The sequence below is a fragment of the Aquarana catesbeiana genome, linkage group LG07, assembly GCF_042186555.1.
Source record: "Aquarana catesbeiana isolate 2022-GZ linkage group LG07, ASM4218655v1, whole genome shotgun sequence".
Lineage (NCBI taxonomy): Eukaryota > Metazoa > Chordata > Amphibia > Anura > Ranidae > Aquarana > Aquarana catesbeiana.
In genome coordinates, this window is record NC_133330.1 from 177214665 (window position 1) to 177286753 (window position 72089).

The window sequence follows — 72089 nt, forward strand, 5'->3', positions numbered from 1 at the left end:
GTACAGAAGGCTTCTGCAAGCGCTCCTTAAAAGAGGGTCTTTCTCTGAGTCTGGAGTCAATGAGGATGACAAACGTGATCAACTTCTCCAGCTCAGTGGGTATATCTTGGGCTGCTATCTCATCCTTGATGGTATCCGAGAAACCATGAGAGACTCATTGTTCCAAGCAACCTCTGCTGCCAGAGTACGGAATTCAATGGCAACAGTTCTCATACTTTGTTTGATGACATGAGGCACTTGGCAGCAAAAGCAGATACCCTTTTAAAAGAAGCCACAAACTCAGGGTAACTCAAGACAACAGGTTTTTGCATCTCCCATAGAGGGTTTGCCCAGGCCAAGGCTCTCTCAGAGAGCAAAGATATCACAAAACCAACTTTGTTTCTGTCCGTGGGAAAGTATAGCTCAACCTGGTTGAGAAACCCTTTGCATTGGACTGGATTGCTGCCAAATCACCGGGGAAGCGGAGCGGAACCAGACATACCTCTTATAGAAGTAATACTCAAGGCGGGTGCTTGCACAGAGACTGGAGCAGCAGCAGGGATGGCCTGCAACACAGGTTGTACTGGAGCAGCCACAGTGAGAGATTCCAGGTGAGCTGTGTGACACAGGAGCATTTGTAATGCCATGGCAAACTGATCCATGCTGTGATCCTGCTCATCCAATCTGGAAAAAATATTACCAACAAGTGGATTGACTGCATCTTTTGAATTCATGGACTTTGCCTACTGTCAGAAACCATGAATCAGACCGAGAAAAAAGTACAGTTAAATCACACTTGTTTAATAATAAAAGTAAATAGAACAAACGTAGTCAAAACATAGGAAAAGTTTGGTGACTGGAACATATAGTCAGACAAGCCAGAAAGTCTGGGAGCCAGAGATCAGCATAGTGGAACAGCAAGCAGGATCTGGAGCCAGAAGGAATGTCAGTCAAGCAAGTCTTTAACAGGAACACAGGAGATAGTCTCTGCGATGTTGACCAAGGCGAAGGCAGAGATCATCTGGGCTGGACGGCTTAAGTAGGCAGGACTGACGAGCAGGATATCATCAACAGGTGAGTCACTGTGGAGAGATAGGAGCTGGCAATTAGCCGACTGCTGAGCAGTCAGTTTAGAGGAAGGGAGGGCTGAACCCAGCCCTGAAAATTAAGTGGTGCTTCTGTGGAGTACATAAAGCCATTCACATTAGTGATTACCTTAATTAGCTTATATTCAAATGTACCTACTCTACTCATTTTCTGTTAACAATTATGTTTGTGGGAGATTAAATCAGAGCACTCAGAGACACTATGCAAACTTACAAAAGTATTCCAGCTGTTGTAAACAGTAGTCCTATGTTTGTGCAAAGCAAATACACATATTTTTTCCATCTGCCTATGCATTTTATTCTAAGCAGCTATTTCATGTGTCACTAGGCACAGGCACTTAATGCACTTCCTAGCTGGTGCCCTGGGTTTAAAGCTTGTAATGTCAATACAATTCTTCACTGATGGTTCAGCATGTAAAGCCTATCCAATCTCAAAAACAAAAGTTGTGTACTGTATATTGCAGTTTACCAATCCTTAAATGTGATGGTTGCATTAGATCACTAGCATTTTTTTCTCTTCTTTTTACCTGGTGATCTAGCAGGTGACACATTACCTATCTTAGGGTGGCTCTACTCTATTGAGGAACAACAGAGCCACCCTTGGATAGCATAGCAGCATTCTCAACTTGTGGAGAGGGTAGTGTTGTATACACCAGAAAATTTAAGCAGTAACAGCAACGTTTTTTTTTTTCACTTTTGAGATAAAATTTTTGCATAAACGAATGGAAACTGACCACTGTAAGCATCCATCTCATTGTTAAATGTTTTGTCTTAACCCCCTAACTGCCACTTTTTCCTAGACAGTTTGGTTTGTTAAAGGAAGCTAAAAAGTACTTACTGGCTGGATCACTGGGTAAAAACAAAGGATAAAACCTAAAAAAGGAAAACAAATGCAGCCACCACATTTACAAATTAGTAAGCTGCAATATTCAGTATTACATTTTTGTCAAGTCTCTAACCATAGGTGTTACATCTTGACTTAAATATTATGCAGTGATGTATTTACTGTAATGTCTTTACCATGTAACGACAACACAGTAGTATTTGTAAAAAGGTGATGTATGAGATATGAGCTAGGAAGTATGGGTTTTTAATGTATCTGTATTGTAAAATATATTGAGAAACTAATGTTCTGGGGCCTGATTTGTTTTTAATGTATTTTATTCTAAATAAAATTGCACATTTTTATTAGAGCTATGTATGCTCACATGACTGATAACATTCCAGTAGCTGTATATATGTATATCTGGGATGATGTTACCTATATAACCAATTTGATATTTTATGTTCATGTACTCTATTAATATTAAAAAAAAACATTATTTTAAATGTATTTCACATTGTAATAGCCGACTACAAATCACCCACGTGTTGTATCCTAGTTGGTATGAATATAAATGATCTGGTAAACACTTACCTTTATTAAATGAAATAGAGGCAAAATGGCTAGACTATATAAGGGGAAGCAACTCAATTGATTTTCCATCCCTAATTTAACTAGTATGAGAGAGGAGAGGAGGGGGGGAAAAGGGGAAATAGGGGAGGGAGGGGGAAGGGCTGAGCACTAACCCTCCTCGGAAAGTGGGATTTTAAGGAAAAAGTGGCTGAGTTGCGTAGATGAGCATAAAACCAATCAGCTAAAATATAACAATGTTTATTGAGAAACAATATAAAATAGTATAGGCAATACAAATATAGACATATAATTATCCAGTAGTGACATCCAAAGTTCGTGCGTGACTAGAGCCAACATGTTTCGCAAAAGGAATTTCGCTTCATCAGGGCTAGACACGATGCAGTTAATGCATTTACACTGTGTAAAAAATGAACAGTCTTAGGTCATAAGGTAATTAAATATAACATCAGATCCTAACAAGTATCAATTATTGCAAAAAATAGCTCACCTACTATAATTCCGAGACTAGAAATAAAAATCACCATTCATTAGACAACAACAGCTGAGCCGGCCGGTACGGAATGTCCCTGGGTGCCAGATCCCAGATAAACAGTGCCAGTAGGAGACCTGGACCACACATTCAGGGTATTGTGCGCAGGAGACCCCTGCTGAAATTGAAAACAGTACACCCATAAGTCACACCAGTACGGGTCAGTGGTAGATAAAGCTACACTAGCAATAGTTGGTCGGTGACATAGCAGTAGTATCAAATATATAGTGCCCGATGGGGTGTGTTATGTATTAGTTATAGTGCTGATAATGCAGGGGCCCAGCACAATGTTCCCTTTAAAATTAAGTATATATATATATATATATATTTATCCACAAGGCAAAAGCCAAAAGCACAAAACAAAAGGCAGAAACATGGGTCCCCCCAGTTACAAAACGTAACCCCGTATGGAAATAAGGGAATTGGTATAACCGGAGTATAAAGACTTACCCTTAAAAGTAGAAATCTAGCGAGAAAGGGGGGGGGGAGGAAAGAAGCCCGCCAGGATAGTTCCTCGTAGAAGACTCGGGCATCCGCCCGTTTGCGATGGATGGCCGCAAGATGTGTCTGACAGACAACATCAGTGCCTCCATCTTTAAATGCTATGGCCCCACCGGAAGCAATCAGGTCAGCGGTGACCTCCGGCATTGCTTCCGGTCCGGAAGTCCCTGTCATAGTGCGCGCGCACCCAGAGAGCGGACGCAGCCGCGTTCCACATACAGTGGTGCGCGCGCATTGCCCATATTACGCCAATGGCGTGATGGGCGACTGGGGGCGGAAGGAAAGGGAGCTCCACCCCCTGGGCAGGGACATCCGAGTCCTCCTACTACAAAGCAACCATAACCGGCCAACGGCGGAGGTGTTAAGGAATGGTGCAAGGCAACAAAAAAAAAGAAAACAAAAAATACAAAAAATACAAAAAATACATACATATCCGTCCAAAAAGGGACCGGGTATCTTACATTAGTATACAGAATTGTGCTTTAACAACAGCAGAGTACAATATGCACAAAAATTTATACATGGAAAAGCAATTATTTAGAAAAGTAAGAGACAAGAGAAAAATAGAGAAATATTGTCAGTTTAGTTGTTCAGCTTATCCTTATTGGGAGATAGTACCACTTAGTGGACCTAACTGGTAAGATGTTACTCGATATAGAGCACATAAGTTAGAAAACAAGTATGGAATTAACCTCTCACAGTTGTTATTAAACTACAGAGTAGATGGTTACAGACTATATAAATATATACAGTGTTGTGTACCTAGAAAACAGGTAAGGGTAGACGTAAGCCTTCTTACGTTCATTTTTTACACAGTGTAAATGCATTAACTGCATCGTGTCTAGCCCTGATGAAGCGAAATTCCTTTTGCGAAACATGTTGGCTCTAGTCACGCACGAACTTTGGATGTCACTACTGGATAATTATATGTCTATATTTGTATTGCCTATACTATTTTATATTGTTCCTCAATAAACATTGTTATATTTTAGCTGATTGGTTTTATGCTCATCTACGCAACTCAGCCACTTTTTCCTTAAAATCCCACTTTCCGAGGAGGGTTAGTGCTCAGCCCTTCCCCCTCCCTCCCCTATTTCCCCTTTCCCCCCCTCCTCTCCTCTCTCATACTAGTTAAATTAGGGATGGAAAATCAATTGAGTTGCTTCCCCTTATATAGTCTAGCCATTTTGCCTCTATTTCATATATTCTAATTGGGTGTAGAACCTGTTTTTGCTGGCTAGGGACTATCATAGGACTGGTCTTATCTATATATCTATATTTATCTATTTGTGAATTTCTTATTGACCGTTCAAATTTTGAATTGCATGGTATTTTTCCTCCTCCTTCTTTCTTCCTGGTCGGGATTTTCTATTCCCTTCCCTGTTCTTTTCTGTTCATATCAACTTGATCTATCTGACCCCTAGGGTGTACACCACAGCCCCATTTTTCAAATAGGGCGCCTACTACTTCTCTCATGATGTCCCAATTTTTGGGAACTAACTGGGATCAATTCCTGGACAATATACAGAGCACATGCACTTCCCACACACAGATAGAAGTTAGTCTAGATGTCTATTTCCTTAAATTGAAAAGACTTATGGAGAAAAAATCTAACCTCGGGTGGCATATCCGCTTCTTTGATCGTTACTTAGGGGATAGAGTCTGCCCCCAGGGACTTAGAATCCAGATATTCCCCTCTTTTGAGGTGACTGACTCCCAATTCAAAGAGGAATGGGAACAGAATTTAAATAGCTGTTCTGCAGACCTAATCAAAATGCTAAAAAACAAATATAGCATTGAACTAAGTGACCTTGATAAAGAAATTGAGGTACTGAAAACAAATGGACATCAAATCGCATCGAACGCTGATTTTCAAAGAAGAGAAAAAGAGCTGATGCAATATCTGGAAAACTACAATAAAGATATAGTTATGAAAAAAGAAAACAAATTCTATAAAGACAAACTTGCCTTCTCAGGAGGGTATGCGTATCGGTGGCCTAGGGGCCATTATAATAGGCAAGGAAGATTTCCCCGATCAAACAATAACAATAAAAATACGAAAACGTCATATAAATCTGACTCGGACGTCTCAGTATCATCATCGTCAGTCTCATCTTACAAACCACCACCCAAAACAACACGGGGCTCACACGGCAGAGGACGACTACCAAAACGAGGAAATAGTCATGAACATCAAAATAATGGAGGGTCACACAAAAGACGGATGATGTCCCCTCAAAAATATCCCCCGAGCAATCCAAACCAAGATCAAGTGGAGGGGGCCTCGGGTGTATCGGGTCTAGGAATCAGTACACCACTACCCTTGTTTGAAGATATGGGAGCAGATTCCCAACGGGAACTGGGAGCCGTACCCAAAACAACTCAGGGTTGTAATTCCAACCCGGGCTCAGTCCCTTTAGGGAGCATTCCCAACCCCCCGGCCACCCCAATGACCCAACGCAGCGGAAAGATGGACTCGTTTGTGATAAAACAGCCAACACTGGGACGGGACTAGACGTCATTAACCTATCCTCATACCAACTTACATCAACCGAGATAGATGTTCTTAGGCTGGGACTCAGCTTCTGCCCTTCACAACAACTGGATAAATTCACCCTTGTGAAGGATCTACATATGTTTGCCAGAAACCTTACATACAAATATATATTCGACACTGATAAAGGCAAAATGCTGAGTAAAGAGGAAGACCCTTACAAGGGATTCAAGGTACAAGACTTTAGAGCACTCAAAACACTAATTCAACTGCTGGATGAAAATGAGGGATATGGGAACTCGGAAAGCTCCTCGTCGGAAGATGAAGAAGCAGGTCCAAGCATACCTCTAAGACCCCAGAAATTCAAAAACAAATCTCAGAAGTTCCCAAACCTCCAGACATGCCCAGCTGTATGGGCCTTCCTGAAGCAGACTACGAAACAAATAGAAACTATACACTTTGCAAAACCCAAATCAAAGAATCTGTCGTCAGCACAACAATTGGCTTTGGCAGACCTGATGAGGAGGGATGAACTAGTGATAAAACCATCGGATAAAGGAGGGAATGTGGTGGTGATGAATAAAGAAAATTATATTGAAATGTGTTTAAACATACTCGATAACCGTGAATGGTACCAGCAGATTCAACCCCAGAAACTGAATGAAGCCAGATCATGCTATGTGTCTATCATCGATCGGGCACATTCCCAAGGCCTGATCGATAAAGACACCCGTGAGTTCCTCGAGGTTAAATGGCCGATAACACCGACCTTTTACTCATTGCCCAAAGTCCACAAGAACCTATCTAAGCCTCCTGGACGCCCAATCGTCTCGGGAATAGGAAGCCACACAGAGACCGCGAGCCAGTTCGTGGATGGCTACATGCGCCCACACGTTACAAGCTTACCATCTTACCTCAAAGATACGTTGGAACTATTAAAGATCCTCGAGGGACTCACGGTACCCCCGGGAACGACCCTGGCAGCCATTGATATAGAAGCCCTCTATTCAAGTATACCACACAAGCTGGGTGTTGCAACGGTCGCGGAATTCCTAAAGGAAAGAGACACTGATAGCTGGGATATGTGCCAATTTGTGACAGTACTGTTGGAACACATACTCACCAACAACATATTTCTCTTCAATGGCGTGACCTACCTCCAGGTACAGGGGGTAGCGATGGGGACATCATGTGCCCCATCGTATGCCAACCTGTACCTGGGGGGTTGGGAACGCAATCTTTTTTCGGATGAGGGGACCGCGATGTACCTCTGCCATATTCTTCTGTGGCGGAGGTACATCGACGATGTCCTCCTCATTTGGACGGGGACAATGGAGCTACTCAAAAGCTTTATGGAACTCCTTTCTCAGAATAAGTTCAATCTGAAGTTCACTATGCAATTTGATACAACGACTATTTCATTCCTGGACCTACGACTGGTACTCAGAGAGGATGGTTCAATTTTCAGTACATTATATAGAAAGGAGACGGCTGGTAACACTATTTTGCATTTTACCAGCTCCCATCCCCGTACATTAATACATAGTATACCCTACAGTCAGTACCTCCGAATACGACGAAACTGTGCTAGAGACGAGGACTTTAAGAGAGAGGCGCAAGCCCTATATGACCGTTTGCTCAAACGAGGGTACAGTAAAAAAGTTTTAAAAAGGGCCTACCAGAGGGCCAAACTGAATCCACGTGACACTCTCATTTTCAAACAGAAGGTGAGAGACTCACATCCCACTACTAAACTAATCACCACATTTACAGCACAGCAACAGGAGATTCGAAGCCTGATTAGTAACAATTGGCATTTTTTATCTGAGGATCCAGTCATCTCAAAATATGTGGCCAATGTGCCACAAATTACTTATAGGAGATCACGATCAATTAGAGATGCGATAGTCCATAGTCACCTACAATCTTCAACATCACTGACAGGTGCAGAGGGCGGGAGCGGCACTTTTAGATGTGGGCACTGCCAATTCTGCCCATGGATAAGGGAGGGTCGTGGTTGTCCCCTCCCGAGAGGAGGCTTCCATAAACTAAAAGGATACGCCGACTGCACCACAACGGGCATTGTGTACCTAGCCATGTGCCGTTGCGGTGCCTTTTATATAGGTAAAACTAAACGCCCATTTGCTAGAAGGATACAGGACCACCTGTACTATCTGGATGCAGGGCTACTGTATACTCCCATCTGCAAACATGTGGGCTTACGACATAGCTACGATCCCAATTTTGTGTCCTTTTTCGCCCTGGAGGTTATACCTGAGCCAGAGAGGGGCGGTAATGTGGATAAAATGATTCTGCAGCGTGAGGCCAGGTGGATATATAACCAACGGGCGACTAGCCCACCTGGCCTCAACACTGCACTTGCATTCAACCCCTTCCTATGACATTACTCCTGTCAACACTGAGCATACATTTTGTTTCAAAAATATCCATTTGGCTAAGTTACAATTGGAACCATAGACGAGATACCCATTACATCTTTGTCTTTTGTTACTGTAAGAAGGCTTACGTCTACCCTTACCTGTTTTCTAGGTACACAACACAGTATATATTTATATAGTCTGTAACCATCTACTCTGTAGTTTAATAACAACTGTGAGAGGTTAATTCCATACTTGTTTTCTAACTTATGTGCTCTATATCGAGTAACATCTTACCAGTTGGGTCCACTAAGTGGTACTATCTCCCAATAAGGATAAGCTGAACAACTAAACTGACAATATTTCTCTATTTTTCTCTTGTCTCTTACTTTTCTAAATAATTGCTTTTCCATGTATAAATCTTTGTGCATATTGTACTCTGCTGTTGTTAAAGCACAATTCTGTATACTAATGTAAGATACCCGGTCCCTTTTTGGACCGATATGTATGTATTTTTTGTATTTTTTGTATTTTTTGTTTTCTTTTTTTTTTTGTTGCCTTGCACCATTCCTTAACACCTCCGCCGTTGGCCGGTTATGGTTGCTTTGTAGTAGGAGGACTCGGATGTCCCTGCCCAGGGGGTGGAGCTCCCTTTCCTTCCGCCCCCAGTCGCCCATCACGCCATTGGCGTAATATGGGCAATGCGCGCGCACCACTGTATGTGGAACGCGGCTGCGTCCGCTCTCTGGGTGCGCGCGCACTATGACAGGGACTTCCGGACCGGAAGCAATGCCGGAGGTCACCGCTGACCTGATTGCTTCCGGTGGGGCCATAGCATTTAAAGATGGAGGCACTGATGTTGTCTGTCAGACACATCTTGCGGCCATCCATCGCAAACGGGCGGATGCCCGAGTCTTCTACGAGGAACTATCCTGGCGGGCTTCTTTCCTCCCCCCCCCCTTTCTCGCTAGATTTCTACTTTTAAGGGTAAGTCTTTATACTCCGGTTATACCAATTCCCTTATTTCCATACGGGGTTACGTTTTGTAACTGGGGGGACCCATGTTTCTGCCTTTTGTTTTGTGCTTTTGGCTTTTGCCTTGTGGATAAATATATATATATATACTTAATTTTAAAGGGAACATTGTGCTGGGCCCCTGCATTATCAGCACTATAACTAATACATAACACACCCCATCGGGCACTATATATTTGATACTACTGCTATGTCACTGACCAACTATTGCTAGTGTAGCTTTATCTACCACTGACCCGTACTGGTGTGACTTATGGGTGTACTGTTTTCAATTTCAGCAGGGGTCTCCTGCGCACAATACCCTGAATGTGTGGTCCAGGTCTCCTACTGGCACTGTTTATCTGGGATCTGGCACCCAGGGACATTCCGTACCGGCCGGCTCAGCGGTTGTTGTCTAATGAATGGTGATTTTTATTTCTAGTCTCGGAATTATAGTAGGTGAGCTATTTTTTGCAATAATTGATACTTGTTAGGATCTGATGTTATATTTAATTACCTTATGACCTAAGACTGTTCATTTTTTACACAGTGTAAATGCATTAACTGCATCGTGTCTAGCCCTGATGAAGCGAAATTCCTTTTGCGAAACATGTTGGCTCTAGTCACGCACGAACTTTGGATGTCACTACTGGATAATTATATGTCTATATTTGTATTGCCTATACTATTTTATATTGTTTCTCAATAAACATTGTTATATTTTAGCTGATTGGTTTTATGCTCATCTACGCAACTCAGCCACTTTTTCCTTAAAATCCCACTTTCCGAGGAGGGTTAGTGCTCAGCCCTTCCCCCTCCCTCCCCTATTTCCCCTTTTCCCCCCCTCCTCTCCTCTCTCATACTTACCTTTATTAACACAGCATATCCACTTTAACCCTTTCATACCTCTATGACCTCTATAATAACTTTCCCTGGTCTAAAGCTACATGCTGAGGATATGGCCCCATGACCCTCTGTTTTAGAGCCAGAATAGCAGCCGACACTTTGTCAGTAATATGGTGATTACATGCAGGCTAGAGGCTCCATTGACAAAATTTAAAAAGATGTGCATCTGCAATGCCATCCATTTAATATTGTCACCCTCAGATACATTTTCACTATTAAAAATAATAATACAGTAATTAAAAAATAGAAAAATTGTAAAATAAAACTGTATACAAAACAAAATACCTATGTATCCTTAAAAATTGAAAACAGGATTTTTGGTTACACATAATTAGCGAGTTAGTCAGACTGTAAAAGATACATGTCTATTGAGTTCAAATAATGGTAAAATGAATGAATAAAAAAACTGAAAACTTACATCTACAGAGCTCGAGCTTAAAGTTGATCCAGAGGAAGGCAGAAAACCCTTATAATGCATTGTCCAATTTGCTCCAGTGAGGAAAAAAATCCTTCCTGATACCCTAAGGCAATTAGATATTTACTGGATCAAAAATCTACAATGTTATTACAGTATATGCATTGAGGAACACATACGGCTTTTTTAACAACTAGGTTGTCCAGAACTAGCTCCTGTGGAAGTTTATTCCACATTTTCACACCTCTTAGGGCCATGTCAGAAAGGCAATTTATTTTCAGCAGTTCAATTTTTTAAGTGATTTTTTACTAAGGAAATCATAGTTATTTTCTATGAAACCACTAATTCACTTATTCTACAGCAATTTGTAGCTCAGTGACTCAGCGATTTAGTCTGTGCAGCATTTTTTATGTCAGCGACAAGATCATCAGCAACAATTGCTTTGCTTTCACGTCAATGGCTTAGCTACAAATCATTGAAGGAGAGTGAGCAATGTATTAGTTTGACCTGTAGCAGTGACAAATCTCATCTTAGCAATAAATTGGCAGAGGCTGTAGTGATTAAATTGCTAGCTACAGATTTTTGTTAATCACTGGCATTACCGATTTGTAGCAGTGATTATTCACTGCCACAATATCACAAGTTTGACATAGTCTTTACTATGAAGAAGCCATTTATATGTGGAAGTTGAACCCTTTTTCCTCCACATACAAAGAGTTGCCCATTATCATTTGCAATGACCTTGTAATTAACAACTTTTCACCAAATTTACTATATGGACCATTTATGTATTTGTACAAAGTGCCAATATCCCTTCTTAGCATGAATATGAGAATATGATGCACTTTTTTCTGAGTGCTGTAGTGTTATATCACTTTTAATTAAAGTGATTGTAAAGTCATTTTTTTTAAAATAACAAACATGTTATACTTATCTCCTCTGTGCAGTTGGTTTCACACAGAGTAGCCCGGATTCTCCTCTTCTCGGGTCCCTCTTTTCTGCTCCTGACCCTTCCCTCCTATCGAGTGCCCCCACAGTCTGCAGCTTCATATGGGGGCACTGGAGCCGATTCACAGCTCTGTGTGTCCATTTAGACACAGAGCCCTGACCCAGCCCCAGCCCTTCTCTCCCCTGATTGGCTGACTGAATTTAATTGACAGCCATGGGAGACAATGACGCCGCTACTGTGTCTCAGCCAATCAGGAAGAGTGTCCCGGATGGCTTAGATATTTGTGGACATCGCTGGACAGAGATGGGGATCAGGAAAGTATTAGGTGTTGCTGGGGTGACTGCTACACACAAAAGGTTTTTTATCGTAATGCATAGAATGCATTAAGATAAAAAAACCTTCTGCCTTAACATTATTTAATGTATTAGTCACAAAAAGTAAAGCAATGTTTCCAGCCTCTATATCAGCTCCTTCAACAAACATCAGTAACAACAACATTAAAACCAGTGCTGCTTCATTGCTCCACATATGGTGGACATGTCCACATTTCTAAATTTTTTGGAAAGAAGTTCACCGCATCACTGCATACATCACATCCTATGATCTGAAACTGTCCACGACCCAGTTTCTACACCACACGCATCTACCTCACCTCTCCTACCATAAATCACTAGCTACCATAAATCACTAGCAATGCATATGATCAACGTGGCAAAGCAATGCATCCCTGTCCACTGGAAGACCCAAACCATCCCATCACTCAAGAAATGGTTTGGAAGAATCAAAGAAATTGCTGAAATGGAAGAACTCATTCAAAGTGCACGAGACACTCCAAAGAAATTTGGAATTAAGTGGGCCTGCTGGACACACTTTCAAACAACGGAATTTTCCGGAATTAAATGCTCTACCAACTTAAATACTAGTACATTAGGGTGCTTGAAATAATGATTCAGAAAAGACACACTCCCCCTTTACAATTTCTTACAGGAATACTGGAATCCCACTACAAGGAAGACCGCTCCTCCACCACAAGTCTGAAAAGTCAAAATGATCACCCAAAATAAAATTAACCTCTCGGGGAGGGAAGCAAGAGTTGGTCACTAATACCATTAGCATAGACCTTTACCCCCACCCCCTCTCCTACACCCCCCTCCTACCTGGCCCCCCTCTCCACCCCTTCCTCACTACCTAGATGTCCCCCCACCTACTCACTCCCCTCGCCAACATCCCCTCCCAGTTGCTCTCCCTACTCCTTAAATTGACATTCTTGATATCATCAAACAATTGTCGACGAACACACCCTGCATACCCTACATAGGAACTCATCACGACGTAGCACACAGACCCACAAAAGACTACACAATCCTATTTTACCGAGAGGGTCACTAAACAAATTTGAGCACTTTCTCATAGGCTCTCCTAGCTGAGTGCCAGTCCCCGATAACTCCCCCTGAACTATTATGCTTTGTTACATCCAGCGGTATAACGACTCTGCATATTATCTGATACCCTGCATATTGAACACTTGACTATAAAATGTGAGATCTGTCTTAATATGTCAAGGAATATGCTGGGTTCTCTGTATTGGATATTGGTTCTTTCTAAAATGCTTTAAGCCAATGTTGACGTAACGTTTATGATGAATCAATCTGTACAATGTAAACCGTACCATGTTACTTTGTTTGATTTTATCAATAAAAAAAATATTTGAAAAAATAAATAAAAAAAAAAGTTTGGCTGAAAAAACAGTGCTGCTTGTCTTTTTCAAATATTTTATTTAACCACAAAAAGGCAAGTCCAGGTTCTCATCAGAGTCAAATTTACACAATGACATAACAAATACATTGAAGGAGTCAAGCATTAATTCACATAATAATCAAATCATACATAACATCTTCTATATTTGTATACATTTTCTATAACCAGTGCTGCTTAAATAGACCACACAGTCAATCAAATACATGATGGTTCCAAAAACATTGGATTGATAAATGCTTAGGTTTGAGTGCAGTTCAAGAAAAAAAAAGGACTTGATGCCAATAAGCCAGTGTTTGCACATTTAGCTAAGAAATTGGATCAAGTTAATGTGTTGTTGGGCAAGTTGATAGAATAACTTCCAAGGTCAATGGTGAATGGGGAAGGTGTTACCAGACCCTTTGAGACTGGTATAGATTTTACAGGAGTATGCCATAAGACTATAAAATCCCCACCTCCGCATGTCCTCCACATGTTGGGGACCCCCTGGCAAAGAACCTTATCCCCATAATAAACAGGGTTGTGCATGTGATTTTGGGGTCTGTGGGTGGGGAACCTTTAAAATGTACCCCTGCTCATTGACACAAAAAGAAAATGTAACCTAGAAATAAAGGCACCCAATTGTTTGATAAGTCTTTAATTAAAAGAATAAAAAACACAAAAAGTGTCTCTCATTGTAAATATTTTGACAATTCCATTGCCCACCATCAGCCAACTCAACAAAATAAAAAACCTGACAAGCCCAGCACACAAGACTAATCCTAATGATATTACTCACTGATTAACATCTAGCATAACTTCCATCAGCTATAAAAGGGAAGGGGTGGGAATAGTGGTGACATCATCGACCATATACATTGACCAATATATGTTGGAAAGACTAAATGTACTCTACAAAAGACTGTTCTCTTAGCAGCTCTTTGTTAGTGTGTTGGAATCTAGGTAGAGTGAGGCAAAGCTAAGTGTGCTTTTAGGGAGATAGTTAATGTTGTATGCAACTAAAGAGCTATACAGTACTGCTATTGCATGCTATACCATATTGTCAAAAGTATTTAGGACGCCTGCCTTTACATACACACATGAACTTTAATGGAAGTCTGTTGGGTTCAATATTGAGTTGGCCCACCCTTTGCAGCTATAACAGCTTCAACTCATCTGGGAAGGTTGTCCACAAGGTTTAGGAGTGTGTGTATGGGAATGTTTGACCATTCTTCCAGAAGCGCATTTGTGAGTTTAGGCACTGATGTTGGATGAGAAGGTCTAACTCGCAGTCTCTGCTCTTATTCATCCCCAAGGTGTTCTATCAGGTCAAGGTCAGGACTTTGTGCAGGCTAGTCAAGTTCCTCCACCCCAAACTCACTCATTAATGTCTTTATGGACCTTGCTTTGTACACTGATGCACAGTCATGTTAGAACATGAGTAGGCCATTCCCAAACTGTTCAAACAAAGTTGGGAGCATGACATTGTCTTGTATGCTGATGTCTTAAGAGTTCCCTTCACTGGAACTAAGGGGCCAAGCCCAAACCCTGAAAAATAACCCAACGCCATAATCCCCCATCTACTAAATGATTTGAACAGTACACAAAGCTTTAATGTCCATAAATACATGAATGAGCGAGTTTGGGGTGGAGGAACTTGACTTGGCTGCACCGAGTCCTGACCTCAACCTGATAGAACACCTTTGGTATGAATTAGAGTGGATACTGAGAGCCAGGCCTTCTCGTCCAACATCAGTGCCCAACCTCACAAATATGCTTCTGGAAGAATGGTCAAACATTCCCATAGACACACATGGACAGCTTTCCCAAAAGAGTTGAAGCTCTTATAGCTGCAATGGATGGGCCAACTCAATATTGAACCCTACAGAGTAAGACTGGGGTGTCATTAAAGTTAATGTGCATGTAAAGGCAGGCGTCCCAGTACTTTGGACAATATAGTGTATACAGTATATTGCCACTGATACATTATAGGGAATTTCAGCTTGTGGGGCTAGGCAGAGTTGGGTGTAATCCCACTTGCATTCACTGTGATTTAAATAATCCCAACAGTCCATTCTCACTACGTGAATGAGTAAGGGGTAAATAACAATACTTAGAAACTGGTAAGCATGACTAAAATTACTCTAAATTTGCTCTTATTTTGCTGTTCTGCATGTTTGTCTGGGACCATGACTGGATTATTTGCATTATGGTAGAGTAAAGTCATATGCATACAAATTTCCACCACTCACAGCAATTAACATACCTTGGTAATTAAAGTGCAATTCATTTTTAATGACACCCCAACACACTTTCATATGCACCACAACAGTTGTGAGTTTAGTGAAAAAAGCAAAAGGTGCAGGTGCATCAACGGGTAATTTGTGGTGCATTGGCAGCCCATTCAAAATTGATGGGCTTGTTTACCATAGTGCACAATAACCTGCAACATAACATTAATGTGCATGCCAGTTACTATAGCTGGATTATATATTTTTATTTTTTAAATGGCATTAAAAACATAAACCCTAACATAAAACTATTGCTATCCTTTTTGACAGCATTACAAATATTTTTAAAAAAGAATGTCTAGATTTAAATATTGAAGACAAAAAGGGTTAACAGCGCTCAGGAACTGAATTGGAATTGATGGGTAAATGGTGATTTATTCCAAAGATTAAAACAGTACAAATTTGAATGACAATGTTACCACGAGGCTGTAAGGCTGGCTCAGGCACTGATGGATCACTCGGACTGACCTGGACAACCAACCAATGGACACCGTCCATGGAAAGCCACAGGGACATGCCGGCTGCAGTGTGTGGTGTGTATAGCCAGACCCACCGGCAAGGGAAGATGGTGTCACTGACACTGGCAATGTGAATAAAGCCAAGCAGCTGACTGTGTCCAGAGGAAAAAGTTCCGTGATGAGTGTCAAAAGGCAAAATTGCGTCACCAAACGCAAGCCGAAACTGAGGTGTCGGAGAAAGAACCAGCCATGGCCAATGTGGAGCAAGGCGTTTCTGTTGCCATGACTACCAGTTTTGCATGCTTGCTTGCTTTGTCAAGTCACTGGAAAATGGCTAACAGAGGCAATGTAACACCATTGTAGGGGCAGGGCTAGTCAAAGCGAGAATGGAGGTCTGCACTAATTGATCAATCAGTGCCCTTAATCCATTGAGAACAATTATGGACTATTAACTCTTGTATTACACGTCCCATAGACATTCTAAAAATTAAAAAATAAAAAACTGCAAGAATAAAAACAGCAAAAATAATGAAGCACTGCCTATATATATCTGTATATTATATGCATTTACACACATGCAGACCTAAAATCCTGTGTTATATTAATTTAAACTCTATAAATATTACATATGAATTTGCTATGATGCTTATACATGCATATATTATGCATATCATGCATATATTATATAGATATACAAAGCAAGCACGCAAAACCGTCACGGCAACAGAGAAGTCTTGCTCCATGTTGGCCAGGGCTGGTTCCTTCTCCGACACCTCAATTCCGGCTTTTCTTTGGTGATGCCCCTTTTCTTTCGACGCTCACCACAGAGCTTTTTCCCCTGGACACAGTCAGCTGCTTGGCTATATTCACATCGCCAGTGTCAATTACACCATCTTCCCTTGCTCTACACACCACACACTGCAGCTGTCATGTCCTTGTGGCTTTCCATGGTCGGTGTCCCTTGGTTGCTTGTCCTGGTCGGTCCTAGTGATCCATCAGTGCCTGAGCCAGCCTTACAGCCTTGTGGTATCATTGTCACTCAAATTTGTACTGTTTTAATCTTTGGAATAAATGGCCAGCAACCTTTTTGAGTATACATGTGGTTCATTACAGCCATTACCCATCAATTCCAGCTCAGTTCCTGAGCACTGTCAACCCTTTTTGTCTTCAGCATTGCAGCATCTGTTCCTTTGCCATTAGACAGTAGCATGGTTCAGCTCAACATATACTGCATTATGTGTTTTTTCCTGTGATTAACGCCTGGGACTCAACCTTTCTTTATATTTAAATACTGAACAACTTTTACATGCTATGTGAAAGCCAAATCCTCTTTTTTAAAATAAAATACAATATACTTTTGTGGTAATAAATACACATGTCACGTCCACATGTATGTGACCCTGTCTGAATTCCTTTCAACCCATCTGAAAAATAAATCACAGATGTACTTTGAATTCATTACAGTGCGTATTGCTTCAAACACATTTTAATGAAGACCATCAAAGGCCCACCTTATTTACTTCCATTAAAGATAATTTTGTGAAACCTAATTTCAAATCTAGTTACTATTGAAGATTATTTTATTCTTTACAATTTCATTCAATGCTTATCATTCAATCAACTGTATTAATATTCAGACTATAAACATTAGGCATTATAATGTTCTTATTATTATCAGAACAAAGTTTGATAACCTATTTATGTTATTCATTTTCTATTTCCATTAGAATGTATCTAGTTTTTCACCAGCTTTTGGATCTCTAACGCAGTTTATAGAAATACTGTACAACAACACCCATTAATACTGCAACATTGTTGTTATTTATTTTATACATATTAGTTTGTCCTTATATAATATTTTGTAAATACAGTGGGGAAAATAATTATTTGATCCCCTTGTATGTTTGCCCATATACAAAGAAAGGAAGGGTCTAAAATTTGTATCATAGGTGTATTTTAAATGATAAGGAAAACAAACAGAAGGCACCTCCAAGTGCAGAAACACAAAGATGTTTAATGTCAAAGGATTAAAAACACTTACTAGCTAAAAAGACAAAAAAGGCTCATCGTATATGGGTATGGATATGTCCAAAGAGTCCAGCAGTGGTGATCCCAGGGGTTGCCCGGTCTGCAACTGGATGAAATACGTCCCAACCGTCCAGCAGAAGTAGGCCACAGGGAGAGGAACCAGGAAGGACAACCATACTGTGAGGACCAGCGTCGAATGCTGGATCCGGGTGAGACATCAGCGAAAGAGTGAAAATAGTGTTGACCACGCTACCCCATTATCAAAACATTGAATACACTACTCTTGTTAATCCGTGAAATAAATCATATAAATGACAAAAAAATGGGATATAAATTGTGCACAATGGTATATAATCATTATCACATACTATCAATCCTTATCTTTATCATAACCATAAAAACAAACCCTAAATATACTTCAACATAACACCAATATAAACGTCCAATATCTGTGTATTTAGTTCTAAATTATAATGTCCAATATTATTGATATTGTGCGATGTGCAAGTTTACACAGGGAATCCCCATGTGGACTATCTGCTGTGAGTCCTGATGATGCAATTACTATTGTGAAATGCATAGAGGCTGCTGGGAAAATACACTACGTCACTCCATCACTCTGTTACTCCGGCCGGGCAAAAACAAGGTCTGAACCGCAAACCATGTGAAAATGAGCTTGCACCGCACGCCGACACAGGAAGCACACGGCGACAGTTTTCATCCATTCCAACTGCTGGATAAGCTTAGTGCTGGCCCCATCCTAGGGGTGGATTTCATCTCACTTCCTGTTGTCTCCTTCCGTTTGCAAGTAGGAGTTCTTTGTAAGTTGGATATTTGAAAGTAGGGGCCTGCCCTATATACTCTGCAGAAATTGGGGGCCTTAGGTGTTGGTGTTGCCACAACACTGTAAGCCCTCACAGTTACTCTTGGTGGGTGCAGGAACAGGCCCTGCTGTGAAATATTAGATCAAGAATTGTAATTACATGCCATTGTTGAACAGTGGTAGAAAAATTGGGCTTTTGGTGGTGGTGGTGGTGCTGGTGCCACAACACTGTAAGTCCTCACAGTTACTCTTGGTGGGCATTGGAACGGGCCCTGCTGTGAAATATTATATCAAGAAGTGTAATTACATGCACCTGTTGAACAGGTGCAGAAAAATTGGGCCTTTGGTGGTGGTGGTGGTGTTGCCACAACACTGTAAGCCCTCACAGTTCACTTGGTGGTTGCAGGAACAGGCCCTGCTGTGAAATATTAGATCAAGAATTGTAATTACATGCCATTGTTGAACAGTGGTAGAAAAATTGGGCCTTTGGTGGTGGTGGTGGTGCTGGTGCCACAACACTGTAAGTCCTCACAGTTACTCTTGGTGGGCATTGGAACGGGCCCTGCTGTGAAATATTATATCAAGAATTGTAATTACATGCACCTGTTGAACAGGTGCAGAAAAATTGGGCCTTTGGTGGTGGTGGTGGTGTTGCCACAACACTGTAAGCCCTCACAGTTACTCTTGGTGAGCACAGGAATGGACCCTGCTGTGAAATATTAGATCAAGAAGTGTAATTACATGTCCCTGTTGAACAGAGGCAGAAAAATTGGGCCTTAGGAACTGGTGCCACAACACTGCAACCCTCACAGATGCTATAGTTGGAGCGCAGGAATGAGCCCTGCTGCAAAGTATTGCATTAAAATTGTAATTATATGCCCCTGTTAAACAGGGGCTGAAAATTTGGGCCTTGGGCACTGGTGCTGGTGCCACAACACTGCAACCCCTCACAGATACTCTAGTTGGAGCGCAGGAATGAGCCCGGCTGCAAAGCATTGCATCAAAAATTGTAATTACATGCCCTTGTTGAACAGGGGCAGAAAAATTGGGCCTTGGCCACTGTTGGCAGTGCCCAGAACCAAAAATGTTCTCACAAGCTATCAGCATAAAAATTGAGGAGGACGAGGATTGTGACTTAGCATAACAGGATAGTCACTCATCATCAGCATAGGCAGTCTTGAAGAGGGATCTCACATTAAAAAAAAAATCAATCAGTTACATCAGCATCAGGTGCTTGGTAGCTGGTGATCCAAGACTGATTCATTTTTATGAAGGTCAGCCGATCAACCGATTCGGTGGACAGGCGCACCCTGTGATCGGTTACAAAGCCTCCAGCAGCACTGAATGTGCATTCCAAAAGAACGCTGGATTCAGGACAGGCCAGTAGCTCAATTGCATACTGTGCAAGCTCTGGCCAGTGATCCATCCTCAAGACCCAGTAACCCAGAGGATTTTCAGTGGGAAAGGCGTCCAAGTCTTATCTTGCCCCTAGGTATTCCTGCACCATGTGACTCAGACGCTGGCGATGGTTGCTGGAACCAATCATACCTTGGGACTGCGGACTAAAAAAATTGTCTGAACGCATTGGTCAGACAGCCACCTTCTCCACCCATCCTTCTGTGACTGACCGAAGCCTCAGCAACAGTCCAGGTGGACCAGGAAATTGTAGCCTCCCAGGCTCTGGAAATGCATTGCACAAACCTTTCTGCAAGGCCTCCCAAAGATGTTTCATCCTCGGCTCCCTCTGCGACGGCAAGGTAAGGTCTGCAACATTACCCTTGTAATGTGGATCAAGGAGGGTTGCCAGCCAGTAATGATCCCTCCCCTTGATACCACGAATATGAGGATCCTTCCGCAGGCTTTGCAGGATCAGGGAGGCCATGCAGCGTAGGTTTGCTGAGGCATTCGGCCCAGAGCCCTCTAGGTCACTAAGAATGACATGATCCGCAGCCACCTCCTCCAGGCCATGTACAAGTCCATGGGTCTCTTCGGACTGTAAATGATCCCTTAAATACTGCTGCTGATGCTGAGTGCCAGGCTCCACCTCCATGCTGACATAATCCTCCTCCTCCTCCTCCTCTTCCTGTGTGATCGGCGGGCACACAGGAACACTGTCTGGATAAAGGGGGCCTTGAGAGCTAAGGAAGTCCTCCTCTTCCTCCCTCTGTTCTGCCTCAAGTGCCCTGTCTATTATTCTACGCAGCATGTGCTCCAACAGGTGGACAAGAGGGATAGTGTCACTGATGCATGCACTGTCACTGCTCACCATCCTTGTGGCCTCCTCAAATGGTGACAGGACAGTGCATGCATCCCTGATCATAGCCCACTGGTGTGGGGAAAAAAAAAACAAGCTCCCCTGACCCTGTCCTGGTGCCATAGTGGCATAGGTACTCATTGATGACCCTCTGCTGCGTGTGCAGCCACTGCAGCATGGCCAATGTTGAGTTCCGCCTGGTGGGCATGTCACAGATTAGGCGGTTCTTGGACAGTTTAAATTCCATTTGGAGGTCAGCCAGCTGAGCACTGGCATTATATGACCAGCGGAAATGCACACAGACTTTCCTGGCCTGCCTCAGGACATCCTGTAAGCCCGGGTACCTGCCCAATAACCGCTGCACCACCTAGTTAAGGACATCAGCCAAACAGGGCACATGGATCAGTTGTCCTTGTCAGAGGGTGGAGAGGAGGTTGGTGCCATTGTTGCAAACCACCATACCTGGCTTAAGCTGGCATGGCGTCAACCACCTCTCCTCTGAAGCTGCTCCTGCAGAGCTGACAGAATCTCTGCCCAGTGTGGCTCCTGTCCCCCAAGCACACCAGCTCAAGCACCGCATGACATCTTTTTGCCTGCGTGCTTGCGTAGCCCCTTGAACGCCTATGGAGCACCGCTGGTTCAGAGGACAAATCAGCACAGGAAGAGGCCATGGAGGAAGAAGAAGAGGAGGGGGTGGAAAAGAGAGGTGTGGCAGAATCACCACTAGTAGAATTTTGGAGGCGTGGTGGTTGAACAACCTCCAACACTACTGCACCCTGTCCTGCATCCTTCCCAGCTGCCAGAAGAGTCACCCAGTGCGCGGTGAAAGATAGGTAATGTCCCTGTCCATGCCTGCTGGACCATGAGTCAGCGGTAATATGCACCTTACTGCCCTGTCCAGCGAGGCCAAGACATTGCCTTCCACATGCCGGTAGAGAGCTTTGGCCAATTATGGCTCTCTGTACAGACGGCGCTGTGATTGGCCAAGCATGCGCGTCATAGTGCATGCTTGGCCAATCATCAGCCAACAATGCACTGCGATGCCACAGTGAATTATGGGCCATGACACGCCACTCGAATTTGGCGCAAATGGCCCATAATGTACGCAGTTCGATGAATGGTCGAACAGGCGATGTTCGAGTCGAACATGGGTTTGACTCGAACTTGAAGCTCATCCCTAGTCACAGTCCATCTGAGTACCTATCACAGTTCATCTGAGTACCTGTCAGGAAAGGGTCCGTCCGCTGGTAAGATATATCATTTGGCATGCACTACTGGGGTCCACCAGCAGGTGTCTCCTGGCAGTTTGGAACTGTCAGGGGAATCTTTCCCTGCTGGTGTTATTTCATCTTTTGACTGCAGTACTGACGTCCACCAGCGGATGGATCCTGGCAGTATGGAGCAGACAACATTCCCTGCGCTCAGGTGTTACATGAAGACAATTATTGTCAGTCCCATAAATACTGGGCAAGCCCTCACATGCTTGCCTTGGTATCTCTTTCCTTGAGCCCTAGCCTGCTGCCTGCTGCCTGCTGCCTGCTGCCTGCTGCCTGCTGCCTGCTGCCTGGAGCCTGCAGCCTGCATCCTGTTTACCTGATTCCTGAAACCTAATTCCTGTTCCTGAGACCTGATTCCTGTTCCCTGTCTGTTTCCTTGCTCTGGACCCTCAGCCTTGTATCTGACCTGTCCCTCCTGTGATCTATCCATCCTGTCTTGTCCTGTTTGTTTCCCTTCCCCAGCTGCTGACCTCCCATTGACGACCCTGGCCTGGCTCTGTTTATGATCTTGGTATTTCCCTTACTTGTATATATTTGTTCTGTTATTATTATTTGTGGGGTTCTGTTTTGTATTGGCTGCGGTGCACTGAGTGATATTGGAGGTGGTTGTGTTATATTTATTCATTCATCTGTAATAAATCATTTATATTTTCACTTATACACATCTGGGTTTCCTCTGTTGCAGTCCACACAGTTCTGGTCTTATCTGGTTGACCAGGGCTGTATGTTGTTTGGGGATGTGCAGCCTTTGATCCAAATATGTGCTGAGCTAGCCCTGTCCTATGTTCCTAAGACCAGTGATGATTTTTCTCCCTCTTTCAGTGTTGATCAGGTGGAGTCTCTGGTATGGCTGTTAGAGAATGATTCCGCATGCTTTTTTGAGCACTATTCCATCTGTTCTCAGCAGAAGCTTTTGGAGTGAATTCACTCAGTACAGACCCTTGTTAGACAGGCAGCATGTGATCCGTCCTTTGTCCAACCCATACTCTCAGCATGGTCTGATATGTTGCAACCAGCCCCAACCAATCTACAACAAACCACCTCTGCAATCAGACACCTACCTGCCCACAAGTCTGTCTCCTCATCACTCACACCAAACTCAGTTGCAGCTCAGTATACATTGCTCCCAACAAGATACTCATATCCAGTCTCTGCTTCCTGTACCTATCCTGCATTCAACCCACCTGCCTCTTCTCAGCTGCCTACTAATCCACAAAAACTTCCCCCAGCTACTGTTATCTTTTCTCCACCATATCCCAATCCTCCTTTCCAGTCTGCTGCACCCCCCACCTACAGAGCCTCAGTGACTAAACCCAAGAAAAAATGAAAGTTTTTTCCAACCAAGATGATCCTGCCAGTAACCCAACCTGCCTCCGCACCAGCTAATGCAATCCAGTCTGACGTCTCAGTGCCTGTTATCTAGTCCGATGTCCTGATGTCCGCTTTCCAGCCTGATGTCCTTGTACCCACCTTCCAGCCTGAGGTGCCAGTGTTCCAGCCTGAGGGGCCAGCGTTCCAGGCAGAGGTGCCAGTGCCCACTCTCCAGCCTGATGTGCCCGCTCTCCAGCCTGATGTGCCCGCTCTCCAGCCTGTTGTGCCCGCTTTCCAGTCTGATGAGCCCGCTTTCCAGTCTGAAGTGCCCGTGCCTGCTGCCCAGCCTGATGTGCCTGCTGCCCGGCTTGAAGTGCCTGCTGCCCGGCTTGAAGTGCCCGTGCCTGCTGCCCAGCTTGACGTGCCCATGCCTGCTGCCCAGCTTGAAGTGCCCATGCCTGCTGCCCAGCCTGATGTGCCTGCTGCCCCGCTTGAAGTGCCTGTACCTGCTGCCCAGCTTGAAGTGCCCATGCCTGCTGCCCAGCTTGAAGTGCCTGTGCCTGCTGCCCAGCCTGGTGTCCCTGCTGCCCAGCTTGAAGTGCCCATGCCTGCTGCCCAGCTTGAAGTGCCCATGCCTGCTGCCCAGCCTGATGTGCCTGCTGCCCCGCTTGATGTGCCTGCTGCCCAGCTTGAAGTGCCCGTGCCTGCTGCCCAGCCTGATGTGCCTGCTGCCCAGCTTGAAGTGCCCGTGCCTGCTGCCCAGCTTGAAGTGCCCATGCCTGCTGCCCAGCTTGAAGTGCCCATGCCCGCTGTCCAGCCTGATGTGCCTGATGCCCGGCCTGAAGTGCCCGTGCCTGCTGCCCAGCCTGAAGTGCCCGTGCCTGCTGCCCAGCCTGAAGTGCCCATGCCTGCTGCCCAGCCTGATGTGTTCCTGTTCGCTGCCCAGCCTGATGTGTTCCTTTCCGCTGCTCAGCTTGATGTGTTCCTGTTTGCAGCCCAGCCTGGTGTTTTCCTGTCCGTTGCCCAGCCTGGTGTTTTCCTGTCCGCTGCCCAGCCCGGTGTGTTCCTGTCCGCTGCCCAGCCTGGTGTGTTCCTGTCCGCTGCCCACCTTGGTGTATTCCTGTCCGCTACCCAGCTTGGTGTGTTCCTGACCGCTACCCAGCTTGTGCCTGCCTTCCAACCTGTTGTCTCGGTGCCTGTCTTTCAGCCTGATGTCTCGATGCCTGCCTTTCAGTGTCTCGATGCCTGCCTTTCAGCCTGATGTCTCAGTGCCTGCCTTTCAGTCTGATTTCTCGATGCCTGCCTTTCAGCCTGATGTCTCGATGCTCGCTGCCCAGCTCAATGACCCGGATGTGCCAACTGTCTGCCCGGATGTGCCTGATGACCAGCCTGAAATACTCTCTTCCACCATTCTGCCTGATGCCATAGACTATGGACAATTAAGACTAGTTGGAGCATCCGGAAGCCGCTCCTTTAGGGGGGTACTGTCAGGAAAGGGTCCGTCTGCTGGTAAGATATATCATTTGGCGTGCAGTACTGGGGTTCACCAGCAGGTGTCTCCTGGCAGTTTGGAACCGTCAGGGGAATCTTTCCCTGCTGGTGTTATTTCATCTTTTGACCGCAGTACTGACGTCCACCAGCGGATGGATCCTGGCAGTATGGAGCAGACAACATTCCCTGCGCTCAGGTGTTACATGAAGACAATTATTGTCAGTCCAATAAATACCCGGCAAGCCCTCACATGCTTGCCTTGGTATCTCTTTCCTTGAGCCCTGACCTGCAGCCTGCAGCCTGCATCCTGTTTACCTGATTCCTGAAACCTGATTCCTGTTTCTGAGACCTGATCCCTGTTGTTCCTGTTCCCTATCTGTTTCCTTGCTCTGGACCCTGAGCCTTGTATGTGACCCATCCCTCCTGTGATCCATCCACCCTGTCTTGTCCTGTTTGTTTCCCTTCCCCAGCTGCTGACCTCCCATTGACGACCCTGGCCTGGCTCAGTTTATGATCTTGGTATTTCCCTTACTTGTATATATTTGTTCTGTTATTATTATTATTTGTGGGGTTCTGTTTTGTATTGGTTGTGGTGCACTGAGTGATATTGGAGGTGGTTGTGTTATATTTATTCATTCATCTTTAATAAATCATTTATATTTTCACTTATACACATCTGGGTTTCCTCTGTTGCAGTCCACTCAGTTCTGGCCTTATCTGGTACATGACAGTACCTGTCACAGTTCATCTGAGTACCCAAGTACCTGAGTAACTGTCACAGTCCATATGAGTACCTGAGTAGCTGTCACAGTCCATATGAGTACCAGAGTACCTGAGTACCTGTCACAGTTCATCTGAGTACCCGAGTACCTGTCACTGCCCTTCAGAGTACCCAAATACCATTCACCAGCCCATCAGAGCACCCGAGTACCTATCTGTAGCCCATCAAAGTAACTGAGTACCTGTCACCAGCCCATAAGAGTACCCTAGTACCTGTCTGCAGCTCATCAAGTTACCCGAGTACCTGTCTCCAGCCCATCAGAGTACCCAAGTACCTTTCTGCAGCCCATCAGAGTACCAGAGTACCTATCTGCAGCCCATGCCTCATAGAATAGACGTTGGGGTGTTTGCTTTCCAAAATGGGTTCATTTTGTGAGTAATTCCTCTGCCCTGGTGCTCAAGGACCTTCAAAAGTGTGATGGTAGAAATGAAATGAGATGTGTAATTTATGCTCCTAGAACACCTGAAGGTACTACTTCATTGTTGGGCCCTCTGTATGTGGCCAGGCTGTGTAAAAGTCTCACACATGTGGTATCACCATACTCGGGAAGAGTAGCAGAATGTATTTTGGGGTGTAATTTTTGCTATATACATGCTATGTGTTAGAAATATCTTATAAATTGACAACTTTGTGTAAAAAACAAATGCGTTTTTTTTTACACATTTTCCAAAGACTCATTATGCCTCATAGATTATACGTTGGGGTGTTTGCTTTCCAAAATGGGGTCATTTTGTGGGCAATTCCACTGTCCTGGTGCTCCAGGGCCTTCAAAAGTGTAATAGGTGGTTGAGAAATGAGATGTGTCATTTATGTTCGTAGAATGCCTGAAGGTGCTACTTAAATGTTGGGCCTTTGTATGTGGCCAGGCTGTGTAAAAGTCTCACACATATGGTATCACCATACTTGAGAAGAGTAGCAGAATGTATTTTGGGGTGTAATTTGTTACATGCATATGCTGTGTGTGAGAAATAACCTGATAATATGACAATTTTGTAAAGAAAAAAATCTTCATTTTGCAAAGAATTGTGGGGAAAAATACAACTTAAAAAAACTCACCATGCTACATACTTAATACCTTGGAATGTCTACTTTCTAAAAAGTGGTCATTTGGGGGGCATTTGTACTTTCCTGACTTGTTAGTGTCTCAAGAAATGAGATACACCTGATGTACTGAAGGCCTGATCAGATGTGATCAATTTTCAGTGATTGGCACCAAGTTTGTAGACCAGGGATATGTAATTAGCAGACCTCCAGCTGTTGCGGAACTGCAAGTCCCATGAGGTATAGCAAGACTCTGACAGCCACAAGCATGATACCCAGAGGCAGAGGCATGATGGGACTTGTAGTTTTGCAACAGCTGGAGGTCCGCTAATTGCATATCCCTGTTGTAGACTTTATAACTTTCACAAAGACCAAATAATATACACTATTGGGTTATTTTTAACAAAGCTATGTAGCAGTATAAATTTTGGCCAAAATTTATGAAGAAAAATTACTAATTTGCAAAATTTTATGACAGAAACAAAGAAAAAGGCATTTTTTTCACAAAATTTACAGTCTAGTTTGATGTAAACTAGTGATTAAATATCACCAAAAGAAGGTTATATTTGTGTGAAAAAAAGGATGCAAATTTCATATGTGTACAGTGTTGCATGACTGAGTAATTTTCATTCAAAGTGTGAGAGCGCTGAAAGCTGAAAACTGGTCTGGGCAGGAAGTGGGTATTAGTGCTCTGTATTGAGGTGGCTAAGCATTCTTAAAATCACTGCTCCTGAAAAAACGTTTTTTTGCATTGATACATGTCCCCTGAGGCAGGACCTGGGTCCCCAAACACTTTTTATGGCAATAACTTGTATATGCAATGGTCATCAGTTAGGGAGTACTACAGCAATATGCATGATTAACCACTTCAGCCCCGGAAGGTTTTAACCCCTTAATGACCAGGCCATTTTTTGCGATACGGCACTGCGTTACTTTAACTGACAATTGTGCAGTCTTGCAATGCTGTACCCAAATAAAATTCATGTCCCTTTTTCCCCACAAATAGAGCTTTCTTTTGGTGATATTTGATCACCTCTGCATTTTTATTTTTTGCGTTATAAACAAAAAAAGTCTGACAATAAAAAAATATAAAAAATCAAAATTCTTCATCAATTTAGGCCAATATGTATTCTGCTACATATTTTTGGTAACAAGAACACAAGATCACTGTGTTATTCCCTGTCAGAATGGAGATATGTCTGGTTTACCTAGGTAGATCCCCATTCTGCCTCTTTGGGGAGAGATCACAGGGGGGCGGCAACCATTGCGTCCACCAGACCTGCTTATTGGCTCCCCCTCTGGCCAATCAGTATGCGCTGTCTATTGCACAAAATGATGTACAGGTACATTGTTTTGCGCAATAGAGCTCACCTGCTACAGCGTATGTGCTGTGGCTGGTCGGCAAGTGTTAAATAAATACTTCTCTTACACAGAAATAAATATATTACCACAGACTTTTTTTAAGCAGATGTAAATTTTCATCTATTGAATATTGTTTTCTTTAATAGAACACTACTGTTTAAACAATGCACTAAATTACTTTTTGTGGTCATTTTTACCTTTGGTCATATAAATACTATCTTTTTCTATGAAGTGACTGAAGAAGGGATGTCGGCAGAAGACAACAGCAGTACATTGTCTCTTTTCCGTTGGTCTTAAACTCACAGCAGTGGTTTGAGCATGTATTACTACTGTAGGCACAGTGAAGGAGGGAACTAACATCACCATGCAGGCATGTATTCAGGTGGTGGAGTTGCTAGGAAAAAACTTCAAATACTGTATAACATTTAACGACCCAAACACAGTCTACAAGAGAAAGAGTCCTAGGTATAATAAAATGGCAAGTTTAAAAAGTATGTTGAATAGTCAAGAAAAACAGAAAATGAACTAAGGGCATTAACCAAATTTGGTCCATGGTCATGCCTATTAACCTTCCTATACCTCAATGTGAAGCTCTTAGGTCAGCTTTTACTTTTATGTGGACTAATACATCTATCTCATACTTTGACATAACTCTTACCCCAAACATACATTTTCGGGTACGGTGTGATTGACGATGAATTTACATCAGGGGACATTATTTTTTATTTTTTGATAATGGAATTGTGGTGTTTTTATTACTTTTTGACACTTTTTTAGGGAATAGTAGGGCTAATATGTACCCAATACTCATTCACATAGGGCTCCGGTAGGCCCCCTGCCCGGAGACCCCCACAACCACTGGCCACGGTTGAGGGAATGAATGCTTTGGGGTTGGGGGGGCAGAGCACCCACCCCCTCATGTCGAGGGAATGTGGCCTGGTATGGTTTAGGAGGGGGCGCGTTTGATCCCCCCCTTTTCCTGACCTGCCAGGCTGCATGCCTGGATAAAGGCCTGTTTTTTTTTTACCTGCAATTTTTTTTTTCTTACTCAGCTGTCAGCGGGGAAACCCATTGACAGCTGATTACTCATCGGTTGTTAAGGACACAGCTGCCGGCTCTGCTCCTTAACAACCAGGGCAAAAATGCACTGTGCAGTGCACAGTCCATTGCAGGACGTTTGGTGGGCCAAACACCCTGAAAATGTGGGTTTTCCCCAAGCGGGGTGAACAGCCAGTGTATGGCCAGAACTGATGCTTAGCCCAAACTGTTAGCCCAACTTTACCCCAAATGCAGCGTGAGTTCAGGGACATACATCCACATTGATGTCAGGTTGGGAGCAGTGGCTGTGTCCATGTAGCCACTGTCTCCCAATTGACATTAATGGGACTGCCCGCATGGGGATGCACGGAACACCTGTGCATCCCTGTGCAACAAAATACAGTAGTATGCCCTGCATGAATGAGTTCTTAGGCCTTGTTTAGACTTGCAGTTGGGAGCGGCAAAAATGCACGGTTGAGCTGCATTTCTGTTGTCTGCCAACTGCCCCCCCTTGAGCTGCAATAGGCAGCAGAAAGGAATGTTTACATGCTGAATTGATGCAAAGTTAACCCGACTTGTAGCAATGCCACCTGCCGAACACTACACTCAATGGGGAAGGGCTACAAATACACCACAAAGGCGTGCAATGCATGAAGTTGTAGCACATTTGTCAGCAAAAATGGGGTTACAACAGGTCGTTAGGAGGCCTCATATCGCTTTCTCACTGCCTATCACTCGCTTCTAGCGAGTGATCCAAACACAGATTGGGCTTTAAAGGCAAGGGAGATTTAGACACATTTTTTTTTACAATGAAATTTTTTTTGTACAGGTACTATGTTATTTTTAATATGTTTTACATTTTTTTTTACAATGCTTCAGTGAGGAATGAATACAGAAGGAATCGGTTCTGATTGCTAAACACATGTTTACCAGGCCCCCTGCTCTCAATCCTGACAGCAATCTCCCACCCCAGCAGCAGGTGGAAGGGGGATCAGGAAAAGCCAGCCAGCAGCTTCAGGGAGGGAGCACCCAGCTATCAGTGAGGTTGGGGACACTTAACGGGGGGTCAGAAGAGTGGGGGGATCTATTTGGACAGATATATCTATCTGTGGCTGCCCTGAACTTAGCAGGAGGGCAGGAAAAGGAAGCTTGCAGCTGCAGGGTAGCTAAAAGGGGATGGGGATTGAGAGGGGGGAGAAAATCAGTGCAGTGGGTTTAAAGTGGCAGGAAAAGGGGGCTTAACAGCCACTGATGAGAGCTATCAATTTGTTCAGCAGAGTCTGCTGCACAGTTCTGCTATAAGTTCATGGTCGCTGACATGACCAAGGGCTTATAGCAGAAGGAGGAATGTCAGGTATGTATGGTGTACGGACCTGGCAGCTAAAGGGTTAAACTATGGATCTTGTACAAACATAAGTACTCTTTGATATCATTATGTAAGGATGTTATTCCACTACATAGCTTGGTGTCATCTGTAAACATTGAAATGGTACTTATACAGTGTACTCTATATCATTTATAAATATACCAAAAACTTGCAGTACACCACTGATAATCTTAGACAATTCAAAGTAAAAATCAATAATGACTACTCTAATGCCAAAGGAAGATATTTTTCATACTTTACATAACTCAATGCCAAACTTTAATGAAAGATGGGATCCCTGGTATGCCAATCGACACTCTTTTTTTTTACGACTGACATAACATTTTAGCATCCAGCCCTTATGCCGCGTACACACGGTCGGACTTTCTATCCTACTTGGTCCGGCACACTTTCCGACGGACTTTGTCCGCCAGGTGCGCCGGACTTTAAAACGGACGGACTTGCCCACACACGCCCGGACTTTCCGGCGGGCTAAGTCCGCCCGTCTTCCCGACGGACTTTCGCCGGAGTTCCGGCGGACTTTCAGAATGAACGGACTTGCCCACACACGGACAAGTCCGTTCATTTTGAACATGACTCAGGTGCGACGGGACTAGAAAAGGATGTCAATCTTGCCGCTTTTATCGGCGAGATTGACACCTTGCGAGCCCCGTCGCGGGGCATACCAGGCCCTTGGTCTGGTATGGATTATAAAGGGAACCCCCTACGCCGAAAAAACGGCGTGGGGTCCCCCCTAAAATCCATACCAGACCCCGATCCGAGCACGCAGCCTGGCCGGTCAGGAAAGGGGGTGGGGATGAGCGAGCGCCCCCCCCCTCCTGAACCGTACCAGGCCACATGCCCTCAACATGGGGGGTGGGTGCTTTGGGGGAGGGGGGCCGCCCTGCGGGCCCCCCCCACCCCAAAGCACCTTGTCCCCATGTTGATGAGGACAAGGGCCTCTTCCCGACAACCCAGGCCGTTGGTTGTCGGGGTCTGCGGGCGGGGGCTTATCGGAATCTGGGAGCCCCCTTTAATAAGGGGGCCCCCAGATCCCGGCCCCCCACCCTATGTGAATGAGTATGGGGTACATGGTACCCCTACCCATTCACCTAGGGAAAAAGTGTAAGTAATAAAACACACTACACAGGTTTTTAAAATATTTTATTAAACAGCTCCGGGGGGGATCTTCCTCCGGCTTCGGGGGTCTTCTTCCGGCTTCGGGGGTCCCTCCGCTTCATCTTCTCCCGGCGTCCGGTTGGTGCTTCTCCGCTCTCTTCTCTCCAGTTCTTCAGCCGGCTCCTCTGCTGTCTTCAGGTAGCTCTCTTGCCAGCAGAGGTCCGGACTTCTTGTCTTCTTCTCTTCTCCAGATGTTGACACAACGCTCTCTCCGGCTGGACTGCTCTCCGAGGGCTGCATTGTGACTTATATAGGCGGAGACCCCGCCTCCTTTTGATGTCACAGTCCCTGGGCATGCTGGGACTGTGACGTTTTAGGGGGCGTGGTCAACATCACCCAGTGACCACGCCCCCTAAAACGTCACAGTCCCAGCATGCCCAGGGACTGTGACATCAAAAGGGGGCGGGGTCTCCGCCTATATAAGTCACAACGCAGCCCTCGGAGAGCAGTCCAGCCGGAGAGAGCGTCGTGTCAACATCTGGAGAAGAGAAGAAGACAAGAAGTCCAGACCTCTGCTGGCAAGAGAGCTACCTGAAGACAGCAGAGGAGCCGGCCAAAGAACTGGAACACCGGGAGAAGAGAGCGGAGAAGAACTAACCGGGCGCCGGGAGAAGATGAAGCGGAGGGACCCCCGAAGCCGGAAGAAGACCCCCGAAGCCGGAGGAAGATCCCCCCCGGAGCTGTTTAATAAAATATTTTAAAAACCTGTGTAGTGTGTTTTATTACTTACACTTTTTCCCTAGGTGAATGGGTAGGGGTACCATGTACCCCATACTCATTCACATAGGGTGGGGGGCCGGGATCTGGGGGCCCCCTTATTAAAGGGGGCTCCCAGATTCCGATAAGCCCCTGCCCGCAGACCCCGACAACCAACGGCCAGGGTTGTCGGGAAGAGGCCCTTGTCCTCATCAACATGGGGACAAGGTGCTTTGGGGTGGGGGGCCCACAGGGCAGCCCCCCTCCCCCAAAGCACCCACCCCCCATGTTGAGGGCATGTGGCCTGGTACGGTTCAGGAGGGGGGGGTGCTCGCTCGTCCCCACCCCCTTTCCTGACTGGCCAGGCTGCGTGCTCGGATCAGGGTCTGGTATGGATTTTAGGGGGGACCCCACGCCGTTTTTTCGGCGTAGGGGGTTCCCTTTATAATCCATACCAGACCTAAGGGCCTGGTATGCCCCACGCTCGCCGCAATAGGAAAATTTGTTTTTCCTATTGCAGCGAGCGCGAGATGCAATACCCTGCCCTCGTGTCGTATCTGGTCCGTCGGACCAGCATACACACGAGCGGGCTTTCCATCAGACCAGCACACACACGAGCGGACTTTCCGCCCGAAACTGAGTCCGGCGGAAAGATTTAAAACTTTCTTCAAATCTAGGTCCGGCGGGCTTTTGGGAAAAAGTCCGCCGGAAAAGTCCGCCGGCGCCCACACACGGGCGGATTGTCCGGCACACTCTGGTCCGCCGGACCAAGTATGCCGGAAAGTCCGACCGTGTGTACGCGGCATTACTCTACTTTTTACCTTTTATCATGATATTTATTCTTTTTTTTTTACTCAGTAAATGTTTATTAGATTTTACATTTCAAGAATACAAAAGCATTGACATTTGTACAGAAAATTATTTCTGAATAGCCATTGTAAGAAGTACAGTATGGTATTTACATACAAAGGATATAAATAAAGTAACATTATATATTCAAATACAGGTCATAATAAAGGTTTACCCTAAAAAGGTAGTCTCCTGTTGATTGTAGAGGTAAGTGGTAAACGTCATAGATTACACTTACCAAGGAAGAAAATAAGCAGCGCTAGGTAAACGCTGAGTATTTTCTAACTTGATGTTGCAGTTAAGAACAAACTGTGAACTAGCTGAGAAATTGAACTATACCCCAGGTATGAGGTATGTACATCAAAGATTTATTATTCGCCCTTCAATCCATGGTCTCCACATACAAGATGTATGCTCTGCTTTAACAGTGCTATGTGCTAAAACTTGTTCATAGCAGTAGTGTAATTGAGTCGAGTCTAACACTTATATAAAGGTAGGAGGATTGGGGTTTTTCCATCTTCTAGCAATATTAAGTCTGACAGACAGTAGGATATGTGTGTTGCAGTGTGCATGGAAACTGTTCTAATTCTAGTGACAGTAGTGCTAGGCTGGGCGATCGAGAAATTGTTGTTTGAGCTATCTCAGAAAGTAGTTTGAAAATAGACATCCGATGTAGTGTCAATTTGGGACATCCCCAAAAAATGTGTAGCAGATCTCCTTTATGACCACAGTGTCTCCAACATTTAATATCCGGGCTGTTACTAAACCAAGAGATTCTATATGGGGTCATGTATCAACGGTGTGTACGTTTAATGGAGAGGAAATTTTGTAAGTGGAGTTACAGGCTGTGATCCATTTTTTGTCAGCATATGTATGACCTAGATCAAATTCCCATCTATGTAGGGGAGCATTTTTGAGGAAGCTGCTTTCCTGTTGAAGGAGGGTGTGGAAAAGTAATATCCTTTTTGGCGTGCCTTGGGAGCAGTGAGAAAGAACCAAGCAGGTTGGGGTATTTTGCAAGGCCAGACTGGAAATGTGGATATACAATGTTTAGTTTGAATGTAATGAAATAAATCTGAGTTGGGTCATTGATGTATAGTATACCTTTTGATTGCCAGAAGGAAAAGGATATTGAGGCCATAATGTGGTGTAAGGCTAAGATGGGGATGTTGATAGTGGAATTGTTAAGAAATGAAGGAGCTTGCCGGACCTGTGATTTCCAGGCTCTTAGGCTAGGTTCACATTTATGTGAAACCCGCATCCAATTCGCATAGCAGAAGATTGTGACCGGCTCTTTATGGAGGCGGTCCACACATCTCAGCAGCAGTTTCGGTGTGAATTGCACAGGAGCCCTGTGCATCTTTTGGTCCATTTCAGGTCCGAATTCAGCCCAAAATTCAGGCTGAAATCGGACCTGAAACGGTGAATGGAGACGTACCGGCCTCCTGCTGTGAGCCGCTGCGTGTTCTAGTGTGAACCCAGCCTTATTGTTGCTAACATTGTTGAGGATATGTGTGAAGGAATTCAGGCTCCCAATGGTACAAAAATTAGCCAGGTGGGTAGCGAGTGTCCTGGAATATAGGAGGATTCTATATTGCCCCATAGTGTATTGGGGGGGGGTAGGTAAGCTGATTTTGTGTTCTTGGGATGCAATAGAGATTCCAAAGATTTTTCTGTTAGTCCTGATGTGCTCAGCCAGAGGTTCCATTAGTAATTAAAATATTAAGGGGGAAAGGGGCCACCCCTGTCTCCTGCCATTTGAGATTTTGAATGGAGATGAGTGCTGAGGGGGTAGAAGATAAAGCCATGATGGTATTAAAAATTTGTCCTTGGAACCTGAATTTAGTTAACAGTGAGGAAAGATAGCTCCAATGTACCTTGTCAAATGCCTTCTTTGTATCCAGAGAAAGGAACAGTGAAGGCGTTCTAGAGTTCTCAGTGTGTTGGATAACATTTTGTCATCAAAATTAATGTTATGGAGCTGAAATGTGTGCAGATAGCATAAAAAATTTATAAGAACCAAAGAGGACCTCAACACATAAAGTATCTAAATATTAAACTTGACGGAAGGTTGTTCACTTTGTTGCTATTGCAAAAGACAATGCACACTCTCTGTGGCTGTAGGAAAAGAGGTTTAACCTTCACATATAAAAATTGAGAAAAAGCTATGAAATGGGGAATAGTCTTCCACAGGCTTCTAGGCTTACTAAGTAGGCTCAAACAATATACAGCACTATACTTTAAATTCAAAACATATTCACAAAAATTAAGCTTATTGCAGTGCCATATTTCTATATCATCCCAATGCTATGTAAATAAATAAACCAATATCAGTACAAAAAAATGCTACAGTGCAAACATTGCATGTGACAGATCCTTTAACCAATCAGTAGCATGTCTGTTATCAAAACAAGGGTAAAATCCTGTACATACAGACAGAATGTGGGGATACATTTGCCATTACAAACAATACTCATGGATCTTCTGCCCGTGAAAAACCATCAGTCCCCTTTCCTTACTGTACCAGATCTTGCTAAAATAATCTTATCCAGACCCTCCAGTTTTTATATCTAAATGGGAGAGGGAGTTGGATGGGTCCCCTGAGCATTTGAATTGGGACAAGCATCTGGCACTGACATACAAAATGTTGATTCCTTCTTTAGCCCAAAAGCGTAACTACAAGATTGTGTCCAGATGGTACCATTGCCCTGAGCTCCTGCATAAGATAAACCCATCTATCCCTGATAAGTGTTGGAGATGCCCCCAGGCAATGGGCACTATGACCCATATTTTGGGCACCTGCCCCAAGATTACTCCCTTTTGAGATTAGATACTAAAGCTGTATGAAAAGTTGGTAGGAGACAAATTTCCAAATATGCCTCAAATTACTGTCCTCTCTATGCTCCATTGTACTTACAAACAAATCAAGAAAAGCTTGATGCGACACTTTCTGACAGCTGCACAGTCTGTGATTGCCAGACACTGATGGAACACTAAACCTCCTTCTCTGGCTGAATGGGCATGCAAAATGGATAAAATTGACCACATGGGACATATGATTGCTAGGGAAAATGATAAGTTGAAGTCATATAAACTCATGTGAATGGTATGGTCCCACTTTGTGTTCTGAGCATAGGTTGGGGTAGCCTAAAGAGACAATCTCTGTGCCCAGGAGAATGGGTAGCTGCACACCTCCTTCCCCTTCCCTTTTACCTCTGTCTCCCCCACTTCTTTGTTTTTTTCCTCTTTTCACTCCTTATTTTTCATTCATTGAATTTATGACTAGTGTATAGGTTCACGGTTTGGTTTCACTGCTTACACTATTCACCAAGCAGAACTCATGCTTCCTAGTGTATGATGTACTATATGATTGTTAGCAGTGTTCAAGTGATACTAGATATGTCTGCTTTTTAGATATTCAACAATTGTCTTTAACTGCCACGTCATGCTATGACTATCTTCGTATACTTTCATGTGTATGAGGATTCTGTACTTGCACTCGCTCTGACTTCTGATACTTGTTCACTTTTGCAAGCCTTGTATTGTACTTGTTATATTTGTTTTCTGGTAGTATATTTAATCAATTCTTTATGTCATATGTCATATACTATGTTGTACCAAAGATCATGATAATGGGAAATGGTAATGATGGTTAATAAACTGATATTTTATGTTTTCTGATATAGTCATAACCAGATTAATTATTTTTTCTTTGTAAAGGTGAAATCTATTTTTGATGACATACAATTTCAGAGTAAAGGAAATAAATTATTTACTTGATTCAAATTTTTAGTAATTTTATTTCATTGTGTTTACCTAAAATTGTATAATAGGAGACTTGGGAGCATTAAAAGGAGAAAAATTGTCGGACTTTAAATGAGGCAATGATCTTGTGGAATCATATGCCTCCATCCCTTTCTATATGAAAAAGGAGATGGGGTGGGACTTTAGATGAAGCACACAGTTACAATTAATTTGATCAATTATTTATAATAATGTATATTATTATGTATCAAATGCAAATAGTAGTATATATTAAAAGTAAATGTCTCAGTGGATTCATATACTGTATATACATACATATATTGATGGTAGCCCATGACAGTTGTAAGGAGTTGCAAGCCATTGCATTCTCTATACCATATTACATAATGTAAAAGTAAAACTTGCATATTTAAAAATTTCATGTAAATCCAATAACCACGTGATTCATATAGGGAAAATGTGCATACAAGGTCTTATAAACACATGATGGAGTATAACACGGCATGTATAATGCTATTATACATTTTACTTTTACATTATGTAATATTGTATAGAGAATGCAATGGGTCGCAAATCCTTACAACTTTCATTCAATGCGATTTGAATTCTGTGTGAAGAATAGCCGATTGTTAAGCAGCGGGCCAGGAACCTGGCCGCCGCGTCCTTAACAACCGATGACTCATCAACTGTCAGTGGGTTTCTTCTAATTTTAATGAGTGGCCACGTGTTTTATTAAACTCCCGTCCACAGAAAAGTGTTATCCCTATTGTGGGGTCACCAATACAGTATTTGTAAATTGAAATCATATCCCCTCTCAAGCATCTCTTCTCCAGAGAGAATAAATTCAGTGTTTGTAACCTTTCTTCATAATTAATATCATCCAGTCCCTTTATTAGTTTTGTTGCCCTTCTTTGTACTCTCTCTATTTCCAGCACATTCTTCCTGAGGGCTGGTGCCCAGAACTGGACAGCATACTCCAGGTGCAGCCGGACCAGAGTCAGGCCGCAGAGTGTTCATACACCTGTTTTAAATCTTTCCATCTTAAGCATGTTGATCATTCAGGTTACCTGTTCCAATAGCAGCCTATGCATCAATGTTTTCTAAAAAGAATCTGACAGTGTAAATATGTGGAAGATGCCATAATTAACTTGATTTTATAGGTTCATACTCTGAGGGCTTTCAGCCTGGCTGTACTACTTAGCGAGTCACTGATCTGGAACAAGCATATGCATATCAGGTGTCAAGACCTTAGCATGGATAATCTTCTGCTATTAGCTGTCTTTTGCTTCTTATACCTCTAAATGGAAAATAAAATGCTATAGGTTTAAATAAGACTTTTAAATCCTGTGCACTCTGTAATTTAAACAATTATCCAGGAACTATAATCAATCAGTACAACTTGCTGTGCAAACATACTTGTGAAAGTGTGCATGGTTATTAACATAATTACAAGCATAAAAGTTAGGATGAAGCCACTTAATGTACTTTGAATTATGCCTTACTTGTTGCATGCATATATAAGAATAATTTGTTCTGAAACTGCAAACTGTAGAAATGTTAATAGTAAAGCAAAGTAAAGCCATGTATGTTCATATAATATAGAAATAATAATGGCAGCCCTTCTAGGTAATTTATAAAGCCAGCCATACAAAGACAAGTCTTTTTGTCAAATCATTAATATTTATAAAGAATTTGCTGTTATATTTTCCTCATATAAATTGGGCTAACTGGGTAACATTTACCATAATTACTGTATAAGGCATTTTCACAGGAAGAGGGAGAGCCTGCAAGAAGCAGAGCTATATGTGGGGTCCATTCTTTTCATGGGTCATTTGAATACTGACTCACCTCATGTTAAGATAGAAGAGAACCTCTTAAAACCCTAATGCTTGTGTTGTTTTGACAGTTTCCTTGTTCCATACTTGGTGAATGATTAAAGACACAAAACAGGTGGTGTCAAGCAGTATTGAAGGTCGAAGAGGTCCTTAACGACTTGCTTACTGGGCACTTAAACCCCCCCGCCCAATTTTCAGCTTTCAGCTCTGACTCACTTTGAATGACAATTGCGCAGTCATACAACACTGTACCCAAATTAAATTTTTATTATTTTTTTCCCACAAATAGAGCTTTCTTTTGGTGGTATTTAATCACAGCTGGGATTTTTATTTTTTGCTAAACAAACAAAAATAGAGGGAAAATTTTGAAAAAAAAAATCATGTTTCATAGTTTGTTATAAAATTTTGCAAACAGGTAATTTTTCTCCTTCATTGATATGCGCTGATGAGGCGGCACTGGTGGGCACTGATAGGCTGCACTGGTGGGCACGGATAGGCACAGTTAAGGCGGCACTGATAGGCACAGTTAAGGCAGCACTGATAGGCACAGATAAGGCTGCACTGATGGGGACAGATAAGGCGGTACTGATGGGCACAGATAAGGCGGCACTGATGGCCACTGATGGGCGCTGATGGATGGCACTGATGGGTGGCACAGATGGGTGGCACGGATAGGTGGCACTGATGGGCACTGATAGGTACCACTGATGGGGGCAGTGATGGGCGGCACTGATGGGGGGCACTGATGGGCAGTGATGGGCGGTACTGATTGGCACTTATGGGCACTGGTAGGTGACACTGATGGGCACTGATAGGTGGCACTAATGTGCATCACTGTTGTTGTGGCACTGATTGTGGGCACTGATGGGTAGCACTGTGGGCGCTGATGGGTGGCACTGTGGGTGGCACAGATGGGTGGCACGGATCGGTGGCACTGATGGACACAGATAGGTACCACTGATGGGGGGCAGTGATGGGCGGCACCGATGGGGGGCACTGATGGGCAGTGATGGGTGGCACTGATGGGCACTTATGGGCACTGGTAGGTGACACTGATGGGCACTGATAGGTGGCACTGATGTGCATCACTGTTATTGTGGCACTGATTGTGGGCACTGATGGGTGGCACTGTGGGCACTGATGGGTGATGCTTGTGGGCACTGGTAGGCAGCACTGCTGCCTATTGCTAGGTGTCACTGGCAGGGGCACAGATGATCACCATGATCGGAACTGATGTCCCTCTCGCGGCCGCCGGTGATCAGCTTTTTTTTTCCTCCTCACGCTGTCAGCGCGAGGAGAAAAAATAGCCGATTACCGGCTCTGTTTACATCACATGATCAGCTGTCATTGGCTGACAGCTGATCATGTGGTAAGGGGTCGGGACTGACCCCTTACTCCGATCTGTGATCAGGCGAGTCTCATAGACTCGCTGATCACCGAGCGCACCGCGCGCGCCCTGCATGGGGCACGCAGGCCGTTCGCGCACAGGACGACGTCAATAGACGTCGTCCCGGCAATGTAGGTCCGCGCTGTTGCCGTCATTCGGCAATAGTGCAGATCTGAAGAGGTTAGTCCTGTATGGGAATTGTACCATACATTAATAGATATTGACCTCTATGTTCTGGGGTCCACCCTCCTTGTAAGCCTTCAATTTAAATCCTATGGTGGTTTTCAAATTGGCACATATTTAAGTCTCACTTCTGATGGTGACTTTCTCAGCAAGTTTATTGGTGAGGTTATGAGGAGCACTGTATTTTGTTTGAAACACAGTGGTGGAAGATTAATTATTATATGTTTTATGTACAGTGCCTTAAAAAAGTATTCATACCCCTTGAAATTTTCCACATTTTGTCATGTTACAACCAAAAACGTAAATGTTATTATTGGAATTTTATGTGATAGACCAACACAAAGTGGCACATAACTGTGAACGTTTTGCACTCCTGTGACACGTTTCCAGCAGAGAGTGGTCTGAAGTCTGCTTTCTGCTCATATCACCAAGATCAGTTCAGGCACCGCATCATCCCGACTCTGGAAGTCTGGATCCTCCAGGTGCCTGGGCTGAGCGAGCCACTGAAAGGCTGAGATGGCCGCTTTCCGCCCTTCCACAGCTCAGCGCTCCAGTGAGCATGGAGGAGCAGAGCAGGAGAGCTGCTGATTGACAGGCAGCAGCTCTCCACTCGGGGAGGTGAGAGAACCGATCCATTGGCGGTGTTCGGTGGCTCGGTTCTCAGTGAAGAGGCTCCGGGGGACATCCACCTACCAAAGTATGAATATGGGATAAAAAATACTTGTCTTTTAAAAGTATTCAAAATGCCAAAATCTGTGTTTTGGAGTACTGATTTTTTTAAAAAATTTGCATCGTAGACAGCCAAATAAACTGGAAGTGACGTTGTGACGTCGCTTCTGTGTTTTTACATCAGAGACCTGATCAAAGCCGATTACAACTTTGGGCCTTCTGCCCAGGTCTCCCATGTCCGTCGACTGGCCGGAGACCCGGGCGAAAGGCGATGGGAGGGGGGATGTCCACTCCCATGTCTTGTGATAACAGACAAGCAGCTGCACAGTCACACAGGTTGTTATCGCTAGAAAGCTGGCTGCCAGCTACAGGCTTCATCCCGGTACAACCACTTAATCAAAATGGTGTACAGGTTTGTTGATTTGCAAGAAGTGGTTAAAGAAATAAAAAATAATAATAAAACCCCAACCCCTCACTAAAAATGAGCCCAGGCATCTTCAGACACAAGTCCGAATGCAGCTGAGCTATCCTGTCAGGAAGCTATCACTGCTGGCAACCAAGCATAAGTGGCTTAGGTATTCCTCACCCTTCAGCCACACATATAAAGGGGCATGTATACATGCAGCTGCAAGGCATGGAATGACTAAACTGCTTACAAATTTCAGGGGTCAGTAGTAAGTGAGGCAGAGTTCAGAGGTCAGTATTAAGTAAGGCAGAGTTCAGGAGTCAGTAGTAAGTGAATTGGACTTCAGGAGTCAGTAGTAAGTGAGGAGGAGTTCAAGGGTCAGTAGTAAGTGAGGTGAAGTTCAGGGGTCAGTATTAAGTGAGGTGAAGTTCAGGGGTCAGTATTACGTAAGGTAGAGTTCAGGAGTCAGTAGTAAGAGAGGTGGACTTTAGGGGTCAGTAGTAAATGGGCAGGGTTCAGTAATCAGTAGTAAGTGAGGTGGAGTTCAGGGGTCAATAGTAAGTGAAGCATAGTTCAGGGGTCAGTAGTAAGTGATGCAGAATTCAAAGGTCAGTAGTAAGGCAGAGTTTAGAGGAGATTAGTAGTAAATAGGGAAGAGTTTAGAGGTAAGTAGAAAGTGAAGTGGTGTTCAGGAGTCAGTGGTAAATGAGGCAGGGTTTAGAGGTTGGTAGTAAGGGAGGCAGAGTTCCGATCTGGGGGGCCAGGGTTGTTGGCAAAAGGTCCTTGTCCCTAACAACATGGGGACAAGGTGCTTTGGGGTGGAGGGTCACCCATGTTGAGAGCATGTGGACTGAAATGTTTCAGGAGGGGAGCTCGCTCGCCACCCTCCCTTTCCTGATCTGCCGGGCTGCATGCTGGGATAAGGGTCTATTATGGATTTTGGGGGACCCTGACAGTTTTTTTTAGTTGGTGTGGGGTCCCCCTTAAAACAAATAGTAGATCCAAAAAGCCTGGTATGGATTGAGGGGAAGCCCCACGCTGTTTTTGTTTACATTTTTGTGTTGCAATGGTATTGTGTTGTAAGTGTAATTTTTTTTCCTTTATAAATGTTAATTTTACTGCAGCAAGTTCTATACACAGTACATATTTTTATTGTTTCACTTTAAGCATCTTTAAAATCACTGCTTCTGTAAAAATGATCTTTTTAGAAATTACTTTTGCATTGATACATATCCCCCAGGGCAAAACCCAGGCCCCCATACCCTTTTTATAGCCAATAACTTGCATATAAGCCTTCAAAATGGGGACTTTTGATTTTTTAACAAAATAAAATTAATGTATAATTGTGCTACTACAAAAATGGTAAAATTATAAAATAATAGCTGCCAGCATCAAACAGTGTGGTAAACTGTGCAGTGAAAAGGTAAAAATTGTTAACAGATGCAGCGCTAAATGGAATAAATGACAGGATGATGGAACTCACACCCTGTATACATGTATTGTGCAAGGTGATTGCTAAAGATAATATTTATAAACAAAAATAAACATAGTGAAAAGGCAGTCTCAAAAGACATGTTCGCATGTTCAGATCCACAACGGATGGATGGATGGCGTTCAAAGGAAACAGACCGCTAGGGAAAACAATTTCCACCCCATGGAAATGCAGTTCATGAGAAAAAAAGAAATTCTCTCGCAGATGGTTCTTGAAGTTGGAGAGAATTTCTTTTTTTCTCATGAACTGCATTTCCATGGGGTGGAAATCGCTTTCCCTAGCAGTCTGTTTCCTTTGAACGCCATCCATTCATCCATCCGTTGTGGATCTGAACATCCGCTATCCTTCCATCCATCCGATGTGGATCTGCTCCAGATGGAACCCACCACCAGTGCCTTTCAGCAAAATACCCTTGGGACCGATTGATCCCTAAAGCCCGTACGACACTCCACCGTATGGTGATTGTGTCCATCTCCTCCAGTAAGCGTACCCACTTCCGTTACTCTTATATCGATTCTGAATATATGAAGATTGTGTACTGATCCAGAAGCACTATTCACATTTGTTTGTCTTCACTCAAAGAACACTACTTTGCATATATTGATGAAATTTTATATCACTATGGACAATTTTGTCGGTCTTTTGAGACTGCCTTTTCACTATGTTTATTTTTGTTTATAAATATTATCTTTAGCAATCACCTTGCACAACACATGTATACAGGGTGTGAGTTCCATCATCCTGTCATTTATCCCATTTAGCGCTGCATCTGTTAACAATTTTTACCTTTTGATTTTTTAAGTTCAGGTCCCTTAGACTTTAACAGGTCTGAACCTTTGTGAGGTTCTAGAGTTCTGGCGTGAACCAAACCGGGAGATGTTCGGCCCAACTCTAGAATTCAGTAGTAAATGAGGGGGAGTTCAGAGGTCAGTGGTAAGTGAGGCGGAGTTCAGGGATCAGTAGTAAGTGAGGCAGGGTTCAGAGGTCAGTAGTAACTTGTAAGTGAGGCAGAGTTCAGGCGTCAGTAGTAAGCCATGCGGAGTTCAAAGGGTAAATAGTAAGTGAGGCAGAGTAGACATGTGCAGAACGCAAAAATGTGTTTAGTTTTGTTTAGTTTTCATTCATAATTTTACATAAACTTGTTAAATGTGTTTATTCTGTTTAATTTGTTTTCCGAATTTGTTTAGTTTATTCCTTTTCAAATTGATTTGAATTTTCAGAATATGAATTTGAATAGAATCAAATAGTTTCAAATCCATTTAGAATAGTTTTTGAATTCTAATAGTTTTCAAATTCGAAAACTTTTCGAATTCTAATAGTTTTCAAATATAATAGTTTTCAAATTTGAAAAGTTTTTTACATTTGAATTCGCATAAGTTTAGAATTCAAATAGTTTTTCATTTTCCAAAGAGAATAAAATAAAATAGAAAATATAAGAATAAAATAGAAAAAAATATCATATAATATAACAGAAAATAAAAGAATATAATATATAAGAGTAAAACAGAAAATAAAAGAATAGAATGGAATAGAATAGAATAAAAAATAATAGAATAAAATAGAAAGTATACAACCATCTTCTGAAAATCAAATAGTAAAGAATAAAATAGATAAGAATACAATTAAAAAAACAATAGAATAGAATGGAATAGAATAGAAATAATATAACCATTTCCCAAAATTCAAATATAATCAATTCGAATTTGAATAGAACATAATAGAATAGGATAGAAAATAAAAGAATAGTATAGAAAAACAACAGAATAGAGTAGAGTAGAATAGAACAGAAAGAATATAATAATCATCCTATTCTAATCTATTCTTTTCTATTCAAATTCGAATTGATTCTATTTGGATTTTGGGAACTGGTTATACTATTTTTTTCTATTCTATTGTTTTTTAATTTGATTTTTTTATGTATTCTTTTCTATTCTTTTTGATTCTATTCTTTTCTTTTCTCTTCTATTATTTTATTTTCTATTCTTTACTATTCAAATTTATTCTATTCGAAATTAGAATTTTGGAAGATGGTTATATTTTTTCTATTCTATTCTATTCTATTCTATTTTATTGTTTTTTTTCTATCTATTTGTTTGTATCCTATTCAAATTATTACTATGTAGCTATGTAATTCAAATTGATTCTATTTGAATTTTGGGAAATGGTTATATTCTTTCTATTCTATCCTATGCTATTCTATTGTTTTTTCTAGTCTATTATTTTCTATTCTTTTCTTATGTATTCAAATACAAATTTATTCTATTTGAAATTTGAATTTCAGAAGATGGTTATGCTCTTTCTATTTTATTCTAGTCTATTTTTATTCTATTATATTCTGTTCTTTTATTTTCTATTTTGCTCTTTTTTACTATATTATATTCTATTCTGTTATAATATTTTCTATTATATTCTATTTTTTTCTATTCTATTCCTTTATTTTCTATTCTATTTCATTCTCTTTAGATATTGGAAAACGATTCAAATTCAAAAACTTTTTAAACTTGAAAACTTTTTGAATTTGAAAACTATTCGAATTCTAAAACTTTTCAAATTTGAAAACTTTTCAAACTCAAATTTGAATACTATTTGAATTAGAAAACAATTTGAAATTGATTTGAAAACAAATTACTAAAAACAAAAACAAAAAAATTGTTATTTCGGATGCATTTAAATTCGGTACTATTGTAATTTGGAAATTCAAATACATCCAAATTTCAATGCAAAAGGGGGCGGGGTTATGTAACAGGTGACCCCGCCCCCCTCTGACGTCATGGGGAACGCCACAGGGAAGTCCCCATCAAGTCCCCGTGCATCAGAGGGGGCGATGCATATAAGCATCGCTGTGTGATGCTTCTAGGAGAAGCATCACACAGCAGGAGCCCCCCCATCATGCCATCATGGAGCCGGAGCGGCCCAAGGAGAAGAAGGAAAGAAGACACTGTGGAGGAAGATGCCAGATGAGAACACCGGAGGAAGAACCAGAAGAACCAGAAGAAGAAGAAGATGGAGGAAGAAACCAAAGGAAGATAGAAGATAGAAGAAAGAAGATAGAAGATAGAAGAAAGAAGAAGCATTTAAATAAAGGAATTGTCAAAAACTGTCACTTGTCATTTTTAACATTTTTGACAGTTTTTTTGTAAAATGGTAGGTGTACATTTGTACCCCATTACCAATTCACACAGGGGAGAGGGCTGGGATCTGGGGGTCCCCTTGTTAAAGGGGGCTTCCAGATTCCCAAAAGCCCCCCGCCCGCAGACCCCACAATCACCGGGCAAGGGTTGTGGGGATGAGGCCCTTGTCCCCAAAAACATGGGGACATGGTGTTTTGGGGGGCTACCCTAAAGCACCCTCCCAATGTTGAGGGCATGTGGCCTGGTACAGTTCAGGAGGGGGGGCGCTCTCTCATCCCCCCCCTTTTCCTGCGGCCTGCCAGGTTGCGTGCTTGGATAAGGATCTGGTATGGATTTTGGGGGGGACCCCACGCCATTTTTTTTTTTAATTTTGGCGCAGGGTTCCCCTTAAAATCCATACCAGACCTGAAGGGCCTGGTATGGAATTTAGGGGGACCCCCACATCATTTTTTTTTTAAATTTTGGTTCGGGGTTCCCCTGTGGGGAATTCCCATGCCGTTTTTATCAATGAACTTTTATGTGTATTGTCAGACCGACAATTCATTAATAGCCGCGAGTAGTTTTAAATGACTTTTTTTCCTTTGAAATGTCATTTTGCTGTCAGACTGTTCTAAACACGGGAAACATGCACCCCTTTACAGGCATACTATAGACACCCCCCAGATAGGAAATTTAAAGGAATATTACACTTTTATTGTTTTACTTTAAGCATTATTAAAATCACTGCTCCCGAAAAAATGGCCGTTTTTAAAACTTTTTTTGCATCGATTCATGTCCTCTGGGGCAGGGCCCAGGTTCCCAAACACTTTTTATGACAATAGCTTGCATATAAGCCTTTAAAATTAGCACTTTTGATTATTCATGTTCGTGTCCCATAGACTTTAACGGTGTTCGCGTGTTCAAACAAATGTTTTGCCTGTTCCCAAGTTCTGTTGCGAACCGAACAGGGGGGTGTTTGGCTCATCAATAGTCAATAGTAAGGAAGAGTTCAGAGATCAGTAGTAAGTGAAGCAAAGTTCAGTATTAAGTGAAACAGAATTCAGAGATCAAAAGTAAAGAAGAGTTCAGAGGTCAGTAGTAAGTGAGTCAGAGTTCAGGGGTCAGTATTAGGGATGGGCTGAACGACCCCCTGTTTGGTTCGCACCAGAACTTTCAAACATTGCGAAAGTTCGGAACCGAATAACGAACCCCATTGAAGTCTATGGGACCCAAACTGCAAAAATCAAAAGTGCCCATTTTGAAGGCTTAGATGCAAGTAATTGGGCGTATAATGGTTATGGGGATCTGGGTACTATACTGAGGACATGTATCAATGAAAAAAAGTCAAAAAATGTAATTTTTAAATGAGCAGTGATTTGTTGATGCTTAAGGTGAAAACATAAAAATGAAAAAATCCTTTCAATATAGTGCCTGGGGGGTCACCTTAGTCTACCTGTAAAGTGACACATCTGTACTGTGTATACAAGCTGCTGCAGACATAAATGCATTTATAAAGCCAAAAAAATCACATTTTCCCTACAAGCTTTCTTTATTTTGTAAGCAACAGCTTGCAAAGCCAAACTGTATAATGAGTCTACAATGTAGTGCACTTGGAACAAGAGTAGAGATTTTTTGCATAAATTCTGCTGTCTCTTCCACAGACTTTGGATAGAACAAACAGATGCAGAAAAAAATAGTCTTTGGGTGCTGGTGGCACCTTCACACCATAACCCTATTGAAGTAACAATTGGCCTTGCTGTCAAAAATTGCAATGATATGCACCTGTCAAACAGGTGCAGAAAAATTGGTCTTTGGGTGTGGGTGGCACCTTCACACTGTAACCCTATTGAGGTACTCTTGTTGAAAGCAAAAATTTGCCTTGCTGTCAAAAATTTAAATGATATGCACCTGTGAAACAGGAGCAGAAAAATTAGTCTTTGGGTGTCGGTGGCACCTTCACACCATAACCTTTTTTTTGTTTAATAATTTTTTTTTAAAGAACAAGGTACATATTACAAATATGTGTAAACAACAAAACACCATAACATTTTTGAGATACACTTGATGAAAGCAAGAACTGGCCTTGCTGCCAAAAATTGAAATGATATGCAAACAGGTGTGGAAAAATTGGTCTTTGGGTGTTAATTGTGCCCATGAAACTTATACCAAAAAAAATCTTCCATATGAAATCAATACCCACAATGCTAGGCAGCCTAGATGTCCTGCAGAGATTTGACATCTCAAATACACTTAATCAGCGACATCGGCATCAGGGGCTTCATAGCTGCTGGTAATCTGGGACTGATTCATTTTGATAAATGTCAGATGGTCCACGGAGTCTGTGGACAGATAACAAATTCTTCAGCAGCACTGAATGCCCATTCTGAAAGCACGCTGAATGCAGGGCAGCCCAGAAGCTTAATTGCATACTATGTCAGACGGTCCACCGAGTCTGTGGACAGACACACTCTATTATCAGTAACAATTTCTCCAGCAGCACTGAATGCCCATTCTGAAAGCACGCTGAATGCAGGGCAGCCCAGAAGCTTAATTGCATACTTGGCAAGTTCTGGCCAGTGGCCTATTCTCATGACCCAGTAAGCCAGTGGATCGTCGAAAGGCTTAACATCTCTGTTTTCACCCCTAGATAATCATCCACCATGTGATGCAGATGCTGCCAATGGGATGTGGAAACTGACAGCCCTAGGCGACGAGCACTAAAAAAATTGTGAAATGCATCACTTAGACGGCCACCTTCTCCAGGGCTCCTCTCTTGACCAACAGAAGCCTCAAAACTATGTTTTCCATGATACTGTAACCTACCAGAGTTGGGAAAAGCGTTAGATAAACTCTTCTTTAACCAATTCAGCCCTGGAGGATTTTACCCCCTTCCTGACCAGAGCACTTTTTGCTATTCGGCACTGTGTCGCTTTAACTGACAATTGCGCTGTCATGCGACGTTGTACCCAAACAAAATTGACATAATTTTTTCCCACAAATAGAGCTTTCTTTGGTGGTATTTGCTCGCCTCTGCAGTTTTTATTTTTTGCGCTATAAACAAAAAAAGAGCGACAATTTTGAAAAAAGCGCAATATTTTTAACTTTTTGTTATAATAAATATCCCCCAAAAATATATATAAAAACTATTTTTTTCCTCAGTTTAGGCCAATATGTATACTTCTACATATTTTTGGTAAAAAAAAATCACAATAAGCGTATATTGATTGGTTTGCACAACAGTTATAGCATCTACAAAATAGGGGATAGTTTTATGGCATTTTTATTTTTTATTAATAATGGCAGCAATCTGCGATTTTTATTAGGACTGTGACATTATGTCAGACACATTGGACATTTTTGACACTATTTTGTGACCATTGTCATTTATACAGCGATCAATGCTAAAAAATGCATTGATTACTGTGTAAATTACATTGGCAGTGAAGGGGTTAACCACTGGGAGCAGTGAAGGGGTTAAGTGTGTCCTAGCGAGTGATTGTAACTGTTAGGGGGCTGGGCTTTAACACAAAGGACAGTGATCACTACTCCCGATGACAGAGAGCTGTGATCTCTGTCCTGTCACTAGGCAGAATGGGGAAATGCTTTGTTTACAAAAGCATCTCCCCGTTCTTCCTCTCCATGACATGATCGCGGGCACCCAGCGGACATCGAGTCTGCAGGACCCGCGGTCACGGTCACGGAGACCATGGCGGGTAACACGACCGTGACACCGCTTCTTAAAGGGGACGTACCTGTACGCCCTTTTGCCAACAGCGCTTTTCTGCCCACGTACATCGGCGTGCGCTGGTCGGCAAGTGGTTAAGGTGTCCTATTATTTCATCTTCTGCACTCTCTGTGGGGACCGGATGTGTTCTGGGACTTCCTCTTGTAACGGTGGTCAAGGAAGGTTGCCAATCAATAGTGATCCTTCTCCTTTACACCACCTATTCTTGGGTCCTTTCACAGGCTTTGGAGCATGAGGGAGCCCATGCACCACAAATTTGCGGAGGCATGAGAGGCAGACTCCTCGGGGTCGTTGAGGATTATGGTATCTGAAAGGGCCTCCTCCCAGCCACGTACTACTCCCAAGGGTTCTGGGGATGGAAAACCATCCCTTACTGTTTGACGTATGTCTTTCTCTGCTTCAATGCCTCCAAAACTGCCAGAATCCTCCTTCTGCTCCTCCTCCTCCTCCCTCTTCTCTTGTGTGTTCTGTGGCATAGGAACAATGGTGTCTGCATAAAGTGGGCCTTGAGAGGAAAGGAAGTCCTCCTCTTCCTCCCGCTGCTCTGCCTCAATTGCCCTGTCTGTAATGCCACACAGAGTCTGCTCCAGAAGGAACACAACAGGCATTGTGTAACTGATTCATGCATTGTCACGGCTCACCATTCTTGTGGCCTCCTCAAATGGTGACAGTGCAGTGCATGCATCTATTATGAGCAGCCATTGGTGTGGGGAAAAAAAGCCAAGCTGGCCTAAACCTGTCCTTGTGCCATACTCACACATGTACTCATTAATGGCCCTCTGCTGCAGGTGCAGTCACTGCAGAATTGCCAAAGATGAGTTCCACCTGGTGAACATGTCACAAATCAGGCGGTTTACGGGAAGGTGGAATTCCTTCTGAATTTAAGCCAACCGAGCATTGGCATGTGTGAAATGGCTACAGACTCTTCTGGCCTGCTTTAACAGATCTTCCAACACTGGGTACCCATTTGGGAAATGCTGCACCACCAAATTGAGGACATATGCACACGTGTCAACTTTCCCTGTCTAAGGGCAGACAGGAGGTTTGTGTCATTATCGCACACAACTATTCATGGCTCCAGCTGGTGTGGCGTGAACCACCTCTGGGCCTGCCCCTGCAGAGCTGCAAGAATCTCTGCTCCAGTGTGGTTCCTGTTCCCTAGACACATCACCTGAAGCACTGCATGGCACCTTTTAGCCTGACTTATTGAATAGTCCCTTAAATGCTTAGGAGGTACTATTGGTTCATAGGACAATTCAGCAGAGGAGGGCATAGAGGAGGAGGAGGAGAGGTGTCAGGAAGGGTTCCACCTGCTGGTGGTGCTGTTGGACCTTTGGCTTGCAGTACTGATGTCCACCAGCGGGTGTATCCTGGAAGTCTGGAACTGTCAGGAAAGGTTTCACCTGCTGGTGGCACCTGATCATTGGGCCGCAGTACTGGCATCCACCAGTGGGTGTTTCCTGGCACTGTGGAGCCGACATTATCTCCTGCGATCAGTCGTCACCTGAGCCTGATTGCAGGAGATGTGTATTAATACCCAGCAAACACACACACACACTAGCCTTGGTATTGTCCTTGAGCCCTGACCTATACCTGTGATCCTCTGTATCTGAAACCTGTACCTGTACCTGAACCTGTACCCTGTGCCCTGTACCTGAACCTGTCCCTCCTGTGACCCTGTTACCTTTACCTTTGCCCTGCAGCCTGATCCATCCATCCTCTCCCCATCCTGTTTGCCCCCTGCCCCGATCTGCTGATCTCCCATTGATGACCCTGGCCTGGCAACGTTTATGATTCTAGTATTCCCCATTTATTGCATATACATGTCTGAATGTTGTTATTTGTGGGTCTCTGTCTGCTAGTTGGTTTGTTGTGCACTGTGTTGTATTGGAGGTGTTTGTATTTATATTTCACTTACTTTAATAAATTACCCTATTTTCACTTTACATGCATTTGGTTTCCTCTGTTGCTGTCCATGCAGTTCTGGTCACACCTGATTCATGACAAGGGGATAGAGCTGGCAAATCTCACATCATCACCACTAGCTGTATGGGGAAGTGGGGGCACAACAAGCTGCAGCACTGAGCCCTGTCCTGCATCCCTCTGAGTTGCAAGCAGAGTTACCCAGTGTGCTGTGAACAAAATTTATCGTCCTTGACCATGCTTGCTGGACCACATGTCAGCATTAACCTGGACTTTGTGGCTGACTGCCTTGCCCAACGATGTCACAACATTGCCTTCCATGGGAAGGTACAGAGCTGGCCTTACGTGAAAAGAAATAGCGACTGGGAACCTGCCATTGGGGTACAGCACATTCTGCAAATTCACAGAAGGGAGCAGAATCCACCAGACAGAAAGGCAGAAGTTGTAGAGCCAGCAGCTTTGACAAGCTTACATTTAGATGCTGGGCATGTGGGTGGCAGTGACTGTATCTTTTTTTTTCACTGAAGCAGATGGGGCAGAGAAATTTGCTGGCTATAGTCTACAGCTCGTGGTGTGCTACTAGCAGATGTGCTGCAAGCATGAGGCACACCCTGTGCTATACCATCATCCCTGTCAGTGGAGGCTACTGAGAGATCATGAGGTATAGCAGGGGCAGACTGAGGTGAGTAAGGAGGAGGAACAGAATTGCGCCCCTTTTGTGTGGCTTTCAGGTGCTATTGCCAACAGGCTGGTGGTGGGAGGTTAAATGCCTTGTCAAACATGTGGTACACAAATGGCTGGTGTTTTTGCCATGCTTGATGTGCTTGAGACAAAGTCTGCAAATGGCAACAGTGCAATCAGCTGCACGTGTGCTAAAAAAGGCCCAGACAGTTGAGCTGTGGGAAGTGGGTGGGGAGATAACAACTCCACAATCTGATGGAATAGTGTGGTTGCTCTCTACTCTTCCATGATGGTGGCCTTGTTGGAGTTCTGCCTCAGCCTCACTTTCTTCCTCTGCTCTATTCGGCACCCAAGTCACGTCAGTGACCTCATCATCATCATCTCCTCCATGCTCATTACCACTGGAGACACCTTGCCAATACGCTGCAGCTGGGGGAACATGACTGCCAATTTGAGTACAAGTGTTCTTCCCTCTCTGTGGGCTCATGTTCCTGCCTTCCTCAACCTCAGAACCAATATCTGAAACAAGTAATGGCTGTGCATCCTCAAGGTGCAAGTGGCTGGCGCTGTGTTCAAATAACTCCGCTGACTCATTCAAGTATGATGCTGGGGCTATGGCAGGAATAGCTGTGGACAAGGAGGTAGGTTTAGCCACTCTAGCAGCTGCAGTGGACTGCGCACTAGTCTCTGCTTGGGTGACGGAGGATGAGGAGGATGAGGATGGTTTAGTAAGCCAGTCCACCACCTCCTCTGCATGTTGTGGCTGGATAGCATGGGCAACATCACTAAACAGAGGAAATGATGCCCTGCCTGAGGACTAACCACATCCACCTTACTATACTGTGTCAAACATGCAGTAACACACAGAAATATACTGCGTTAAACGTGCAGTAACGCACTGAGATGTATGGCGGTAAACTTGTAGTAACGCACTGAACTATACTGCATTAACCATGCACTAATGCCCAGAAATATACTGCATTAAACGTAATGTAACGCACTGAAATATACTGCGTTAAACGTGCACTAACTCAGAAATATACTGCGTTAAACGTAACTTAACGCACTGAAATATACTGCATTAAACGTGCACTAATGCAAAAATGTACTGCATTAAACGGCATGTAACACACTAAAATATACAACATTAGACTTGCGGTAACATACGGAACTGTTCTGAGTAAGAAGGAAGGTAATGCACTGAAATATGCGGCATTAAACTAGCAGTAATGCACTGAAATATACTGTGTTAAACATGCACGTAACGCAGCAAAATATACGGCATTAAACTTGCAGTAAGGCACTGAAATATACGGTGTTAAACTTGCAGTAATGCACTGAAATATACTGCGTTAAATGGCACGTAACGCACTGAAATGTACTGTGTTAAACGTTCTCTACACTCACACAGACTGAACTCTCATTGGATTAACACTAAAGTGACACTAAAGTAAAAATGAGTGGTCACTCACTATACTCACACTGACAGAACTATCACTAGATTCACACTAATGTATAGATGAATGGTGGTCACTACACTCACATTGACTGAATTATTATTAGATTCACACTAATGTAAAGATGAATGGTGGTCACTACTAGGGATGAGCCGAACACCCCCCCTGTTCGGTTCGCACCAGAACTTGCGAACAGGCAAAAAATGTGTTCAAACATGCGAACACCATTAAAGTCTATGGGACACGAACATGAATAATCAAAAGTGCTCATTTTAAAGGCTTATATGCAAGTTATTGTCATAAAAAGTGTTTGGGGACCTGGGTCCTGCCCCAGGGGACATGGATCAATGCAAAAAAAAGTTTTTAAAACGGCCGTTTTTTCGGGAGCAGTGATTTTAATAATGCTTAAAGTGAAACAATAAAATGTAATATTCCTTTAAATTTCATACCTGGGGGTGTCCATAGTATGCCTGTAAAGGGGCACATGTTTCCCGTGTTTAGAACAGTCTGACAGCAAAATGACATTTCAAAGGAAAAAAAGTCATTTAAAACTACTCACGGCTATTAATGAATTGCCGGTCCGACAATACACATAAAAGTTCACTGATAAAAACGGCATGGGAATTCCCCACAAGGGAACCCCAAACCAAAATTTAAAAAAAAATGACGTGGGGGTCCCCCTAAATTCCATACCAGTCCCTTCAGGTCACTGGTTCGGTTCGCACCAGAACTTTCAAACAGACAAAAAACATGCGAACACCGTTAAAGTCTACAGGACACGAATGTCAAAAATCAAAAGTGCTAATTTTAAAGGCATGTATGCAAGTTATTGCCATAAAACATGTTTGGGGATCCGGATACTGCCTCAGGGGACATGTATCAGTGCAAAAAAAGTTTTTAAAACAGCCGTTTTTTCAGGAGCAGTGATTTTAAGAATGCTTAAAGTGAAACAATAAAAATGAAATATTCCTTTAAATATCGTGCCTGGGGGGGGGGTCCCTTAGTCTACCTGTAAATTAGCGCATTTTCCCCATGTTTACAAAAGTACCGCAGCAAAATTACCTTTCTAAAGGAAAAATTGTCATTCAAAATTGCTCATGGGTGTAATGTAACCAGATCCCGGCAATATACATAAAAATCATTTAAAAAAACAGTGTGGGTTTCCCCCCCAGTCCATACCAGGCCCTTCGGGTCTGGTATATATATTAATGACTTGCCTACAGGGCACTTACACCACCTTCCTGCCCAGGCCATTTTTTATCTTTCAGCACTATCGCACTTTGAATGACAATTGTGCAGTCCTGCCACACTGTACCAAAACAAATTTTTTATCATTTTCTTCACACAAATAGAGCTTTCTTTTGGTGGTATTTAATCACTACTGGGTTTTTTGTTTTTTACTAAAAAAAAAAAAAAAAAAAAAAAAGACCAAAAATTTTGAAACTAAAAAATTTTACTTAGTTTCTGTCTGTAAATTTTGTTACTAAGTCATTTTTCTCCTTCACTGATGTGCGCTAATGAGGCAGCACTGATGGGCACTGATAGGCTGAACTGGTGGGCATTGATGAGGTGGCACTTATGGGCACTGATTAGGTGGCACTGATGAGGAGGCACTAATATGCCACACTTATTGGCACTGATAAGTGGAACTGATATGTAGCATTGATGAGCACTGATAGGCGGCAGTGATGGGCACTGTTAAGTGACACTGATGGGCACTAATAGGTGGCACTGGTGGGCACTGATAGGCGGCACTGGTGGGCACTGATAGGCGGCATGGATAGGTGGTACTGATGGGCACTGATGGGCATTGATGGGTAGCACTGATGGGTGACACTGATGAGCATTGATCGACAGCAGTGATGGGCATTGATGAGCAGCACTGATAGGTGGCACTGATAGCCAGCACTGACTGGCACCACTAATGGGCACTGATTGGTGACACTTGTGGGCAGTGGTGAGCACTGATTGCTGCCACTGGTGGGCAATGGTGGGCACTGATTGGTGACACTGTTGGTGCTATATTGTAATCAGGGCACTGATGATCATTGCCCTGATTACATTTGTAGATGCCCCCATGCATGGAGATGTCGCCGATCGGCTCTCCTCGCCACACACTCCGTCAGTGTGAGGCGAGGAGCACCGATTACTGGCATCTCCATGTTTACACAGCTGATCACATGGTTAAAGATCCATGGATGTGACTCTTTACAGAGATCAGGGATGCGTCGTGTCCTAGCAACACAGTGCGGCTGCGATCGCCGCACTGTGCACCTCCACGGGCGCGTGAGAGTGGCCATTCTGGAACGGTGTCCCAGAACAAGAGCCACACCGCCCTGCCGTCATTTGATGGTGGGTGGACGGCAACTAGTTAAGGTGAACTCCATGCCAATTTTTAAAAAAATGGCAAGGAGGTCCCCCCAAAAGCCATACCAGATCCAAAGGGCCTGGTATGGACGGGGGGAACCCTTGATGTTTTTTTCTTAATTCTGTCATAGGGCTCCCCTCAACAACTTCAATACACTATATTATATATTGTACACTGCACCATATACCCTGCACTGTATTATATATACTACACTGAGGGCACTATATACTCTGAACTGCAGTATATATACTATACAGACTGCACTATATACTTGCTGAAAAATTGTGCCTTAGGTGTTGGTATTGGCAGAACACGATAACCCCTCACAGTAACTCTTGTTGGGCACAGGAACATTCCCTGCTGTTAAATATTATTTAAAAATTTGTAATTACATGCCCCTGTTAAACAGGGGCAGAAACATTGGGCCTTAGGTGTTGGTGGTGCCAGAACACTGTAACCCCTCACAGTTGCTCTTGTTGGGTGCAGGAACGAACCCTATTGTTAAATATTATTTCAGAGGCTGATTGCCCTCTTTTAGTGGCCTGTGAGCATCTGCCTCTCCTTGGAGGCCTTCCGGACATGATGTTTTTTTTTTTTTTTTAACACCGCACTACACTGTATTATATACTGTGTACACCGCTTGAAGTGTATTTGAAACTGTACACACTGTATTATATATTGTGTACACTTCCGAATGCACTGTATATGCAGGCTACACTTTGCACTGAATGCAGAGTAATATATTACATATATATATATATATATATATATATATATATATATATATATATATATATATATATATATATATATATATATATATATATATACAGTGGGGACAGAAAGTATTCAGACCCCTTTAAATTTTTCACTCTTTGTTATATTGCAGCCATTTGCTAAAATCATTTAAGTTCATTTTTTTCCTCATTAATGTACACACAGCACCCCATATTGACAGAAAAACATAGAATTGTTGACATTTTTGCAGATTTATTAAAAAAGAAAAACTGAAATATCACATGTTCCTAAGTATTCAGACCTCTTGCTGTGACACTCATATATTTAACTCAGGTGCTGTCCATTTCTTCTGATCATCCTTGAGATGGTTCTACACCTTCATTTGAGTCCGGCTGTGTTTGATTATACTGATTGAACTTGATTAGGAAAGCCACACACCTGTCTATATAAGACCTTGCAGCTCACAGTGCATCTCAGAGCAAATGAGAATCATGAGGTCAAAGGAACTGCCTGAAGAGCTCAGAGACAGAAATGTGGCAAGGTACAGATCTGGCCAAGGTTTCAAAAAAATTTCTGCTGCACTTAAGGTTCCTAAGAGCACAGTGGCCTCCACAATCCTTAAATGGAAGATGTTTGTGATGACCAGAACCCTTCCTAGAGCTGGCCGGCCAGCCAAACTGAGCTATTGGGGGAAAAGAACGTTGGTGAGAGAGGTAAAAAAGAACCCAAAGATCACTGTGGCTGAGCTCCAGAGATGCAGTTGGGAGATGGAAGAAAGTTGTAGAAAGTCAACCATCACTGCAGCCCTCCACCGTGCAAGGCACATGAAAGCCCGCATGGAGTTTGCTAAAAAAAACCTGAAGGACTCCAAGATGGTGAGAAATAAGATTCGTTGGTCTGATGAGACCAAGATAGAACTTTTTGGCCTTAATTCTAAGCGGTATGTGGAGAAAACCAGACACTGCTCATCACCTGTCCAATACAGTCCCAACAGTGAAGCATGGTGGTGGTAGCATCATGCTGTGGGGGTGTTTTTCAGCTGCAGGGACAGGACGACTGGTTGCAATCGAGGGAAAGATGAATGCGGCCAAGTACAGGGATATCCTGGATGAAAAACCTTCTCCAGAGTGCTCAGGACCTCAGACTGGGTTGAAGGTTTACCTTCCAACAAGACAATGACCCTAAGCACACAGCTAAAATAACAAAGGAGTGGCTTCACAGCAACTCCGTGACTGTTCTTGAATGGCCCAGCCTAAGCCCTGACTTAAACCCAATTGAGCATCTCTGGAGAGACCTAAAAATGTCTGTCCACCAAAATTTACCATCCATCCTGACAGAACCGGAGAGGATCTTCAAGGAGGAATGGCAGAAGATCCCCAAATCCAGGTGTGAAAAACTTGTTGCATCTTTCCCAAAAAGACTCATGGCTGTATTAGATCAAAAGGGTGATCTACTAAATACGGAGCAAAGGGTCTGAATACTTAGGACCATGTGATATTTCAGTTTTTCTTTTTTAATAAATCTGCAAAAATGTCAACAATTCTGTGTTTTTCTGTCAATATGGGGTGCTGTGTGTACATTAAACCCTTTCATGACTAAGCCTATTTTTGAAATTTGGTGTTTACAAGTTAAAATCCGTATTTTTTGCTAGAAAATTACTTAGAACCCCCAAACATTATATATATTTTTTTAGCAGAGAATCTAGAGAATAAAATGGCGATTGTTGCAATATTTTTTATCACACGGTATTTGTGCAGCGGTGTTTTAAACGCAAATTTTTGGAAAAGTGACACTTTCATGAATTTTAAAAAATCCAAACAGTAAAGTTACCCCAATTTTTTTGTATAATGTGAAAGATGATGTTACGCCGAGTAAATAGATACCAAACATGTCACCCTTTATAATTTGCACGCACTCGTGGAATGGCGACGAACTACGGTACCTTTGAATTTCCATAGGCGACGCTTTAAAATTTTTTTACGGTTACCAGGTTTGAGCTACAGAGGAGGTCTAGGGCTAGAATTATTGCTCTCGCTCTGACGATCGCGGCGATACCTCACATGTGTGGTTTGAACACCGTTTACATATGCGGGCGCGACTTCCGTATGCGTTTTCTTCGCTGCGCGAGCTCGCAGGGACAGGGGCACTTTAAAAATGTTTTTTTTTTTTTATTTTATTTATTATTGTACTTTATAAATTGTGTTTAAAATTTATTTATTTTTTTTTACTTTTATTGCTGTCACAAGCAATGTAAACATCCCTTGTGACAGTAATATGTGGTGACAGGTACTCTTTATGGAGGGATCGGGGGTCTAAAAGACCCCCCCATCCCTCCTTTACACTTTACGATCGCACGGGAGGCCCGGTAACAGCGGCGGGAGGCGGCGGGAGGGGGGGATGTCCCCTCCCGCTCCTCCGGTATAACAGCCGAGCGGCTTTTAGCCGCATCGGTTGTTATACACGGGTAGCCAATCGCCCACTGTAAACAACGGTACCGGGATGATGCCTGCAGCTGCGGGCATCATCCCAGTATAACCCCGGAAAGCCAAGTACGCATATATGCGTACGGTCGGCGGGAAGGGGTTAATAAGGAAAAAAATGAACTTAAATGATTTTAGCAAATAGCTGCAATATAACAAAGAGTGAAAAATTTAAGGGGGTCTGAATACTTTCCGCCCCCACTGTATATATAAAATAGTAGACTGTATATATATATATATATATATATATATATATATATCAAATACACTGCCTGTACTGACTGAATATAGAGTTTACACTGTATATATAGGATACGCTGAATGCAGAGTATATATATATATATATATATATATATATATATATATATATATATATATATATTAGTCTGACTGTATATATATATCAAATACACTGCCACTAACTAACTAACCTGCCTGCCTAATCTAGCTCAATTTCTCTATCTCCAACCACTATAACACACTATACGGGCACTGTGTAAGCAGCCTTATATTGTGTGGGGCGTGTGGGGCAGGATGCCTTTGGCCAATTATGGCTCTCGCTGAGGAGCGTGCTGTGATTGGCCAAAGCATGCAGGTCAGTCTTGCAGTGCATTATGGGGAGCTCAAATTTGCTGTGAACGCCCCATAAAATTTGCTGTTTGGCAAACAGGCAAACACCCGATGTTCGAGTTGAACTTACGTCGACTCGAACTCGAAGCTCATCCCTAGGTTTCATGTTTACATTGAACATTAGACACAGGGGACCCCTTTTCAGTATTTTCCACAATATGTAGTATGATCATACTCAAGATTGATAGGTATTACAAATGGTTTGAGTGCTCTAATATGGTGGTTTGGGTGGAGAAGGTGGTCCTCTTGGGTATATGAGGATAAAGATGGTGGCCGGAGGTTTCTAGCTCCTGAGGGTGACAACAATGTTTGATGACAAAACACGTAAGGCAGTACTTAAGGCTGACATCACATACAAAGCCTGAAGTGCAGCCATCTTAGAAGAGGGCTTTTTCCAAGTTTCTAAAGGTAGATTAATGTTTTATATTAATGTAAGTGCAATAACAAGTATTTTTATGAGGAATAAAAATATACTTCCCTTATGTATGCAACACAAAGAACAAATCCTAAGCTGTATTTGGGGGGAGGGGTTGTTTACTTATAGAAAAAAGCTGGAGGAAGATCTATGGGAGAATTTGAGCCACATTACCCTGGACCTGTGTGTACATGCCATTTTCCCATTTTGACTCATTGACTAACACAAGGGGTCAAAGCCATCTGGTGAGTGTTATGCCAAGGACACACAATCAGAATTTCCAACAACAAATGTTCAATGGGAGCATGTGTAGGCTCTATCAGACATTTTTTGTCAGAATTTCCGACAACAAAAATTTGAGAGCTGGTTCTCAAATTTTCTGACAACAAAATCCGTTGTCTGAAATTCAGAGTGTGTGTAGACTAGGGAAGAGCCGAACATCCCCCTGTTCGGTTCGCACCAGAACTTGCAAACAGGAGGTTTGTGTCATTATCGCACACAACTATTCATGGCTCCAGCTGGTGTGGCGTGAACCACCTCTGGGCCTGCCCCTGCAGAGCTGCAAGAATCTCTGCTCCAGTGTGGTTCCTGTTCCCTAGACACATCACCTGAAGCACTGCATGGCACCTTTTAGCCTGACTTATTGAATAGTCCCTTAAATGCTTAGGAGGTACTATTGGTTCATAGGACAATTCAGCAGAGGAGGGCATAGAGGAGGAGGAGGAGAGGTGTCAGGAAGGGTTCCACCTGCTGGTGGTGCTGTTGGACCTTTGGCTTGCAGTACTGATGTCCACCAGCGGGTGTATCCTGGAAGTCTGGAACTGTCAGGAAAGGTTTCACCTGCTGGTGGCACCTGATCATTGGGCCGCAGTACTGGCATCCACCAGTGGGTGTTTCCTGGCACTGTGGAGCCGACATTATCTCCTGCGATCAGTCGTCACCTGAGCCTGATTGCAGGAGATGTGTATTAATACCCAGCAAACACACACACACACTAGCCTTGGTATTGTCCTTGAGCCCTGACCTATACCTGTGATCCTCTGTATCTGAAACCTGTACCTGTACCTGAACCTGTACCCTGTGCCCTGTACCTGAACCTGTCCCTCCTGTGACCCTGTTACCTTTACCTTTGCCCTGCAGCCTGATCCATCCATCCTCTCCCCATCCTGTTTGCCCCCTGCCCCGATCTGCTGATCTCCCATTGATGACCCTGGCCTGGCAACGTTTATGATTCTAGTATTCCCCATTTATTGCATATACATGTCTGAATGTTGTTATTTGTGGGTCTCTGTCTGCTAGTTGGTTTGTTGTGCACTGTGTTGTATTGGAGGTGTTTGTATTTATATTTCACTTACTTTAATAAATTACCCTATTTTCACTTTACATGCATTTGGTTTCCTCTGTTGCTGTCCATGCAGTTCTGGTCACACCTGATTCATGACAAGGGGATAGAGCTGGCAAATCTCACATCATCACCACTAGCTGTATGGGGAAGTGGGGGCACAACAAGCTGCAGCACTGAGCCCTGTCCTGCATCCCTCTGAGTTGCAAGCAGAGTTACCCAGTGTGCTGTGAACAAAATTTATCGTCCTTGACCATGCTTGCTGGACCACATGTCAGCATTAACCTGGACTTTGTGGCTGACTGCCTTGCCCAACGATGTCACAACATTGCCTTCCATGGGAAGGTACAGAGCTGGCCTTACGTGAAAAGAAATAGCGACTGGGAACCTGCCATTGGGGTACAGCACATTCTGCAAATTCACAGAAGGGAGCAGAATCCACCAGACAGAAAGGCAGAAGTTGTAGAGCCAGCAGCTTTGACAAGCTTACATTTAGATGCTGGGCATGTGGGTGGCAGTGACTGTATCTTTTTTTTTCACTGAAGCAGATGGGGCAGAGAAATTTGCTGGCTATAGTCTACAGCTCGTGGTGTGCTACTAGCAGATGTGCTGCAAGCATGAGGCACACCCTGTGCTATACCATCATCCCTGTCAGTGGAGGCTACTGAGAGATCATGAGGTATAGCAGGGGCAGACTGAGGTGAGTAAGGAGGAGGAACAGAATTGCGCCCCTTTTGTGTGGCTTTCAGGTGCTATTGCCAACAGGCTGGTGGTGGGAGGTTAAATGCCTTGTCAAACATGTGGTACACAAATGGCTGGTGTTTTTGCCATGCTTGATGTGCTTGAGACAAAGTCTGCAAATGGCAACAGTGCAATCAGCTGCACGTGTGCTAAAAAAGGCCCAGACAGTTGAGCTGTGGGAAGTGGGTGGGGAGATAACAACTCCACAATCTGATGGAATAGTGTGGTTGCTCTCTACTCTTCCATGATGGTGGCCTTGTTGGAGTTCTGCCTCAGCCTCACTTTCTTCCTCTGCTCTATTCGGCACCCAAGTCACGTCAGTGACCTCATCATCATCATCTCCTCCATGCTCATTACCACTGGAGACACCTTGCCAATACGCTGCAGCTGGGGGAACATGACTGCCAATTTGAGTACAAGTGTTCTTCCCTCTCTGTGGGCTCATGTTCCTGCCTTCCTCAACCTCAGAACCAATATCTGAAACAAGTAATGGCTGTGCATCCTCAAGGTGCAAGTGGCTGGCGCTGTGTTCAAATAACTCCGCTGACTCATTCAAGTATGATGCTGGGGCTATGGCAGGAATAGCTGTGGACAAGGAGGTAGGTTTAGCCACTCTAGCAGCTGCAGTGGACTGCGCACTAGTCTCTGCTTGGGTGACGGAGGATGAGGAGGATGAGGATGGTTTAGTAAGCCAGTCCACCACCTCCTCTGCATGTTGTGGCTGGATAGCATGGGCAACATCACTAAACAGAGGAAATGATGCCCTGCCTGAGGACTAACCACATCCACCTTACTATACTGTGTCAAACATGCAGTAACACACAGAAATATACTGCGTTAAACGTGCAGTAACGCACTGAGATGTATGGCGGTAAACTTGTAGTAACGCACTGAACTATACTGCATTAACCATGCACTAATGCCCAGAAATATACTGCATTAAACGTAATGTAACGCACTGAAATATACTGCGTTAAACGTGCACTAACTCAGAAATATACTGCGTTAAACGTAACTTAACGCACTGAAATATACTGCATTAAACGTGCACTAATGCAAAAATGTACTGCATTAAACGGCATGTAACACACTAAAATATACAACATTAGACTTGCGGTAACATACGGAACTGTTCTGAGTAAGAAGGAAGGTAATGCACTGAAATATGCGGCATTAAACTAGCAGTAATGCACTGAAATATACTGTGTTAAACATGCACGTAACGCAGCAAAATATACGGCATTAAACTTGCAGTAAGGCACTGAAATATACGGTGTTAAACTTGCAGTAATGCACTGAAATATACTGCGTTAAATGGCACGTAACGCACTGAAATGTACTGTGTTAAACGTTCTCTACACTCACACAGACTGAACTCTCATTGGATTAACACTAAAGTGACACTAAAGTAAAAATGAGTGGTCACTCACTATACTCACACTGACAGAACTATCACTAGATTCACACTAATGTATAGATGAATGGTGGTCACTACACTCACATTGACTGAATTATTATTAGATTCACACTAATGTAAAGATGAATGGTGGTCACTACTAGGGATGAGCCGAACACCCCCCCTGTTCGGTTCGCACCAGAACTTGCGAACAGGCAAAAAATGTGTTCAAACATGCGAACACCATTAAAGTCTATGGGACACGAACATGAATAATCAAAAGTGCTCATTTTAAAGGCTTATATGCAAGTTATTGTCATAAAAAGTGTTTGGGGACCTGGGTCCTGCCCCAGGGGACATGGATCAATGCAAAAAAAAGTTTTTAAAACGGCCGTTTTTTCGGGAGCAGTGATTTTAATAATGCTTAAAGTGAAACAATAAAATGTAATATTCCTTTAAATTTCATACCTGGGGGTGTCCATAGTATGCCTGTAAAGGGGCACATGTTTCCCGTGTTTAGAACAGTCTGACAGCAAAATGACATTTCAAAGGAAAAAAAGTCATTTAAAACTACTCACGGCTATTAATGAATTGCCGGTCCGACAATACACATAAAAGTTCACTGATAAAAACGGCATGGGAATTCCCCACAAGGGAACCCCAAACCAAAATTTAAAAAAAAATGACGTGGGGGTCCCCCTAAATTCCATACCAGTCCCTTCAGGTCACTGGTTCGGTTCGCACCAGAACTTTCAAACAGACAAAAAACATGCGAACACCGTTAAAGTCTACAGGACACGAATGTCAAAAATCAAAAGTGCTAATTTTAAAGGCATGTATGCAAGTTATTGCCATAAAACATGTTTGGGGATCCGGATACTGCCTCAGGGGACATGTATCAGTGCAAAAAAAGTTTTTAAAACAGCCGTTTTTTCAGGAGCAGTGATTTTAAGAATGCTTAAAGTGAAACAATAAAAATGAAATATTCCTTTAAATATCGTGCCTGGGGGGGGGGTCCCTTAGTCTACCTGTAAATTAGCGCATTTTCCCCATGTTTACAAAAGTACCGCAGCAAAATTACCTTTCTAAAGGAAAAATTGTCATTCAAAATTGCTCATGGGTGTAATGTAACCAGATCCCGGCAATATACATAAAAATCATTTAAAAAAACAGTGTGGGTTTCCCCCCCAGTCCATACCAGGCCCTTCGGGTCTGGTATATATATTAATGACTTGCCTACAGGGCACTTACACCACCTTCCTGCCCAGGCCATTTTTTATCTTTCAGCACTATCGCACTTTGAATGACAATTGTGCAGTCCTGCCACACTGTACCAAAACAAATTTTTTATCATTTTCTTCACACAAATAGAGCTTTCTTTTGGTGGTATTTAATCACTACTGGGTTTTTTGTTTTTTACTAAAAAAAAAAAAAAAAAAAAAAAAGACCAAAAATTTTGAAACTAAAAAATTTTACTTAGTTTCTGTCTGTAAATTTTGTTACTAAGTCATTTTTCTCCTTCACTGATGTGCGCTAATGAGGCAGCACTGATGGGCACTGATAGGCTGAACTGGTGGGCATTGATGAGGTGGCACTTATGGGCACTGATTAGGTGGCACTGATGAGGAGGCACTAATATGCCACACTTATTGGCACTGATAAGTGGAACTGATATGTAGCATTGATGAGCACTGATAGGCGGCAGTGATGGGCACTGTTAAGTGACACTGATGGGCACTAATAGGTGGCACTGGTGGGCACTGATAGGCGGCACTGGTGGGCACTGATAGGCGGCATGGATAGGTGGTACTGATGGGCACTGATGGGCATTGATGGGTAGCACTGATGGGTGACACTGATGAGCATTGATCGACAGCAGTGATGGGCATTGATGAGCAGCACTGATAGGTGGCACTGATAGCCAGCACTGACTGGCACCACTAATGGGCACTGATTGGTGACACTTGTGGGCAGTGGTGAGCACTGATTGCTGCCACTGGTGGGCAATGGTGGGCACTGATTGGTGACACTGTTGGTGCTATATTGTAATCAGGGCACTGATGATCATTGCCCTGATTACATTTGTAGATGCCCCCATGCATGGAGATGTCGCCGATCGGCTCTCCTCGCCACACACTCCGTCAGTGTGAGGCGAGGAGCACCGATTACTGGCATCTCCATGTTTACACAGCTGATCACATGGTTAAAGATCCATGGATGTGACTCTTTACAGAGATCAGGGATGCGTCGTGTCCTAGCAACACAGTGCGGCTGCGATCGCCGCACTGTGCACCTCCACGGGCGCGTGAGAGTGGCCATTCTGGAACGGTGTCCCAGAACAAGAGCCACACCGCCCTGCCGTCATTTGATGGTGGGTGGACGGCAACTAGTTAAGGTGAACTCCATGCCAATTTTTAAAAAAATGGCAAGGAGGTCCCCCCAAAAGCCATACCAGATCCAAAGGGCCTGGTATGGACGGGGGGAACCCTTGATGTTTTTTTCTTAATTCTGTCATAGGGCTCCCCTCAACAACTTCAATACACTATATTATATATTGTACACTGCACCATATACCCTGCACTGTATTATATATACTACACTGAGGGCACTATATACTCTGAACTGCAGTATATATACTATACAGACTGCACTATATACTTGCTGAAAAATTGTGCCTTAGGTGTTGGTATTGGCAGAACACGATAACCCCTCACAGTAACTCTTGTTGGGCACAGGAACATTCCCTGCTGTTAAATATTATTTAAAAATTTGTAATTACATGCCCCTGTTAAACAGGGGCAGAAACATTGGGCCTTAGGTGTTGGTGGTGCCAGAACACTGTAACCCCTCACAGTTGCTCTTGTTGGGTGCAGGAACGAACCCTATTGTTAAATATTATTTCAGAGGCTGATTGCCCTCTTTTAGTGGCCTGTGAGCATCTGCCTCTCCTTGGAGGCCTTCCGGACATGATGTTTTTTTTTTTTTTTTAACACCGCACTACACTGTATTATATACTGTGTACACCGCTTGAAGTGTATTTGAAACTGTACACACTGTATTATATATTGTGTACACTTCCGAATGCACTGTATATGCAGGCTACACTTTGCACTGAATGCAGAGTAATATATTACATATATATATATATATATATATATATATATATATACAGTGGGGACAGAAAGTATTCAGACCCCTTTAAATTTTTCACTCTTTGTTATATTGCAGCCATTTGCTAAAATCATTTAAGTTCATTTTTTTCCTCATTAATGTACACACAGCACCCCATATTGACAGAAAAACATAGAATTGTTGACATTTTTGCAGATTTATTAAAAAAGAAAAACTGAAATATCACATGTTCCTAAGTATTCAGACCTCTTGCTGTGACACTCATATATTTAACTCAGGTGCTGTCCATTTCTTCTGATCATCCTTGAGATGGTTCTACACCTTCATTTGAGTCCGGCTGTGTTTGATTATACTGATTGAACTTGATTAGGAAAGCCACACACCTGTCTATATAAGACCTTGCAGCTCACAGTGCATCTCAGAGCAAATGAGAATCATGAGGTCAAAGGAACTGCCTGAAGAGCTCAGAGACAGAAATGTGGCAAGGTACAGATCTGGCCAAGGTTTCAAAAAAATTTCTGCTGCACTTAAGGTTCCTAAGAGCACAGTGGCCTCCACAATCCTTAAATGGAAGATGTTTGTGATGACCAGAACCCTTCCTAGAGCTGGCCGGCCAGCCAAACTGAGCTATTGGGGGAAAAGAACGTTGGTGAGAGAGGTAAAAAAGAACCCAAAGATCACTGTGGCTGAGCTCCAGAGATGCAGTTGGGAGATGGAAGAAAGTTGTAGAAAGTCAACCATCACTGCAGCCCTCCACCGTGCAAGGCACATGAAAGCCCGCATGGAGTTTGCTAAAAAAAACCTGAAGGACTCCAAGATGGTGAGAAATAAGATTCGTTGGTCTGATGAGACCAAGATAGAACTTTTTGGCCTTAATTCTAAGCGGTATGTGGAGAAAACCAGACACTGCTCATCACCTGTCCAATACAGTCCCAACAGTGAAGCATGGTGGTGGTAGCATCATGCTGTGGGGGTGTTTTTCAGCTGCAGGGACAGGACGACTGGTTGCAATCGAGGGAAAGATGAATGCGGCCAAGTACAGGGATATCCTGGATGAAAAACCTTCTCCAGAGTGCTCAGGACCTCAGACTGGGTTGAAGGTTTACCTTCCAACAAGACAATGACCCTAAGCACACAGCTAAAATAACAAAGGAGTGGCTTCACAGCAACTCCGTGACTGTTCTTGAATGGCCCAGCCTAAGCCCTGACTTAAACCCAATTGAGCATCTCTGGAGAGACCTAAAAATGTCTGTCCACCAAAATTTACCATCCATCCTGACAGAACCGGAGAGGATCTTCAAGGAGGAATGGCAGAAGATCCCCAAATCCAGGTGTGAAAAACTTGTTGCATCTTTCCCAAAAAGACTCATGGCTGTATTAGATCAAAAGGGTGATCTACTAAATACGGAGCAAAGGGTCTGAATACTTAGGACCATGTGATATTTCAGTTTTTCTTTTTTAATAAATCTGCAAAAATGTCAACAATTCTGTGTTTTTCTGTCAATATGGGGTGCTGTGTGTACATTAAACCCTTTCATGACTAAGCCTATTTTTGAAATTTGGTGTTTACAAGTTAAAATCCGTATTTTTTGCTAGAAAATTACTTAGAACCCCCAAACATTATATATATTTTTTTAGCAGAGAATCTAGAGAATAAAATGGCGATTGTTGCAATATTTTTTATCACACGGTATTTGTGCAGCGGTGTTTTAAACGCAAATTTTTGGAAAAGTGACACTTTCATGAATTTTAAAAAATCCAAACAGTAAAGTTACCCCAATTTTTTTGTATAATGTGAAAGATGATGTTACGCCGAGTAAATAGATACCAAACATGTCACCCTTTATAATTTGCACGCACTCGTGGAATGGCGACGAACTACGGTACCTTTGAATTTCCATAGGCGACGCTTTAAAATTTTTTTACGCTTACCAGGTTTGAGCTACAGAGGAGGTCTAGGGCTAGAATTATTGCTCTCGCTCTGACGATCGCGGCGATACCTCACATGTGTGGTTTGAACACCGTTTACATATGCGGGCGCGACTTCCGTATGCGTTTTCTTCGCTGCGCGAGCTCGCAGGGACAGGGGCACTTTAAAAATGTTTTTTTTTTTTTATTTTATTTATTATTGTACTTTATAAATTGTGTTTAAAATTTATTTATTTTTTTTTACTTTTATTGCTGTCACAAGCAATGTAAACATCCCTTGTGACAGTAATATGTGGTGACAGGTACTCTTTATGGAGGGATCGGGGGTCTAAAAGACCCCCCCATCCCTCCTTTACACTTTACGATCGCACGGGAGGCCCGGTAACAGCGGCGGGAGGCGGCGGGAGGGGGGGATGTCCCCTCCCGCTCCTCCGGTATAACAGCCGAGCGGCTTTTAGCCGCATCGGTTGTTATACACGGGTAGCCAATCGCCCACTGTAAACAACGGTACCGGGATGATGCCTGCAGCTGCGGGCATCATCCCAGTATAACCCCGGAAAGCCAAGTACGCATATATGCGTACGGTCGGCGGGAAGGGGTTAATAAGGAAAAAAATGAACTTAAATGATTTTAGCAAATAGCTGCAATATAACAAAGAGTGAAAAATTTAAGGGGGTCTGAATACTTTCCGCCCCCACTGTATATATAAAATAGTAGACTGTATATATATATATATATATATATATATATATATCAAATACACTGCCTGTACTGACTGAATATAGAGTTTACACTGTATATATAGGATACGCTGAATGCAGAGTATATATATATATATATATATATATATATATATATATATATATATATATATATATATATATTAGTCTGACTGTATATATATATCAAATACACTGCCACTAACTAACTAACCTGCCTGCCTAATCTAGCTCAATTTCTCTATCTCCAACCACTATAACACACTATACGGGCACTGTGTAAGCAGCCTTATATTGTGTGGGGCGTGTGGGGCAGGATGCCTTTGGCCAATTATGGCTCTCGCTGAGGAGCGTGCTGTGATTGGCCAAAGCATGCAGGTCAGTCTTGCAGTGCATTATGGGGAGCTCAAATTTGCTGTGAACGCCCCATAAAATTTGCTGTTTGGCAAACAGGCAAACACCCGATGTTCGAGTTGAACTTACGTCGACTCGAACTCGAAGCTCATCCCTAGGTTTCATGTTTACATTGAACATTAGACACAGGGGACCCCTTTTCAGTATTTTCCACAATATGTAGTATGATCATACTCAAGATTGATAGGTATTACAAATGGTTTGAGTGCTCTAATATGGTGGTTTGGGTGGAGAAGGTGGTCCTCTTGGGTATATGAGGATAAAGATGGTGGCCGGAGGTTTCTAGCTCCTGAGGGTGACAACAATGTTTGATGACAAAACACGTAAGGCAGTACTTAAGGCTGACATCACATACAAAGCCTGAAGTGCAGCCATCTTAGAAGAGGGCTTTTTCCAAGTTTCTAAAGGTAGATTAATGTTTTATATTAATGTAAGTGCAATAACAAGTATTTTTATGAGGAATAAAAATATACTTCCCTTATGTATGCAACACAAAGAACAAATCCTAAGCTGTATTTGGGGGGAGGGGTTGTTTACTTATAGAAAAAAGCTGGAGGAAGATCTATGGGAGAATTTGAGCCACATTACCCTGGACCTGTGTGTACATGCCATTTTCCCATTTTGACTCATTGACTAACACAAGGGGTCAAAGCCATCTGGTGAGTGTTATGCCAAGGACACACAATCAGAATTTCCAACAACAAATGTTCGATGGGAGCATGTGTAGGCTCTATCAGACATTTTTTGTCAGAATTTCCGACAACAAAAATTTGAGAGCTGGTTCTCAAATTTTCTGACAACAAAATCCGTTGTCTGAAATTCAGAGTGTGTGTAGACTAGGGAAGAGCCGAACATCCCCCTGTTCGGTTCGCACCAGAACTTGCAAACAGGAGGTTTGTGTCATTATCGCACACAACTATTCATGGCTCCAGCTGGTGTGGCGTGAACCACCTCTGGGCCTGCCCCTGCAGAGCTGCAAGAATCTCTGCTCCAGTGTGGTTCCTGTTCCCTAGACACATCACCTGAAGCACTGCATGGCACCTTTTAGCCTGACTTATTGAATAGTCCCTTAAATGCTTAGGAGGTACTATTGGTTCATAGGACAATTCAGCAGAGGAGGGCATAGAGGAGGAGGAGGAGAGGTGTCAGGAAGGGTTCCACCTGCTGGTGGTGCTGTTGGACCTTTGGCTTGCAGTACTGATGTCCACCAGCGGGTGTATCCTGGAAGTCTGGAACTGTCAGGAAAGGTTTCACCTGCTGGTGGCACCTGATCATTGGGCCGCAGTACTGGCATCCACCAGTGGGTGTTTCCTGGCACTGTGGAGCCGACATTATCTCCTGCGATCAGTCGTCACCTGAGCCTGATTGCAGGAGATGTGTATTAATACCCAGCAAACACACACACACACTAGCCTTGGTATTGTCCTTGAGCCCTGACCTATACCTGTGATCCTCTGTATCTGAA